Genomic DNA, 65,479 nt, shown 5'->3' with positions numbered 1-65,479 from the left:
TGTTTTCTTTTAAAAGAAGCTTTCAAAAGGGGGTGCTCTTCCTGAAATGGGAAGGGCACTTTTGAAAGGAGCGTGGCATTCTTTTAATTTACTTTCGAACGAACACTTTTTGTGTGTAGATGCTCCGCAGGATCTTTCAAAAGAGCCTCCTTTTTTCAAAAACTCTTTTGAAAGAACTTGCGAGTGTGGACACAGCCAAAGTGTTTGAAATACCGATTGAAACCTTGTTTTCCAAGTCTTTTGTTGCTCAAGGGAAAACCAGTTTTGATCTAAGAACACTGTCAGGTTTTTTGAGTAATTTTGAAGACTGAGCTAATGAAAGGTTGATCATAATTATAGCTTTTGCTACTGGGACTACAATCATGAATCAAAGGTGTATTAATCTCTAACAATAACTTCTGCTCAACGGAAATAAATTTTAACTAAAGTGCCTTACAAAGTATGTGCTAAACGATGTAGTTATCAGTCAAACTACAATTCTTATTTTCATCAATTTGTAGTTTTCCAAATATATCGTGTCCCTTTATTGTAAACTGTTTTTATAAATTGTAACAAGTTTTATATGTGTGTCTTCAAAGCTAGGGAATTGTGCAAAAGGAATTTTGTCTCTGTTGCATTTTTTCTAGAGGGACAATTTAGATATGACTAGAAAAAATACAACAAATTGTCTATAGTTGTGCGCTCTCCCACTTTCAAAATACGCAGTGAAACTTATAAAATAGTTAGCTATTCTTTGAATAATATATTTTTATGAAAGTACAAAAGATAATGTTAACAAGCGTGTATTTATGATACTGCTAATTTTTTAAAAAATATAAAAAGGAGAATGTCAGGATTACCACTTCCTTACACAACATTTTAATTACAACTCTAGTCAAGGAACTAGCGTATTCCTGTAGCTTTGCAAAAATGTCACATTTAGAGCATAGGAAGTATCTTTACTAATAAATTATAATTATGGCACAGGGGGAAAAGAGCTTTAATTGTAAGCTCTCTGAATATTAAGAATAAGTGTCCATCTCCAGACCTGAGAAATAGGCTGGTGGTGGTCTGTACGCTATTTGTACCTTGCCAGACCAAAACAGATGAAGGTGAATTGTTCCCTGCTTCAAGGAAACAGACACACAAATACAGTGAAGACTGCAAATATTATTAGTCCTCCTAAGCCACTTTGCTCTGTAAATTATTTAACATGAGGGCAGATGGAAGAAGCCCTTTAGAAAAAGGGTGATATGGGAAAGTGACTTGAAACAAGGCCAGATCAGGTAGCCAGGGAGCAAAGAGCAACACTGGTATGATCTAACCTCTATAACAATATACCTGTGGCGTATGTACTCACATTTGTATGTATGAAAGTAACTGAGGTTTTTTTAGTCCATTAACTGGATGGAAACCATAGCAACCCATATTTGTACCAATACTGCGTTCACTTCAAAGGAATCTGCCTGAACTGGGCAAGCTTTAAACAGAGTGACTGGCAGGTGATTACTGAGTAACAGAACAAATTAATCTTATCGAAGATGCAGAAAGCCTTTGTGCAAACATAAGATCTTTACAAGTAATTTCCTCCTCTTAAAAGCAGTTCACTTTGACAAAGTGAGTTTAACTAATTTATGTTTGTTTTTGAAAAGTAACTATGCTGAATCCAAAGAGTTAGACTGGAGCTCAGGCTGTAAGCAGCACTGAAATTTGCCTGCCTGAAATAAATGTGGTTACAGATTGCCTCCAGAAGGTGTCAGCGTAGGCAGGGTCATCAGCTGTATTATTAAACTACAGCAATATCAGCACATGAGCTACTCCATCAGTTCTCAAGCTGTGGGTCAGGACCCCAAAGTATGACCCTATTTTAACAGGGTCACCAGGGTTGGGTTTAGACTTTTTGGGGCCTGGAGCTAAAGCTGAAAGACCTGGGTAGCAGGACTCAGGTTATCAGTCCCCAAACTGGGGCTGAAATCCTTGGGCTTCAGCTTTGGTTCCTCCACCTGGGATGATCTGACATGCTCAGGCTTTGCTCCCCCTTCTGAGGTCATGTAGTAATTTTTGTTGTCCAAAGAAGGTCGCAGTGCAATGGAATTTGAAGCCCTTGGATTAATCAATAGTTTCCAAAAAACAAGTTCATCCAAGTGGCTGCTTGAATATCACCGAGTGGTTTTTAAGTACAGTTTTGATTTATTTTTAGTTATAGCCAACCAGGACTGTGTCTACACTTAGTAAAAACTTTGAAATAGCCATGCTAATGGCCAAGTCAAAGAATACTAATGAGGTGCTGTGCTATACTATGCCAGCAGTTCTCAAACTTAATTGCACCCTGACACCCTTCTGACAACAAAAATTAGTACATGACCTCTGCAGAAGAGACCAGAGCTCAAGCCTGCCTGAGCCCCATTGCCCCTGGAGCTGGTGCAAAGCTGAAGCACATAGACTTCTGTCCTGAGGGTGTGGTGGGGTTAGGGAGCAATATAACCTTAACCCTCCTGCCCCAGGCTGAAGCCCTTGGGCTTCAGCTTTGGCCTTGGCTGGTGGGATGCAGGCTTTAGCTTCGGACTCAGGTCCCAGCAAGTCTAATACCAGCATTGGTGACCCCATTAAAATGGGAACAAGTCCCACTTTGGGTCCCAACCCACAGTTTGAGATCCCCTCTGCTAGACAGATATGGTTTCCAACCAATGATAGCAAATTAACTTGTATCATGTGGCAATAGCTCCTTCATGATGAGGAATGAGGACATGTTTTGAAACAACCTGTGTCAAAATGTAAAAATACAGTATGGAATAGATGTCTGAGAGGTAGCCGTGTTAGTCTATATGTTCGAGAACACCAAGAAGCCCTGTGGCACCTTATAGACTAACACATATATTTGGGAGCATAAACTTTCATGGGCAAAGATGCATCTGATGAAACGCATCTTTGCCCACAAAAGCTTATGCTCCCAAACATCTGTTAGTCTAGTATGAAACAGACGTATAACTATGTACAACTTGGCACAGCTATATACTATGACACAGGTTAATATAAAGCATGTCCTTGTTCCTCATTATACAGGAGCTGTTGCCACTTGGAACACCTTAGTCTGCTACTTGTTCTCCAGAAGGATTCCAGTGAGGTATTATATTGTAGAAGTAGATAAAAATACCTACCTGGACTCCTTCTGGAATAAAGAAGTTGATAATAAATCTTCCGAGGCATTGACTTGCCATTAGTAAATGCATGATTTTAGAACTGTCCCCAAATTTAAAATCCAGTAACTTTCTCTCCTGATTTCTCAGTGCAGTGCAATTTCAAGCAATGTAATAATTAAAAAACATCACTTCTGCCAATTTATTTTCTCTTCTTCAAGAGGAAATCATGCGCAATCAGACCCACAAAATAAATGTATCTGAATGTATGTCCAGTCTTGCAAGGTACTGAATACCTCTTAGGAGGCAAAGACAGTGAAATATATAGGTACTCAGCATCTTGGTGGCCTAATCCAAAGCCCATTGGAATCAATGGGAATCCTTCTATTTGACTTTAGTGGGCTTTGGACCAGATCCTCAAGAAGGTATGAGCAACTTGCAGGTTAGGCCCTCTGGAAAATTTGAAGCACCTTAACTGACAGCTTTTTCAAAGCCTACACATAGCTTTGATATTTCAGGGCTACATCAACACTAGCCTCTTCCTTTCAGAAGGGGCATGGTAATGAGTGAGTTGGAGAGATGCTAATGAGGCGCTGCATAATGGCGGCTGTGCACAATTTGAAAGCGCCACTTTTGAATTGTGCACTGCCCATGTAGATGGGGGCCTTTCGAAAGGACCCTCTGGACTTTGAAAGCCCCTTCTTCCTAAATCCAAACAGGTGCTGCGCAGTTCGCAAGCAGCTCTTTCAAATTGTGCCCGGTCACCATTATGCTAATGAGTCACTTACATGAATATGCAGCGCCTCATTACATATCCCCAACTCACTCATTACCATGCCTCTTCCAAAAAGGAGGGGCTAGTGTAGATGTAGCCCAGATGTTTATTGATAAGGTATAGAAAAACACTGAATTTTTTTAACTTTATCTATGATTTCTGCCAAAGACTTAGTTATGTATGAGGCCTGGCCTTGCAAATGCTTACTCAGGTGAGGGGTCCTCACACAAATTATCCCACTGAAGTCAATAAGACTACTTATATTAGTGTTTACAGCATCAGGCCATCAGTTTGGAATTGGTATGGGAACACATTCTTACTGGCTGTGAAGTTCATTGCCTGACAAAAGTGAATTTAGCTCTGTGTCCTTGCACTGTTTCATATTGAACTATTATTTGGATAATGTGTTGATGAGCGACCTATATGTCACTAGGTAGGTAGACCTGTTGTGCTGAGTACCATATTGGACTGAATGGGCTTGTCTATACTTGCCCCCAACTTCAAAGGGGACATGTTAATCAGGGCGATGGGAGATTACTAATGAAATACTGTGGTGAATACGCAGCACTTCATTAGGTTAATTCTTCCCTGCGGCAACTTCGAAGTGTCAAACTTTGAACTGCTGGAATGCATGTAGCCGTGCGCTACTTCGAAGTCCTTTAATCCCCAAAAGTTTGAGGAACAAAAGCACTTCAAAGTAGCATGGGCACTTCAAAGCGCCCATGGCTACATGCATGCCAGCACTTCGAAGTTTGATACTTTGAAGTTGCCATGCGGGAGAATGAGTTTAATGAAGTGCTGCATATTTACCGCAACACTTCATTAGCAATCCCCCATTGCCTCGATTAACATGCCCCCTTCGAAGTTGGGAGCAAGTGTAGAATGAGCTAATGAGAATTAAAGTCTTCTGGGCATAGGGACTTTTTGCATGGTTTTTATTGTACCGTGGTTTAGGTTGCTAGCTAACAACATGTTCTTTAAGTAAGTGAAAATGCAGTTTACATCATAATGGGCCTGCATCTGCACTCATGCTGGTTTCACACTAGTGTAACTCCATTGACATTAATAAAGTTACTCTGGGTTTACACTGGGTAAGGTGACAGATGAATGAAACCCATATATTGTTTTCCTAACATTCACCAATACCATGCCATCAAATAATGGAGATAGGAAAAGCTTTTGTAAGGTGAACCTTTTATGTTTAATAGATTTTATTGTACCATCTTTGTATGGCAAACTACAGTATGGGCTTGAGCCCACAACAATTACTAATATGAATAACCATTACTCATGAGAGCAGTACCTCAATGCTGGATATAGTTTTCACTTTGTAGGTTTCGTTTTTCCATTTCACTTCTGCAAACGAATGTAAAATACAAGAAGCAGATCCGAAATCTCACTGAAGTGGATGTTTGAGCAAGTGGCCGGCATTGGTTTTTAGTGCTTGAAAAGAGAATGTCATATATGACATCCTGCTGGATCACTGTTATTAGCTGAAGAAAATGTAATATTATATTTGTTCAATGATGATATGCTGCCTTTATAAGGAAGAAAAAATTGCTTTAAAAATTGTGATGAATCAGGATGTTTGATCAACACCTGTAAGGGGCTATGCAGTAAGAACTGGTTTGTGGCCAACTGTTCACCTAGTTACCTGACTTGTTGCTTAATCCACCGTGGATATACTTTGCCAAACTTTCCTATAGAAGTGTCAGAGTGATAGTCATGTTAGTGTGTAGCTGCAAAAACAACAAGGAGTCCAACTAACAGATTTAGTTGCGCATATATCTGACTAGGTGGTTTTTACCCATGAAAGCTTATCCCCAAATCAATGTTAGTCTTTAAAATGCCACCAATACTCCTTGTTCTTTCTATAGAAGTGCTTTTTGTAAAATAGTCAGGACTTTTTATAAATTATACCTCACTCTTTTTAATGCCAAAAAGGAGATGCTGAAACTGTGGACAAGTCTTGTATATAGGTCTTACTCTGAGAGGTAATCTCATCATAGTAGTCCCAAATGTCAAGGATAAGGGCTTATTTGCCCCTTATGTTCTACTTGTGCAGAGGAATCATGGGCTTGGGGATCTAATAGGTCTTTTCCATGTCTTAACTAATATGATCCCTGTTGTCAAATAATATTGTCAGCATTATTACATTTAAAAGTCAGGCGCCTAATGCTAATAGTTGCTTATTTTCCATTATATGTATCAGGGTCAGATGGCTATTGCCACTGCATGGTAGAAGTGGAAGATGTACAGTTTCACTTTAGTGACCACATGAGTTGACTTGATGGTTCTGTTAGATGTCCAGTACTCCAAATGCTAACAAAGTATTTGTGAGATTTTCATTCATAAAATTTCGTATATAACTTTTATACAGCTTTAACTGTCTGTTAAAAGATCAGTAGAATTATGAATACAAAACATTTTAAGAATGAAATTAAAAATCAGATTTCACATTTTATGGTATTGTCACTAAAATTGCTCCATTTTTAAATCTTAGATTTAGGAACTATATTCCTCTGAGGCATGTTTTCAAATGATAAGTACTTCTATGATAATAATTCACTTGTGAGTATTATGTTTATTACTGAATCACACTATGGCCTGTCTCAAAAAAATTGAAAACTACATGGTCATTTATCAGAGAGGTAGCCGTGTTAGTCTGTAGCTTCGAGAACAACAAGAAGTCTTGTGGCACCTTATAAATTGCAGCTCAGAGATTTGTCTCTCCATTTGATTTTTGAAATTTCTTTGTTTCAGGACTGCCACCCTTAAATCTGCTACTGAGTGTCCAGGGAGATTGAAGTGTTCTCCCCCAGGCTTCTGTACATTACTGTTCCTGATGTCTGATTTATGTCCATTTATTCTTTTATGGAGAGACTATCCAGTTTGGCCAATGTAAATTGCAGTGGGTCATTGCTGGCCCATGAGGGTATATTTTATATTAGTAGATGTGCAGGTAAAGGAGCCCCTGACAGTATGGTTGATGTTACGTCCTGTGATGATGTCACTGGCGTAGATATGTGAGCCAAGTTGGCAGTGACAACTGTTGCAGGGGCTGGTTCCAGGCCTAGAGTCACTGGTTTGTGATTTGTAGTGGCTGGTGAGGATTTGTTTAACGTTGGCAGACAGGAGAGAGAAATCTCTGAGCTGCAATTTACTTGCAAATTTGACTCCATTACCCATGGATTAAACAAAGACTGGGAGTGGCTCTCAGGTTACAAAGGCAGTTTCTCTGCTCTGGGTGTTAATACCTCCCCATTAGATTCTGACAAAGGCTCATATCCCCCTGTCTGATCTGACTTGTTTTTTTCCCATTTTGATAAGTGCTATTGATACTGGGCCATTTCCACCTTGCTGAACAGACCTTGTCAGCTCTGGCCCTCCCTTTGACTGGGACCCCACTCTTTAAATACCCCTCTGAAACCACCCCCGCACTCATGCATCTGATGAAGTGAGTCTTTGTCCTTGAAAGCTTATGCTCCAAAATATCTGAGAGTCTATAAGGTGCCACAAGACTTCTTGTTATGGTCATTTAGATCAGTATTCTTTATATTCATACGTTTTATCTAATAGTTTTGTGGTATTATATAAAAGAAGGATAATATTTATCTCCTTGAGATGCAACATAAATCTACATAACAAAAGATGGGTATATTATTACTATATATTATATAATTATATATTATACTATTATTATATACTAATAATTATTATTATATATCATCTAAGTATTATTACTATTTGATTATCAGCAGTTGCACAAATTTCCGCATGTTTTGTATACCAGTTCATTACTGTTATTATTAAACAATGGAACAGGGCTAGTTATACTATTCCAGAATCACTGAAGTTGCTAGCTAGCTACTCTACTATGTTGATATTTATGCAACAAAAGGAAGTTATAATTCTACTAGATAAAAGAAAATGTTCTCCTTTTTCTAAAAGGAGCTGAGTTAGACAAATCTACTATCTCTCTATTATTAGCAGTTTGTAAAAGAATGACACTATTACATAATATACAAAAATGTGAAGAGTAACAATATCTGTATTTTCCTGTCTTGTGTCTGCTGAAAAAAACACCAGTCTGTAGCAATCATTGCATGTTTTATAAGGGTGAGATGTATTTTTGGAAAACAGGATGTTGCTTTTCCTTCTAATGAGTAAAAAACGTAAGCGCAGCGTTTGGTGACAGTTTTGCAAGACAATTTTTACAGCATAATACAATTCAGTTCCTGTTCACGTAATATATTTTGCACAACAGTACCCAACTCCTAACATGAACAGCTTTGGAAAGTTTATAAAACTCAACGGATATGCATATGATGGGGAATTCCCTTGATCCTTCCTGGTCACTACCTGATATGAATTTATTGCATGACAGGAAGGAATTAGCAACCATGGACCAAACTATGCAAACCTTGTGAGTTAGTCTTTCTTCGTGCAGTGAACCCATCAAACACATTACTCTGCGGACTGTTATATTAACACAGCAGACAGCATGCCTCAGCAAACAGTGAGCTGAAATCCAGCTTTGTGTCTTAACACATTTATACCAGAAAAGTCAGTCAGTTCAGAGCAGGCTAAAGTTCTGCTTCATTTCTGACTTCACTCTGAAGCCAGAGACATGCTGCTCTGCAGGTAACTTTGGCTTGTAGTGCTGTAAGTGTCATTCCAAGGCAGACTCTTGCAGTTTTGGAGCTTACTGATAATTTGCATTTTTCACTGCATGTACCCCTGAGCTCTCTGCAGTCCCATAAATTCTCATTTGCTCAGCCTCAGGAATAATTTGCACAAACTGGTAAGGCTATGTACAGCGCCAGGAGAATCTGTGCCTTAGATTCTGTCACAGTTCTGCCAGTGACTCGCTAGCTGGTAGCACCAGACAAGTCATTTCACCATTCTGAATCTCTTTAGCACCATCTACAAAGTGGTGACAAGAGCTCATCCACTTTTGCAATTATTTGAGATCTTGGGAGAGAACTGTTTTTATTATGGTAATCTGTGCAAGACTGTCATGAATGAATGCCTCTGCAGGAGCCAATCAGGTAAGCCAATGGGAGGAAGAGAAACTTTTGAACTGAGAACAATTGAAGTCTGAGGGGCCTTTGTCTGTGTGGCTGATGCAGAGGGGACTGAGAAATGATTGCTCCTAAACAGCTGGAATGAATTCAGTAAATCCCCTGTTGTCTCAAAATCAGCCAAAGATACGTAAATGACTTAATTCTTTCCCCTGTACTCTGTAACTTCTAAAATGAATCCCAGGGAGGTAATTCTCTGTGCTGTAAATGGTATGATTGAATTATTTTCTTGTGTTTTGTGAATAAACTATTGCTTTTTTTAAGTAAATGATCTGATTCCTGTGTCCTGAGAAGGGTCTGTATATATTCATGCCTTAAACAGAAAGGTCAGCTATCAGATTACAGTTCTTTCTTTCAAAGCTCTTAAGAGCTTGGGGTATCCCACAGGGAGATATCCTAAGTATGTCTTCCTGGATTAAAATTTTTTTGGTTTTTTTTTTTCACTTGGGTGGTGATGGAGACTGCCCCACAGGGTCAGGGAATATGTGACTTTGGTGACCTTCTTAAGCAAAGCCTTTTACAGGCAAGGTATTTTTAAGGCTTGGCGGGCCCCCCACTTTCTGCACTTGGAGTGTCAGACTGGGGAGGCATCCCTGATAAAGAACTATCATGGAGTCAAATAATTACAGCAAACAATATGCAGAAAGAACACGCCTATCAATAAGTTAAATTCTAAGTCTAGCTTGAACCAATACTGTAGTTCTTAAGTTACCAGCCTGTATATGTGTTTATAATTTTGCCTTTCTACCAACTTCAGAATGAAATTAATTGAAACTATTTTATGTGTTCCAAAAATTTCATCTTTCTCAAAAGGATTTTATTTGAAATTTAATTTAATTACATTTACGAATGGGCTTGCCTTCTAAGAATCAGCTATAAGCAGAGATGCTTTAGTTTAATGTGTTAGTGCCCACAGATAAAGTACGAAAGACAGTTTCCTGTTTTGTTTTATTGTCCAATAATAGAAAAAGCCCATACTGATGACAGTTTTTCTTGGTATAATGCAACTTCCACTCTCAGTCAACTCAAACACAGCCTGAGGGAAGCAAACTGTATGTGTGCATTTGATGGTCTGTAGCAGACATAGTTGTAATCCCCAAAGGGACACTAACACTCACAGCCTACACTACTTGTGACTGAAGTTACTCAGTTGTGCATGAAGTACAGGAATGGCAGGGTCCAAAGTAAATATTAAGTCTGCAGCTGTTTAACCATGTGTATCCTGTGTAGGATGTTAATTGGCAGAAGTTCAGGCTTGTGGGATGTGGTTGAGCATTTTTATCTGTCTTGACACTCTAACTTTTTGCTTCAGCTCTTCTTATTGTGGCATGCTCCAGAGCTTCTGATTGAAGTAATAAAAGGCATGAGAACATTTATTCTCCAAATAAACTGACAGTCATTGTTTCTTTATGCTTCAGTTTGTATGATGTAATATATTACTATTCCGCCTTGTTGCTGCATGCTTATTACTCTAAGCTCCAAGTTCAGCATAAGAATGGCCATACTTGGGCAGACCAATGGTATGTCTAGCTCAGTATCTTGTCCTCTGACTGTGGCCAATGCCAACTGTTTCAGAGGGAATCAACAGAACAGGAGATCATAGAGTGATCCACTTCCTGTCATTCACTCCTACCGCTGAAAACAGATCAGCTATAAACTGATATATTTGAAAGTGTTCACCCACAGATGCTAGGGTGCTTTTGTCTTTTATCATTTTCTTGTGCAAGTTCATTTCAAGAGCATAATGATTGAGTGGTTTCATCCACATAGTTGATTCTGAGTGAGGCACGCTACATGTTGTGATTGGAATGCCTAGGACCCATGGATCTCAATGTGCTGTGGGTAGTGATGATCACTGTCTCAGCGGAGGTATGTCTGCAAGTTTTGCGTCTGTTGTTCTGGCAGTGTCTGGTGCTATTTTGAGTTGGTGTGGCCTCCTCTTTCAGAAGCTTGCTTTTGATCATGAGCTTGGAGAGATTTGGGGGTTGTCTGAAGGCCAGAAGTGTGGGTTTTAGTAAAGATTCCTTTAATAAAGTAGTCCTCATTAAGTGTGGGTTTTAGCTGATGACAACTTGCATAGGATTCAGCATGGACCACTAGTTGGTGCAGCTGGAGATGGTTTTATTTCTGTATTGAAGAAGACCCTCTTGTAGTATTTGTGTGCTATTCCATGACAACATCTACTACTTCAGTGAAGATGGTTTGGGGTGTGGTAAGGTGTATATCCTAAAGTTTGTCATCAGAGCTTATTTTGTGGCATGTGAGTGCCTGGCTATTGATAACAGATTTCTTGGTGTGTTTGGGGTGGTTACCGGAACTATAAAGGTATCTATAGTGATCTGTGAGTTTCTTGTTTTGTTGTCTGTTATCTTTGTTTCATTTATTTGTACTTATGAGATAAACATTCGGAGTTCAGAAAGGTGATTACTTCATTTCTGGCCACTATTCCAGTAGTAATAAAAACAAACTAAAACTCTTTGCTTAAGCAGACCTAATCAGGAACATCCTAGCAAATGTAAAATTTAAAACAAAGGAAACATTAGGATTTTTTTTACAAATGAACATATAATATTCTTGTCCTCTGACCATTTCTTGTTAAGATGTAATAGCAATCATTCATTGTATATTTCTTCATCTGGTGGAGGGTGAAAGTGGGGAGAGGACTGGTGGGAAACAACACAAAGATCTCAAAGATAGAGAGCAAGGTAAATATAGGCTACGTCTACACGTGAACGCTACATTGAAATAGCTTATTTCGATGTAACAACATCGAAATAGCGTCTACACGTCCTCCAGGGCTGGTGCCGTCGACGTTCAACGTCGAAGTTGGGCAGCACCACATCAAAGTAGGTGCTGCAGGGGAACGTTTACACGCCAAAGTAGCACACATCGAAATAAGGGTGTCAGGAACAGGGTCACAGGGCAGACTAGCACTTCTGGGGCAACAGCTAGCCGCTCCCTTAAAGTGCCCCTCCCAGACTGTGATGGAGTGGGGGATACCTGTGTCTGTGTGTGTGGCTCACAGAGGGTGTGGGGCTCCTGCTGAGGGTAACCCTGACAACCAGGTAACACCTTTGTACTGCAGACAAAGGAGGAGGTGGAGCCTGAGGGGTTTGAATTGGAACTGGGAGTTGGAAGCAGTTAGTCTGGGCTGGGAGAGAGAGAGAGACAAAGGAGGGGGCAAGGCCCCAGCTCTGGGGGCCCCTCGGGGCCTCATCTCCCCAGCATGGATTGGACTGGCTGTCTCTGCCTGCTGTACTGACTCCTCTGTACGATGCTGTGTCCTGTCGACTAATAAACCTGCTGTTTTCCTGCTGAGTGAGAGACTCTCCTGCCTGCGGACAGGGTGCAGAGCTTGGGGGACCCCAGAACCCCATCACACTGGTGTCAGGAGTGGGATGTTCTGCACCCCGAGGATGGAGCATCCAGTAGTAAGTGACGGGCGCCACGGAAGAAGAAGAGGGGCCTGTGAGACCCAGGTGTGCTGACGGGCAGTGAGGTGCAGTTTCCCAAGGCGGAGGGGCCTGCGGCCGAACCCGAGCAACTGCGGTCGTGGTCCTTGAGAGGGGGTGTCACACCCGAGGAGGGGTTACTCCTGGGAATCTGTTGGAGTCGGTCCCGGAAGGCAGAGGGGCCGAGAGCCCAACCCCCAGGAACAAGTGACCCACAAGGAAGCGGACGCTGAAGGAGTTTGTCCCGAGACAGGGTGCTCATGGCCCTTGAGAGTGGGTGTCACACTGAAGAAGGGGTTCCTCTGAGAGTCTGTTGGAGTCGGTCCCAGAGGGCAGAGGGGCCTACGGCCTAACCCCAGGGAGCTTGTGACCCGCAAGGAGCCTGGCACACTGAAGGGATTCTTCCAGGAATCGTGGGGTGCAGAGGGCATCAGCCTGAGAGCCTGCAACCACGCTGAGCAACTCCGCTGTGAAGTGGCAGCACCTGGAAACTGAATCGAGATTAAAGAAGCTGGACAAGGCAGCGTGGATGTGCAGTGGCAGAGCTGAGGGTTAAGGAAAATCCTGCAGAGGTGAGCCCAGATCGGGGCAGGGAACCCTGGACTGCATGGAGCTCTGAACCGAGTGGCCTGCCGCAGCTCAAGGAGGGAAGGAGCGATTCCAGCCCATTGTCATCTAGTGGCCAAGACAGACCTGCGAAGAGTTTTCCAGGCCTGGGCCGAGGAAGGTGCCTGTGTGTCTGTGCAGGAAAGCAGCTTGTTCACTGGGAATGGCAAGTTGTCTCTGAGAGAAGCTGCTCCACCTTCTGTGTGTGTGCGGAGACCAGCCAAGGGGCAGGGACAAAGGAGAGAGTGTCTCCCATTGTCTGTCTGTGTTGAACAGCAGCAGCAGCAGCAGCCTGGGGAGAGAGCAGAGCCTGCATTTGGAAAAGGTGCCAATGAGGAAACTAGCCCATTGTCTGAGGAAGACTTCCCCAGCCTGGGGTGGCTGGAGAAGGAACCACCAGGAAAGAGCATTCCAGGTGTGCCTAAACCCAGCCATGGGGGCTGGAGCAGAGGGAATAGCTCTGGGATGGGCAGTGGTATCCCTGCTAAGGACACTGGTCCTTGGTGCAAGAAAAGTGCTTCTGCTTCTGGGGAAGTGAATCCTTTGTCTGAGCCTGTGGGGGCTCAAGATGGAGCCAAGATCCCAGAGCTGGATCTGAGGGCAGCTGAAGCCCAGATGGGAAGTGGGCCTACCTCTGTGTCTCTCAGGGGGGATGATGCTTTAACTTGGTCTAATCCAGTTAGTATCATCAGGGAATCCCAGAGACCAGACGATTCTGGTACTTGTTCTTTGCCTGATGCTGAGGTGTTACTGGGAGGGGGTGAGAGGACTCTGTCCTACCGGAGTCATCCTCTAGCCAGGACACAAGAACAGATGGGCAATGGAGTTATGCTGACTGATGAAGATAAAGAAGCTGGCAGCAGAAGGGAGGAAAGGGACCCTAACCTTCTGTCCGGTGGTACTGGCTGTCTGCCTAGAGGGGGATTACGTGGGAATCTGCCTGATGGGCCAGAAGTGATCCTGGGTGTAGGTGAAACCCAGGAGCTGGTTGTGGCTCAAGGGAGCAGTGCCCCTGTGGAGCCAGACAGGGGTGAGTTATTGTTTGGGGGAGCTCTTGAGGAAGAAAAATTTCCCTGAAACTTTTCCTGACCCGTCTGTGGGGACTGCAGAAAATGGGAGTGAGGTGAAGGAGAGTGAACAGGAAAGGTGCTTGTCTGTAAGCACCAGAGCCAGCCCTTTGCCTGGGGAGAAGTTTGTTTCAGATCCTGATGGCCAGGACCTGCCTGAGTGTGAAACCACTGGCTGTGCTCTGCAAGGGTCCAAAGCAGGCAGGGTAAAAGTTTCTCAGGAATTGGAAGTTGATGCAAGTAAAGTGAAAACTATCAGGGAGTGTGAGCAGCCTTGTGAGAACCAAGTAAAACAGCTGCACAGTCAGTCTCTGTAGGATGCAGGAGAGGGCCAGCAATTCCCCATCTCCAGATGGTGGAAACACTTATATTCGCATACTGGACTCCACTTCTGATTCCATGGGGAGGCAGTAGTTGGAGGGGGAAGAACAAAGGAGCTGTGGTCCTGGTGGGCCAGTAAGGGATAAACAGGGATTCCTCCATGTGAATTCTGCGTCTGGGACTCACAAAACAACTCTCAAAAAGCAGTTTGGTTTGCAAATTTCCAGGCTGGCTGGGAGGGGGCCATCTCCCTGAGATCATCAATGGCCCAGCTCTTGTTAGAAGGGAGGGCACAGTCAGAGAGATCAAATTTCCACCCCAGGGGGCAAGAGAGAAGATTAGAACTTGATGGTGCTAAGAAAGGCCTCAGCCATTGAGCCGCAAAATACCAGATTCTCAAGGATGTTGCACAAAGGTTGTGGTCTACCAAAGAGCAACGTAAATGTGCAGTTGCAATGGGTTTGTTCTGTTACTCACGCTGACTGCTGTAACCAAGGGGTGCTGCTACCAAAAGCTGTAGAACTATACCATGTACTGAATGTTTGGAAAGAGCCATGTGACATGATGACATGGATGTAGAAGCATGAGTTGTATGTTGAAGGAGTCTGTAACTCTGAAATGTCACCATTGTTCCCTGTAACTAGTCTTGCAACCTCTCACATAAGGAGGAACATTCCAAACCTGTTGTGTGGCATGGAAGGGGAAACTGAGGCATACAACCATTTTGGTGGTCTGGCTAAATGCCAAGGGTGGAAGCATTTGTACCTTCCCTTACTGGGCTGTAACTGAAATCCAAACATTGGCTGGAGCAGCTGTATGGACTGGTGGGCAGACAGGGCAGGGCCCAGACCAGAAAAGAACTATTTGATCGGTTGGTGCTGCAGCATCTGTATGGGCTCTGCCTGCCCGACTTGAGAACGTGGCTGACGGACCGGGGCCGAAGCAGGGAGACCGACCAACCCAAGGGAACTAAAGGGACTTGCCCGGCTGCATCACATGAAAAGGGCCAATACCAAGCTCCTGAGTTGGAGCCTCCCCCAGCAGGATTATGACATGGAGGTGGTGCACATCAAGGGGAGCACTAAGGGGACAGCTGATGCCCAATCACAAGGGGAGGGCCCCAAACTTCCCCAGGTCACTGGCTGAGTGACCCTGCTCAGTTCGGTCTGGAAGGGGGGAGAGATGTGATGAAGTGGGGGATACCTGTGTGTGTGTGTGTGGCTCACAGAGGGTGTGGGGCTCCTGCTGAGGGTAACCCTGACAACCAGGTAACACCTTTGTACTGCAGACAAAGGAGGAGGTGGAGCCTGAGGGGTTTGAATTGGAACTGGGAGTCGGAAGCAGTTAGTCTGGGCTGGGAGAGAGAGAGAGACAAAGGAGGGGGCAAGGCCCCAGCTCTGGGGGCCCCTTGGGGCCTCCTCTCCCCAGCATGGATTGGACTGGCTGTCTCTGCCTGCTGTACTGACTCCTCTGTATGATGCTGTGTCCTGTCGACTAATAAACCTGCTGTTTTCCTGCTGAGTGAGAGACTCTCCTGCCTGCGGAAAGGGTGCAGAGCTTGGGGGACCCCAGAACCCCATCACACGGACTAGCACTTCCGGGGCAACAGCTAGCCGCTCCCTTAAAGGGCCCCTCCCAGACACACTCAGCCTGCACAGCACGCAGTCTGCAGAGCCATAGGCACGCACACCTCGGGCGACGCAGTCATGGACCCCCAGCAGCAGCAGCAGCAGCAGCAGCCAGGGGTCCACCTAGCCGCCCCTGCAGGAGCAGTGCTCGCCCTGCTCGATGCCATGCAGGAGGCAGCTGATCACATCCTAGCCACAGAGGAGGAGCTGCCCGCAGGGGAGGAGGAAGCAACCCCAAACCCTGCAGCCCGCCGCACACGCCGCCGGCTGTGGAGCTACCCCATGAGCACTGACTGGTGGGAGCGGCTGGTGCTCGGAGAGTGGGACGACGACCGCTGGCTCCACAACTTTTGCATGAGCCGGCAGACATTTCTGGAGCTATGCCAGTGGCTCACCCCCGCACTGAGGCACCAGGACACCTTCATGCCGCGTGCCCTCACTGTGGAGAAACGGGTCAGCATCGCTGTCTGGAAGCTGGCCAGTCCAGACAGCTACCGATCTGTGGGCCAGCAGTTTGGCGTCGGCAAGGCCACCGTCGGGGCTGTCCTCATGGAGGTAAGAGGACCCACGGGGGGAGAGGGAGGCAGCCCTGGCAGGGGAGGTGAGCCCTGGCAGGGGAGGGGAGGGGAGAGGAGCCCTGGCAGGGGAGGGCCACACACACCCTGCACACCCCTCATTGGTGCTCTCCCATGTGCTTCCCCTGCAGGTCGTCTGCGCCATCAACGCCCTGCTCCTCCACAGGCTCGTGCGGCTTGGGGACCCGGATGCTGCCATCGCGGGGTTTGCCACCCTGGGCTTCCCCAATTACTTCGGGGCTCTGGATGGGACCCACATCCCCATCCATGCCCTGGAGCACACTGGAGAATGCTACTTAAACAGGAAGGGCTACCACTCAGTGGTCCTCCAGGCCTTGGTGGACAGCTGGGGCCGCTTCCTGGACATATATGTGGGCTGGCCTGGCAGCACCCACGACGCCCGGGTATTCCGGAATTCGGGCCTGTGCTGCCGGCTGGAGGCGGGGACCTTCATCCCCCAGCGGAAGATCCCTGTGGGGGACACCACCATGCCCCTCTGCGTCATCGCAGACGCGGCATACCCCCTCCGGCCCTGGCTCATGCACTCTTACACGGGCCACCTGTCAGCCAGCCAGGAGTGCTTCAACATGCGCCTGAACCACACGCGCCAGGTGGCAGAGCGCACATTTGGGCGCCTCAAAGGGTGTTGGAGGTGCCTCCTCACCCGCCTTGATGCGGGCCCCACCAACATCCCCCAGATTGTGGGCGCGTGCAGCGCCCTCCACAACCTTGTCGAGAGCAAGGGGGAGGCATTCTTTCAGGGCTGGGCTGTGGAGGCTGGCAGGGCCGATGTGCAGCCACCCGCTGCCCCCAGTCGCCAGGTGGACCCCGAAGGGACCTGGGTCTGGGAGGCCCTGCGGGCCCAGTTCGACAAGGCCGTGGGGTGAATGCTGGCAGGCCTCCCACTGCACCCCCCCATCCTCCACAACACTCCCTGCCCCTACGCCCACACCACAGAGCACCCAAGAGCACCCCCCCACACTTTTCTTGTAAATAAAAAGATATTTGTTCGTCAAACCAGATATATGTTGAACTCTTATTATTATTATCATAACTAACTATTTACAGGCAACATAAATAATATATATATATGTATTATAAATCAGATAAGATGAAAGAAAAAAGGGGAAGACAAGGAAGGGGAGAACTATTTACATGCGGGGGGGCAGGTATCAGCATAACAACAGGGGTCTAATACAAACTATTTACAAAAGAAGATGATTACTGAAGGGGATATATACAAAGGGGGAGCGGGGGGGCCACGTCCTGGGCCCCACACCCCCTAATGTCCAGCACTGGGGGTGGGCGGCCGCGACCCGCGCCTCAGCCTCAGCCCTGGCCGGGGCTGGCTGGGGGCCGGGCGGACCGGGAGATAAGGCCAGCGGGTGTCAGCTGGCCCCAGGTCCCCCTTGGCGGAAGGGCCCTCGGTGGCGGATGGCAGTGCGATGGCGGGTGCAGCAGCGGGTGGAGCAGGCAGGGCGGGCAGAGTGGCGGCCGGCGTGGCATGGGGGGGCCAGGTAGTCCACGATGCGCTCGAAGGTGCGCATAAAGGCCCCCCATGCCTCCTGGCACCAGGCCAGCGCCCGCTCCTGGAGTTGGAGGCGCCGCTCCTCCGCCCACAGGCGCTGCTCAGAGACCTCCAGCTGCTGACGGAGGATTGCCAGCAGCTAGGGGTCCGTCGCTGTCCGTGGGTGGTGCTGGCTCCGCCATCGTCCCCGCCCTGGGGCCGGTTGGTGCTCCGCTGAGGGGCTGGCCTGGACTGATGGCCCCGGTGGGCTCCCCGGGACCACTGACACCTCGCCGGCACTCTCTGGTCCTTCCGATGGTGCAGCTGCGGAACACAGGGGGGGAAGAAAAGTGGAGACAGCCGTTAGTGTGGGCCCCGAGCCGTGGCCCTTGTCCCCCCACCCCTCTGCTGCTGGTTCCCCATCCCCGGGAGATGCTGCTGATGATGATGATGGGTGTCTCACCCCCTTCCCCCCAGGGGACCCTAGGTTCCGCTCCCCCCATCCCCAGGGATGGGGCATGGCACTGTCGTGCTGGGGGGGCAGGGGCTGATGCACTTCTGTGAGGGACATGCCACTGCTGTCCTTGGGGCCATGGTCATCTGGGCATGTGGAGGGCCCTGGTCATGTCTGTTACCCCCGCCCCTCAACCCCGGGGGTGTGCACCGGGGGGGTACATACCTGGTGGTCTGCTCCCACGGTCGGGGGACACCTGGTGAGCGGACGCCCTGCTGGAGCTCCGGGACGGGATGTCTATCCGGAGCCCCCCATCGCTGGAGGAGGATCCCTCCTCCTCCTCCTCCTCCGGCGTCCCAGGGGTGGGCTCCTGGGGGGGCCCCTGGGGTGCGGGGCTTACCTCCGGGGTGGACTCCACCTCCGGGGCCTGCTGGGGCTCGTCGGCTGAGGTATCAAGAGTGGCCGGAGGGGAGGAGGTGTGCCGGGGGCCCAGGATGGCCCTGAGCTCCCTGTAAAAGGGGCAAGTGACGGGGGCGGCCCCAGATCGGCCGGCCGCATCCCGGGCCCAGGCGTAACCCTGCCGCAGCTCCTTCACCTTATTCCTGACGTGGTCAGGAGTGCGGGCAGGGTGACCCCGGGCAGCCAGGCCCTCAGCCAGCCGAGTGAACGCATCCGTGTTCCGCCTCTTGCTCCCCATTACCTGGAGCACCTCCTCCTCACTCCAGAGCCCCAGCAGGTCCCGAAGCTCAGCCTCCGTCCAGGAGGGGCCCCACTGCTGCTTCCCAGCCTGGCTGCCGGGCTGGGAGCCCTGGCTCCCCTTGCGGGGGGGGTGCCCTGGGGGCACTTGGGGGGCTGTGGGGCGGCCATTGCAGCGAGGGGTGTGTGTGTGGCTGCAGAGGGATGTGCAGGCTGGCCGCGTGGCTGGGCTGCCGCCTGCACACTCTCTCAGCTTCCTGCACAGGAAGGCAGGGGGCGGGGACCTTTAAGGGGCCGCTGCACGCGGCGACCATCAAGCTCAGGGGCTGGAGAGAGTGTCTCTCAACCCCTCAGCTGATGGCCGCCATGGTGGACCCTGCTATTTTGATGTTGCGGGATGCGTAACGGCTACACGTTCCCTACTTCGACGTTCAACGTTGAAGTAGGGCGCTATTCCCATCTCCTGATGGGGATAGTGACTTCGACGTCTCGCCGCCTTATGTCGATGTCAACTTCGAAATAGTGCCCGCCACATGTAGCTGTGGCGGGCGCTATTTTGATGTTGGCGCAGCTACTTCGAAGTAGCCAGCACGTGTAGACGCAGCTATAGTGTCCCAAGCAAATGATGACAGAAGTCAGAGAAAAGTATAGATGGGAGTGGAAAAATGCACTCTCTGCAAGGAAAATCATTGAATATGAAGAGCAGAGAAGAGAAGATTATTATCAGATTTTCCCTGTCTTTCCTACTAGTAATAAATCTTTGTACAGTGAAAAAGTTAAATACTTTTTCTCATTTTGGAGCTCGTTACTGTCATGGAACAAACATACCAAACACTGACTATTTCATTCACGAGCTTTAGATTTCTGGAACAATGAAGTATGGAACTATGGTTTGTTATGGCTTATTGTAGAAATAGTCTAGAGCTGCAAAGTTCAGATCAAGATTCAAAGTTCTAAGTTCAGGAATGTTTGGTTCAGATCACTGCAGTAAAAAGAGAGGCATCTGATTCAGCTCTAAATTTGAACTTTTGAACTTAGCTGCCTACCATTTGGCCCTAGATCAGAGCCCAAGGGAGATGGTGGTCTTGGGCTCCTCTGCCAATCCCTAAAGGAGGGCATTACGAGAGAAGTCTATACCTTGGTGAGGAACCTAATGGGGAAAATTTTGGAGGTGCAAGGGGCCAGAGCCTAAGACCCCAACCTAAGGGGAAAATCCTTACTGACTTTCCAAGATTTCCATATTGTACTCTATGTGAATCCCAAAAGGGGTGGACTTGAATGTTTGAACTGGCCAGAGGGCTGAGATGCTAAAAGGACAGACCCTTGCACAGTGGCTCTATAGCAGCGGTTCCCAACCTTTTTCTGGTCGTGGAACACTTGGATGTCACGGCGCTCTCTGCAGAACACTTCATCTTTTTTACATCATTCTGACTATGAGGAACATTACTAGCAGATATTAATTAAGATTATTGTACAGTAAATGCAGTTCAGTAAATAATAATGAACCCAGACATTAACAAAACAAATAGAGCAGGGATGACAGACAAAACATTAATAAAATGAGCACACTTAATTAATTAATGTAATGTGATGGATGAGTGGGTTAGGGTTGCAGGGGAAACAGGTGTGGAGAGTTGAGCTGGGGCTGTGCGGTGATGAGCTGGGGCTGGGGAATTGAGCCAAGGGTGCACTGGGCTGGAAAGTTTGAGCTGGGGTCGGGGGCTTTAGCCACATGCGCACAGGGCTGGGTGGCTTGAGCTGGGACTGGAGAGGTTGAGCTGTAGATGCACAGGGCTGGGGAGGTGGTGTTAGGCCAGGACTTGGGGGTTAAGCCGTAGGCACATGGGGCTGGGAGGTTTGAGCTGGGGCTGTGCTGAGCCATGGTCACGCTGGGCTGCAGGGAGGTTTAAGCTGGGGCCACTAGAGTTTAGCCCCAGTTAACTGTAGGTCAAAGCCAGTGGTGAGCAAAACTGTACAACTGAGCAAATTGCATCCCAAAATTTATTTTTTCCCTGAAAATGGGGAAGAGACAGCCAATAATCAATTTCACTGGTGGAGCACTTTGGAACAGCTCACAGAGCATGCATGTTCTGCCAGAATGTAGTTTGGAAAATGTTGCTCTATAGTGAGAAGGGGGAATGCCTGTGAGAAAAACAACCTGCCACATCCTGGCTTGAGCATTTGTGTTGTTGATCTTCACAGGCATGGATACTGACAACAGCTTCAAAATTCATGCTTCATAAGGATTTGGTGCCAACAAACTGAATTACTCATGTGTTCCTGGAACACCAATTCAAGAGGGATGTAAACATGGTCAAAGTGAGTTCATTCACAATTTACTGCAGTTGTGAAAAGTATCTTGCTTTATTCACCCCCTCTATTTATGTCCTAACAAAACTATGTAATAATTTTTGTTAAAATTCAGAATGATTGGATGAGCTTGGGTTGTAATTTTTAGGCACAGAGGAAAGAGAAAAGCCCCTGCTAATTAAAATATGTACAGTGTGAGTGTGTATCTATACAGTAAAACCCCAATGTCTGCAATTTTGACTTATGCATTACGTGGATTTATGCAAGTCAAAATCAGCAAGTGGATTGGGCCAGGTGGTACAACACTTTGCCTGCTGGCTCCAGTCCCCCACCTCCCCCAGCTGGGGGAAGCCAGAGAGCAGCCATGCTGCCATGCCAGTCCCCCACCCTGACTGCCCCAGCTGGTGGGAAGCTGAGGAGCAGCAATGCTGCTGCACCGATTCACCCCCTGGTCTGACCCCACAGTCCTGGGCAGGAATATTCCTAGTGCCTGGGTACCACAGGCCCATATAACTCTCTGCCTATGCCCCTGTGTAATGTGGAGTGAGAGGGGACAGGGAGAGCAAGGGGGCCCTAGGCTGAGGGTGGGGAGGAGTCACATGGGGAGGTCATGTGTCCTTCCCATTAGCTGGTACCCCTCCCCAATTTGGAGGAGTGCCAGTCATCTAGTCTAGCTACATTTTCTTCTAAATTGGGAGTAATTCAAAAATACTTACTTGTAGAATCCTTGAGTAGTGACAGAGTGATAGCTGTGTTAGTCTGCATTCTAGCAAAGCAAAAAAGCAGTCATGTAGCACTTTAAAGACTCTTTAAAGTGCTACACAACTGCTTTTTTGTTTTGTAGAATCCTTGTGATCATCATCTGTGAATCTGAGACTGCAAACCATCCAGACCAGAATGGATTGGATCTCTCAGCTTCCATCCCTTGAACCAGTTGCTCTTTCTTTAGATCATCTCCTATCTTGTTAGAACCTGTTAGCAACAGGATCCTTAGGGTTTGTATGTTTACAAGATTCCCATTCACTTTTTTGAGAGTTTAAATTCACTAGCTCCCATCTTTGTAACATCAGTTTAATATTCAGCACCCAGTTCAGGTTCTGTTGTTGCTTGGATGTGCTTGGTAGCTATCTAAGGCCAGAGCTACACTCCTGGAGAAAGTTGATCTAACATACACAATGCCAGATACGAGAATAGCATAGCTGAAGTCTATGTACCTTAGGTCAAATTTCTGCAGGATCCCCACTGCAGAAGGTCAACAGGAGAAACTCTCCGGTCAACTTCATTTACTCCTCACAGCCCAGGGGAGTACTGGGGTTAATGGGGTGCCATCAGCAGTCAACTTAGCAGGTCCTTACTAACCCTGTTAAATTGAACCTCAAGAGATCAATTTCCAGTAAGTGAGGACAAGCCCTAACTTTCACTGCTTGCTCACCTATTGCTGTCTACTTTTGTATACCCTCAGTAAATTATTCACTTCCTTTCCTCACCCAGTATTCCCAGGGCCTATCCTTTCTCATATTGAGCAGTACCAGCTTGTCAAGTAGATTGTTTCATATACTGCCCACGTCACTACAATGGTCTCTGCTCACAACCCCATCTCTTCAATTCAGTGCGCAGAACACTTGAATGAACTCGTAAACAAGTAAATATTTTCACAGCTTCTAGGCCCAACTCAACATTCTCTACAAAATGCTAAATAAAAATGTTCACTTGAATTTTAGCCACTGCCTCATCTACTGTTCAAAACACTTCTGGTATGTCTCTCTCTCTGGGTACCTCTAGACAACTTGCTTCTGTACAGGAACATAAACAGGTAGCCCCTCAACACTGGGGAAAATAGCAGTGCAGACAGTAAGGCTTAGGCAAATACAGTAGACAGGCTTGAAGAGTCTGCTTGCTCAAGCTGTGCCTCCCCATCTAGATTGCTATTTATAGCAGGTTAGTATCATGCTACCTCCCTGTGTTTGGAGCCTTTCCTTCCCACAGGGAAAGACTGCCAGTGAGGAGGCTGTGAGTAAAGGTTCCATCAGCTTCAAGCTGTTGGAGTCTTTCCCTACAAAATGCACAGACTCCTGCCATGGGGAAAATTTCTACAAGAGGTGAGGCTGCCTCCCTTGATAGAGCCTTTCTTCAAGGCTCATAAAAGGTTCAAATAGCAGGGAGCTGCTGAAACCTTTCCCCATAGCCTCCTTCCACCAGAGTCCTTCACTGACACACTGCCAAAAAGATGCAGCCTGTTGTTCACTTTGGCTTGTAGCTACACATACGTTACATGTCACTGCCAGTATGCACAGACAAAGGTAGTTCTGTAGGTCAGCCAGCAATTCAACCAGAGGAGGCGGTTATCTGTGAGGTATGTTAGCATTGCTAAGGGCAGGACTTATTCATAGACTAAATAACACAGTGAGAAGCCATAAAATCTTTTCAAGTGTTTTAAACATCATTTCACAATAGCTAGTTAATGATCATCCTTCCTAAGGTCATTTTGGGAACAATCATGTTCATGTACTCAGACTCTGTTGTCCCTGCTTGTGTTTTTGTTTTTTTTTAAATACCAGGCGGAATAATAAACAGAAAGAAATGAATACAGAATCCAGGCTTGTTTGTTTGTTTTGTTGTTGTTTGTTTACATGTATGAATGTTTGGTTCATCTTGTAAAACTAGGGGCCCATTGAAAAATAACAATAACTTTTACCATTGAGGACTTCAGTAATTATTATTAAAAGTATTAATTATTATTAAATATTTGAGTTAGGTGCTCTACAGACACAATGAACAGCCTCTGTCCCAAAACCAGATTCTAAAAGACAAGACGTAATAACTGGATGAAATAAACAATCAGGTTCAGGAGGGGGAAGTTGACATAGGAGTATAAATAAATGTAAGAAAACACAATCTAGTCTCAGCCATGCAGTAGTAGTGATAACAGCTGTCATCTGCCTAGCTCTTACCAGGTGGCACCTTAGCATACAGATTATGGAAAAAGTAAGGTTTGCCCACAGACTTGAAGGGGAGCAGTGATGTTCTCAGCCACTAATTAGTTCTTGCATGTCATGAGGGAGTCAGAACATGTTTCCAAACTGACATGTCTGTGCCAAATTCCTCCCTGAGGCGGCTCCATTAAAGTCAGTGGAGCTGCACAAAAGTTGGACTGCTCCAAATAACTTACAAAAGGTGACATTCCAGTGGCAGAGAGCACCTGCATAGAAGGGGACTAATCAAGACTACCTGGAGCAGCAATGGGAGGGTGTAGAAGAGGCAGATGTGGTACAATACTACAAATTCAAACTCAATGTGTCTTAAACAAAGAGAACCAAGGTGACATAAAATGTAAAGAGAAGAAATTTTTCATGTGCTTATGCTATCAAGGGGACCTGGATCAGAAAAAAACTGAAATCATTGGCATTACTAAAACCTGGTGCACACTTCATGGGATTGGAATGTAAAAATCTGTTTTCGGATGAGAGCATAGGTAAAAGGTGTGCAGAGGTGACACTCTGCATTAAAGATACCCTTACTTATTTCAGCATTGTTGATAACTCAGACCAGCGGGATCTTGAAAGCTTAATGAATAAAGCCCCAGGGAGGATACCAGTGGGAGCATGTAACAGATCATCAACTCCAACTAGAAAATGGGATGAGTTAGTCCTTAAGCAGCAGTCTGTAATATGTGGAAAGAGAAATGGTATAGTTGCAGGGGCCTTCAACTGGGGGAAGCATGCAGGAGAGCACAGGCAGCTGGTAGCAGAATACCATTAAAGTTTCTAAATTTAGAGATGGTTTTTCTAACATGAATGGTATTGCACCCTACACCAGTAACTCTGTTATGTACCTCATTACAATGGGCAAAAATGAATTGATCATTTAACTCAAAGTTGATGGTTGCATGGGGACTAGTGATCACAACTTGATTACATTAAAGGGGTAGAGGATAATCCCAGCTCTCTCTGTCTCAGCCGGATTCTGACTTGTTCCCATCTGTAATGAAGATTCAAGGTAACATTAGGACATGCCATACTTCAGGAAGGGAATGTAATTTAGAGAGAAGAAATGTTTGTTTTCCTGAAATATGTCAGGGTCAAGAATACCACTGCCAAAAACTTTTTTTTTCTTACTTTTTTTTCCTGTGATCCAAAATACATGTGCTTAGCTGATGCTTTAAAATGTTTGCTTATTGTATAAAATATGAAATTTAAAATGCCCTTTAAGCATTCATTTACGAAGACAGAGGAAGAAAGGAAAATTTGCTAGAAACACCAATGGCAGTGTTAATAAATGCAACAATAACCAGGAGAATACAGAGCAAGACAAATGCTTTTTTGTGAATTAAGAACAAGGGTGTCAGTTGGATCAACTCCATTGACTTCAGCATAAATGGTGAAAAGTAAACTCGTTGTTGATAGTAATATAATTTGTATGATTTGCTTTTATTTCTTTTAAAGATTTCTTTGAATGCGTTCTCTGTAATTTTCCACAAGTGGCTCCATAGCCCACAATTTCCATTGAGCTTTCTCAATATTTTTAGTGGATGTGAGCTTTACAAAATGATGTAACAAGGGAGTAGGATCAGGTCTTAAGATACTACCAGGTAACATACCACCTTTCTTAAAGGTGCATTACGAAGGTGGGTAAGTATTATCCCAGTTTCACAACTGGGAAAATAGGCAACAACAAAAAGAATGACAAAGGCAAAGTGACTTATGTTGGCTTACGTTCTAGAGCACAGTTCCTCCCTTTGCCTTCCACTGATCATATCATTATTATGCAATGTATGAGTTCAAATTAACAATGTTTCTTTTAAGAGTAGTGTTACCTATCAGCTGCATACTGTGTTCTTGGAAACCAGGGCATAGTATCCAGCGTGGCTGACTTACAAAAGACTTCCCTCCTCCCAGCCTCTGCTTGAACCAAAGCTGATCAGAATAAGATCATACAAAAAGCAATGGAAAGGCAAGGGAAGGCACACCTAAGCCCCTTCAGACAAGGATAGTGGGATTAAATAAACTCCCCTCGTCTCATATGCATCAAAGATGTGATAAAGGGGCATCTCTATTAACATAAAGAATGGAAAACAGCCATCCCAAGGTAAGAATGGCACTGAATTCTGGGCCTAGGAGAGCATGCATGTTGGGGAACCTCTGTTCCAGATGTTAATGAGCCCACTCATGCAATCCCCCAGTTCAGAAGTTATCAGACCAGTTCTAGTAATAAATCCCATATTGGTATCCAAAATATTGAAGCTGCCTAATTGCACTTTGGGCACCCTCAGAGGAATATTCCCCAAGGCCTGAACAAAATAACTTTGGTATACTCCCATGTATCAGCAGTTTACCCATAAATGAATGTAGTGTTCTCCCGTGGACCACCGTGGTTTCTTTTCAATACCCCCTACTCTTTCTCAAGTAAACTGTTCTCATGCCTGAATCCAGCATCTACATCAGTTCCATTGTGGCTTCATCTTCTCCTGACTGATCATGCTGCAGGCTCTGCCTGTTTCCAGCACTCTGGACCTTCAGCTACCACCACCCAGGAACCCCACTTGATTCAAGCTTTATGGAGTGGTGAGAGCCAGTTCTCTTTCTCCCTCTCTAGGTATAGCCTTCTCTACCTGACTTATGAGATCAGTTACAGTTTGCTAAACCCGACTTTTCTCATCAAAGTTAAGTTAGATTTAACATTATAACTGTTTTGTTTGTTTGGCTGCCCTTGCATGGTTACTACCTGGAACTAAACAACTTTCAGGATTAAGCTGTTTGCTTCACCCCCCTCCCCATTCCCTTTTGGTGTTTTTGACTTCCCTTCCCTTGGCAGCAATCTCCTCAGACCTAGGCTAAAAATCTCTGCAGTGCCTAAAAATTTTGTGGGTTGTGCTCATCTAAAGGGTTACTACCGGAATAACTGTAGCAAAAAAGTGAGGATGGGATGTGCTGAACCTGGGGCATAAGAAGGAGGCAGCTTGGAAGTGCTGCTCAACCCAGTGTACTGAGTCCAGGGACAGATGAGGGGTCAGCTTGGGGATGCTGATTAACCTGGTCCTCTCAGACACGGTTTGTTAATATGTGTGTGCATGTTCATCTGATTCTATGGTGGGAAAAAAACCCTGCAGGATAGGTCCTGCAGGATAGTTCCATTGTAAGGGCACTTGCAGAAGGGAGAAGCAGAGCTCCATATAAGAACACAAATGACGCAAGCAGCACATTGGCAGAATTAAAGAAACCCCCACAAATCAGTAACCCTACAGATGAGCATATCTCAAAGTAATGAGCCAATCTGGTGACTGCAGTTAAGAAAATATGTCCTGGTAGAAGTCCTTTGGCTTCTGCCGGGTCATCTCCTGACCTGTACTTAGCCAAGGGTGTTGAAGGGACACCATCAATTTGAAATCTACCTGATTTTAAAAGCTCTTAAAGCTGCTTCAGCAGTACATCCCACTGTGCCAATTTTTGTTCTTTCCTAGTTGCAATCATAGCCACAATTGTGAGTTCGATGCTGACAATTTAGCTGATACTGAAAGGTGTGCTGAACAACTCTATCTCCCACTAAAAGTTGTTCCCTGAATATGGCCTTCTCCTGCTCCCATGTCAAGGCAGCAAGGATAGGTCTCTTAACGATGGCTAACCAGGAACCAATTTCCTGCTTAGTGTTTATTTTACATATGTGTGACTTGTGGCTATGTATTTTTTCTTCCACTTTCATAATTAAAAAATCTACAGTAATTGACCAAAACATTACAGCATTTGTGTATTTATGGTTTTTTTAACCATTACAACAGAATAAGAAGTGAAGAATTTATCACTGAATTGGGCCATTGGCCCATCAAATTTAGTATCCAGTCTCTAGCAGCAGCTGATTGCTTCAGCAGAAGGTGACCTCTCCACAAGACACAAAACAATTGTGCAAAGCTGTGTGGATGGAAGAAATTCTTTGTGAAGCCTCTGGGGATCTGGAGGTGCTCCACACCTGAAGATGTGATAAGCTACATCTACATAGTCTGGATAATCACAAACATTGTTATTGGTTAAAGTTCCAATTCAGCTACAGCATGATTTTATACAGCAGTAGCTTTCTTATTTCACAGAAGTCAATAAATGTCACTTATATACTAGCCACCATTCATCTTGGATGATTTTTGAGTTATGAAAAGTTTCTTGGACAATTACCCATCTCCTGACCCAGGCAATCCCCTATCTCGTAACCCCTAGGTAAAATATTACCATGGCTTCCTCCTGTCAACTGTTACTTTTCCAAGTAGTCTGTCCAAATTGTTGGGTGAAACTTTTTTTCTTCATGGATGCAGAAAACTCTGATATACTTCACTGTCTGTGTGTTTCTCTCTATTTCTAAATGGTAAAACTTGAAAAGTTATCTTTAAAAAAATTCATTGTAATCAGTTCCTCAACCATTTGTAAAACAGTATTTCAAACATAAGCAATGCTAAGCAATTTATACTTTTTTCCATTTCTGCAGTTATCCAATACACTAAATTGCTTAAATATAATTATATGTTATATATTTGGTAGAAATTAAACTTGACTTAAATCTGGTATATAAAATATCTTGATAAATGCTTTTCAGTAATTGTAACCAGTCTAGCTGTTGCCATTGCACTTAAAGAAGGAACTGAAAGGAAAAACTTAAAAAAACAAAAAACCCACAGGACTAAAAATATATTGTAATCCTGTAATTTTGATCATGTGTATGTGACTTGCCGAGTAATGTTAACCCCATAAAAACGTTGTCTTTGCTTTTGGAAACTGCTTGTTCATTCAGACCACATCCTCTACAGATCAAGGATCTTGTGTGTAACTTCAGTGGCAGTGTTTTTTCTTTCCTTTTCTAAGATTACACATTTTCCTGTGAATCTGACAGAAAAAGCTGTGTCACTGTATAGCTGCGTCTACACGTGCACGCTACTTCGAAGTAGCGGCAGTAACTTCGAAATAGCGCCCGTCACGTCTACACGTGTTGGGCGCTATTTCGAAGTTGAAATCGACGTTAGGTGGCGAGACGTCGAAGTCGCTAACCCCATGAGCGGATGGGAATAGCGCCCTACTTCGACGTTCAACATCGAAGTAGGGACGTGTAGACGATCCGCGTCCCGCAACATCGAAATAGCGGGGTCCTCCATGGCGGCCATCAGCTGGGGGGTTGAGAAATACTCTCTCTCCAGCCCTTGCGGGGCTCTGTGGTCACCGTGGGCAGCAGCCCTTAGCCCAGGGCTTCTGGCTGCTGCTGCTGCAGCTGGGGGTCCGTGCTGCATATACAGGGTCTGCAACTAGTTGTTGGCTCTGTGTATCTTGCACTGTTTAATGAAAGTGTGTCTGGGAGGGGCCCTTTAAGGGAGCGACTTGCTGTTGAGTCCGCCCCGTGACCCTGTCTGCAGCTGTGCCTGGCTCCCTTATTTCGATGTGTGCTACTTTGACGTGTAGACGTTCCCTCGCTGCGCCTATTTCGATGTTGGGCTGAGCAACGTCGAAGTTGAACATCGACGTTGCCGGCCCTGGAGGACGTGTAGATGTTATTAATCGAAATAGACTATTTCGATGTCGCAACATCGAAATAAGCTATTTCGAAGTTGGGTGCACGTGTAGACGTAGCCTATATGTGTAGCAAATTCTGTGCCAGAAATTGTTAGTGATGGTATAACATAAGTGTAGTGGATATGTAAGAAGGTTATATGACTGCTGTAGGAATTTTTATGTACCAAGCTTTAGAACTGATGAAGTAATGATCTGAACACTGCATGTGATCTGATCAATGAGTTTATCCTGTGTCATGTAAGAAGACTTCCCCATGTGACTACAGTGATGTAATTTGTATTAGGGTTAGTCTATTATATGCTAATAAAGCTTGAATTCAGTGGGAACTATATAAGAAGGCAGTACTGTGCTTTGCCAGATAAGGGACTTACCTACACACTAGAAAGTCAACTAGCTGCTAGCTTCAAATATCTTGTATCTTGTCTCTAATATGCTCCAAAACTTATGTCAGACTGCAACTGGCCATCAAAGGACCATCACACAACAAATGAAGAAGTGAAGCCCATGTTCCCATGTCTTTTCTCTGCTATTGTTACCCATGTCCATCACTCCTTAATGTACTGTGCACCCATACCCAGAAGAGTTACAAAACCTCTCTGAGGAGAAGAATGTTTGCTTATGAACAACTGTCCAGGCAGACAGGGCTCAGTGGAGGAAGCTGAAGGATGTGGGTCTCCCAGATGCAAGGAACAGTAGGTCTTAGGGAAGAATGAGGTATGTGCGCAGTACGCTTTATTAGTTTTAAAAATGTTTTCTGTTAAATAACACTTGGCTTGAAGCAGAGCCCACTCAAGTCAATCTTCCACCCTGGGTAAGACTTCAGTGTACAATCCCTGTTCTATCCATTAGAAGTCCACAGTAGGGACTTGCTCCACCATTCCCTTTGCAGCTGCTCAACCACAACATGACCCAAGCACAGCATGTTCATAGCCCGTACCTGAGCCTGATTTCCAGCACTCTCTACTGCCCCCTCATTCCATCTCCATTTGCACCCCCTGCCCAAATCTCACACACACTCCTTTCCTGTTGTGCTCATTGCAGAGGGTGGCCATGATGTGACTCCAAAGTGGGTGTGGCAGCAGGGGCCAGGACCTGCTGGGTGTGGCATGTCAGGTGTGGGTTGACTATGACATGGGGTCATGCTGGTTATTCTGGTTGTAGCCAAAACCCCAGCAGGCAGCTCTTGCAATGCCACTAGAAGCAGGGCTGAGCTGTGGCCCAAGCAAAATGACAGGTGGTGAGGAGCAGCTGCAGAGCTGGCAGACGTGCTTCCCTAGAGCCCTGCCAGGAGCTGTTTCCTGCTTTTAGAAGCTGCAGCTGATGTACGCCCTCTTCTGGGCAGTCCCATTAGGGAACCTGGGAAGATCCCAAATTCTGTTATTTTAGGTAGCTGGCAGCCACTGGAAGTAAGGATGCTGTTTGGTCACAAACTGCCAATATTATGTCCTGGAGGGAGTTGAACTGCAGAGTCTGAGCCCAAGTCAAACCATCTAAAACTGATCGTGATTGATACACAGGGAGGGAATCAGCACCCAGCACCTAGTCTTAGAGTGGGATAAAAGCTTGTTTTAACCCCAAGAAGAAGGGGATGGCTCCACGGGTGTGCAACTGGAGAAATCAGGTGTTAGAGGTGCGACTTGGCTGGTAATTGTATGTATCATTCTGTTACTTAAAACATTCCTCCCTTCATAATAGTTTATTTGAATGTTTTTGGCACCGGTGATGTGTTTAAACTGAACCAATTTTCTTGGATTGTTCAATAGCATGGTGATGCTTTGTCCAGTCCCCAATTCAGTCTGTATTTGCTGGTTTCCATCTGTTTACCTGAGGCTTTTTTCGTTCTCCATACATTTCTTTTCTTTGTGCACATTAGTTAATGATTAGTAGAGGTCATATAAGGCTCCATTTGTGTGCATGTTTTCTTTGCTCTGGCCTGTCAGAGTATTTTTTCTTTGGTTGGCAATATTATTTATTTTACTATAGAGGTAATGTGGGAGGAGATTAGGGGCTGTACTTAATGCCACTTTCAAACTGAGCAAATATTTGTATCAAATATTTACTGAAAAATACTTGTGATGTACCTAGAGGAATACATACTGTAAATAAATGTGCCACAGCTGTATAAAATCTGATAGAAAAGTTAAAAAGAATAGCCTTTATTAGCCAAACTACGATTACTTTGAGGATTTAATCAAACACAGTTAAGATACACTTGGGATGACAGAGAAGTCTAGCAGTGACCATAGGCCTGAAAGCTAAGGCTCCCAAATTCTGTTCCTGTCACTGATTCACGGTATAGCTTTGGCCAAGTCATTTGATGATTCTGTGCATCTCTGTAATGAAGGACTGTAACATGATCTCTGGAGAATGAAGCTTAAAGGTCCCTTGAAAGATCCAGCTAGTGCATTACAGATAAATCCTGATTACAGTTACACCAGTCACAGCATAAACCCAAAGTGACTACAAATTGGCGCTGAATATGCCTGTCTGATTACTAGGGGCACAGAAACAAGGAGCACTAGTGAATATAATTTCATGTGGTGGTTGAGATCTGCACATTTGGGGTCCTGACTACTGAAGAAATCATCTCTACTTTTACACAGAGCTGTAGCATGCTCTTGCTAAGAGTCTGAAGAACAGAGTGAAAACATTCTGATTGAAGGGGTCTCATCTTTTTGGTTTGTTTCACTTGTTGGTCTGACAAAGCTATAGTTTGTTGGCCTTGATAGTATATTATAGTAAGTTAATCTGTTTTCATGGGCAAGAAGGTTTGAGAATTATATTGAGCTTTATTTGGATGGAGTCAATTTGATGTTGATATTTGTCAACATGTTGGCCACGTCTACTCACAGACTCTGTCAACAGAGGTCACTGTTGACAGAGAAACCTCAGCAGTTCCTCTGTCAATAGATAGCATCTACACACAAAAGCAGATTGAAAAAGCAAGCCGCTCTATTGACAGAGAGCAGCCAGACTGCCCTGCCTTCTCTTGAAAGAATAACTGACTGAAAGCTCTGCAAAAAAGGCTGCCAGGGAACAGGAAGCCCTCTCTGTTAACCGAAGTGTCTACATGCACACTCTGTCGGCAAAATACAGTGGACAGAGGCATCGGGAACAGGGATAATGCTGCCTGCTGAACAGCTGCATTTTGTCAACAAACTCTCAATAGAACCCTTTAACCTTGTAGATGCTCCAGGAGTTTTGTTGACAAATGCCCGGTTTTGTTGACAGAAGCTGCCCATGTATGCGCACCTGTTGTGTACTATTTTTTTGCACTCTGTACATAATGCTAAGGGATTGCAAACTTACCAGATCTTGGTTGCAAGATAAATTAAAGATTTGTATTACTAGCTTTAAAATGTGGGTTCTTTCCTGACACCACCTCCGAGTTCTCATGTGCTGTATATTTCTGTATTCCACGAATCTGGAAAAGATTAATATACAAGTGGGAGGTTTGGGGAATCACAGGAGTGTCTGACTCATGTAATTAGAAATGCTAGCCATTCAACTCAGCAAGAATGAGGTAAGAATCCTCTGTGGGGAAAAGAAATAAAAATGGTGGGATACAAGAAATGGAATTGTGTTCTGTGTCTGTATATATGAATTTGTCTGTGCTGTATACATTTCGATTCACATGCACATACAACGAGGCCATGTCTACACTAGCAAGTCCTTTCGAAACATTTTTGGAAAGAAGGGGCTCTTTCAAAATATCCAGCAGAGCGTCTATACACAAAAAGCATTTTCTTTTGAAATTGAATTGAAAGAATGTGGTGGTCCTTTCAAAAGTGCTTTTCCACTCCCATTTCAGGAAATGCGCCTTCTTTCGAAAGCTTCTTTTGAAAGAAAATGTGTGTAGATGTTCTGTGGTCTCTTTTTTCGAAAGAGCAGTTCTCATGGCACCTGATTTTTTCGATCTGTAGCCCGTTCTTTTGAAAAAATGGGGGCTGTGTGGACACTCTCTTTCAAAAAAGCAGATCACTCTTTTGATCTGCTTTTTTGTGTATGGACACACTCTTTCAAAACAAGTTCTTTCAGAAGAGATCTTTCGAAATACTTCTGTAATTTAGACGTAGCCCCAGCGTATTGAGGAATTGCTAAAAATAAATAGAATCATAGAATCGTAGGACTGTAAGGGACCCCAGAAGGTCATCTAGTCCAGCCCCCTGCTACAAGCAGGATCAACCCCAACTGAGTCTTCCCAGCCAGGGCCTTGTCAAGCCGGGACTTAAAAACCTCGAGGGATGGAGAATCCACCACCTCTCTAGGCAACACATTCCAATGCTTCACCACCCTCCTGGTGAAGTGGTTTTTCCTAATATCCAACCTACTTCTCTCCTTCTGTAATTTCAGATCATTGTTCCTTGTTCTGCCATCTGTCACCACTGAGAACAGTTGCTCTCCATCCTCTTTAGAGCAGCCCTTCAGAAAAGTTGAAGGCTGCTATTAAACCACTCCTCAGTCTTCTCTCCTGTAAACTAAATAGACCCAAATCCCTCAGCCTCTCCTCACAGATCGTGTGCTCCAGCCCCTTAAACATTTTTGTTGCCCTCTGCTGAACCTGCTCCAGCACATCCACATCCTTTTTATACTGGGGGACCCAAAACTGGACATAGTATTCCAGATGTGTCCTCACCAGTGCTGAATAGAGGGGAACAACCACTTCTCTAGATCTGCTTGCAATGCTTCTCCTAATGCATCCTAATATGCCGTTAGCCTTCTTGGCTAGAAGGGCACACTGTTTACTCATATGTAGCCTTTCATCCACCGTAACGTCTAGGTCCTTTTCCACTGTACTGCTATTTAGCCAGTCGGTCCCCAGCCTATAATAATGCTTGGGATTCTTCCGTCCCAGGTGCAGGACTCTACACTTCTCCTTGTTGAACCACATCAGATTTCTTTTGGCCCAATCCTCCAATTTATCCAGGTCACTCTGGATCCTATCTCTACCCACCAATGAATCTACCTCTCCCCCTAGCTTAGTGTCATCTGCAAACTTGCTGAGGGTGAAATCCAGTCCCTCATCCAGCTCATTAATAAAGATGTTGAACAACACCAGCCCCAGAACTGAGCCTTGCAGCACTCCGCTTGAAACCAACCACTATCCAGATAATGAGCTATTGACCACTACCCGTTGGGCTTGACCATCAAGCCAGCTTTCTATCCATCTTATAGTCCATGGATCCAATCCATACTTCCTTAACTTATGGACAAGAATGTTATGACAGACTGTATCAAAAGCTTTGCTGAAGTCAAGGTATATTACATCCACTGACTTCTCCATGTCCACAGAGCCTGTTATCTTGTCACAGAACCTAAACAGTTTGCTTAATCATGACTAATCCTGGGTGAATCCATGTTGACTACTCTTGATCATGTTCCCCTCTTCCAAGTGCTCCAAAATGGATTCTTTGAGGATTCACTCCATTATTTTCCCATGGATTGAGGTAAGGCTGACGGGTCTATAGTTCCTTGGATTGTCCTTCTTTCCTTTTTTAAAGATGGGCACTACATTTGCCTTTTTCCAGTCATCTGGGATCTCTCCTGATCTCTAAGAATCTTCAAAGATAATGGCCAATGGCTTGGCAATGACATCTGCCAATTCCCTCAGTACCCTTGGGTGTATTAAATCCAGACCCATAGATTTGTTTACATCTAGTTTTACTAGGTAGCTCTTAACTCGTTTCTTCTTCATCGATGGCTGCCCTCCACCTTCCCATACCGCATTGTCTAGCACCGCAGTCTAGCAGCTGTCCTTGTCTGTGAAGACTGAGGCATAAAAAGCATTGAGTACTTCAGCTTTTCTTACATCATCCATCACTAGGTTACCTTTTTCATCCAGTAATGGCCCCACACCTTCCCTGATAACCCTCTTATTGTTAACATGCCTGTAGAAACCCTTCTTGTTACTCTTCACATCCCTTGCCAGCTGCAGTTCCAATTGTGCTTTTGCTTTCCTGATTACTGCCCAGCATTATCCAGCTATATATTTATACTTCTCCTTCATCAATTGTCCATGTTTCTATGTCTTATACGCTCGCTTTTTGACGTTAAGCTGACCAAGGATTTCCCTGTTAAGCCAAGCTGGCTGCCTACCATATTTGCATTTCTTACTATACAGCAGTATGGCTTGTTCCTGTGTCTTCAGTAAGACTTCTTTAAAATACTTCCATTTCTCTTGAACTCTTTTCCCCTTCATCTTCATTTCCCAGGGCATCCTGTCTAACAGTTTTCTCAGGGAGTCGAAGTCTGCTCTTTTGAAATCAAGAGTCCATATATTACTGATTGTCTTTCTTTGTTTTTCAGGATCCTGAAATCTACCATCTCATGGTCACTACAGCCCAGGTTGCCATGCACTTCTATTTCTCCTACTAGTTCTTCCCTGTTTTTGAGCAGCAAGTCAAGTTGTGCACAGCCCCGGGTTGGTTCCTTCAGCACTTGTACCAAGAAGTTATCTGCAACATTCTCCAAAAACTTCCTGGATTGTCTGTGTGCTGTTGTATTGGTTTCCCAACAAACATCTGGATGATTAAAGTCTCCCATGAGAACCAGGACCTGTGATTTGGAAACTTCTCTTAGTTGTCTGAAGAAGTCCTCATCTACCTTATCTCCCTGATCTGGCAGTCTATAGCAGACACCAACCACAACATCACCTCCATTGTTTCCATCTCTAAACTTAATCCAAAGACAATCACCTGATTTTTCTCCCTCCTTATACTGGAGCTCTGATCTATCATACTGCTCCCTCACATAGAGCATAAATAACAGTGTATTTCTTGACATGGATTTAAAATTTGAAATTTTATTCCAGGCCAGCCATTTTATACCTCAGAAATTTTGCTTTAAATTAAAATTTTACAGAATGGACAATTTTGTGGTTTATTCAAATATTTGTGTTTTTTGTGATTGATAGTCTTCATAAAGAAACAAAAAAATATATAATGCCTTGTATATGTTACCAAAGAGACCATATTTCATAGTTACACAGTTACACAAATTGTCAAAGCTTCAAGCAAATATTTATCTTTTGGTATAAAAAGTGATCCTTGAAACAAAGCAGAATTTCACATTTTGAAATTCAAAAACAATTTTCATTCAACACTGCTGCTGTCATGGAGAGGGGAAAATAGTTTTTCCCTCTCATTTTTTGTGTGGTGAAATTTGACCACTTTTACCAGTTCATGTTAAGTCCATAATCTAGGATTATGGTGGCTCAGTTTTTGCTAATATTAAATATAGCCCCACTAGAATGCCTCTGCATTTAAACTGCCATCTCCTCTAACAAGCTTACCCCCACAGTAAGATGCCACCATTTCTTCTCTCTAATTGGAAAACAAAATAACTGAGGTACTGTAACTCTGAAGAATCCATTAGCTAATGTCAACTTTCTAAGGGTAGCCCCTGTGAGAGCTTGTCTACACTAGCCCCTTCCTTTGAAGGGGGCATATAAATGTGCCCAAGTGGTGAATAGCAATGTGGTGCTGCACCTCATTAGGCTAATTCTCACTGCACGAACTTCAAAGTTGCTGACTTTGAAGTGCCGGCAAGCAGTCTAGCTGTGGGCACTTCGAAGTACCCATGCAACTTCCAAGTTCCCTTACTCCAACACATTTTAGGAGTAAGGCAACATTGGAGTTGCATGGGTACTCCGAAATGCCCACAGCTAGACTGCTTGCTGGCACTTCAAAGTTAGAAACTTTGAAATTCACGCAGCAAGAATTAGGCTAATGAGGTGCTGCATATGGTGAGCATCACCTCGTGACTATTCACCACTTGGGCTCATTTACATGCCCCCTTGGAAGGATGGGGCTAGTGTACACAAGCCCTTAGGGTATTTAAAAATGAGTACATTATGGGGTGGGGTGACATAAAGTGTAGATATGGAGGTGGGTTTATTCCACATCTAAAGAGAAAAGGAAAGGAAATCTTTGTGGCAGGTATAATTTTAACAGTATCTGAAGCAGGGTTTGAACAATATTTAGTTTCTATATTTAATTGAAAATATTTAGTTCCTATATTTAATTGATAATATTTAGTTCCTATTCAGAGCTTTCTTTCATAGGTCTCACTTGCAGTATAAAAGAAAGATAAGTGTTACCCTACTGGAAATAGGTTAGGAAACAAATGGTGGCTAATATAGTCAAAGGTGCATGATAAATGCGATGTTTATTTGTATATCACCACCATATAGTAATATCGGTTATGTATTATATGTGGTGGTCTTACTAAAGCCCCAGACATAGTATATACCTGTAAGAATAATAAGATACAGCAAAAACTACCTGAGAGGGAGCTCAAGTCTTCACTTTAATTTTAAATGCAGTTGTGGGATACTAATTTTGAGAATAACACCAGTTTCTTGTCCTGCTTGCAATGATGGGCTGTTATTGTTGGATTACCTTTTACTTTAGTTCTCTAGGAGAATGCTATGGCTAAGAAGTGGTTTACAACATGCCTTGAATTTGGTAAACGGGATGATTTTCGTCTTAACTTCCTTATGAGGGTTAGAGACCATGTTCAATGTTACAGGGCCAAGCTGTTGAACAGAATGTAGTAAGAATGACTATATTGTCTCTCACAATATTAGTATCTAAGTACAAAGGACACAGTAAGGTAGCTCTGAACAGAGCTAAGAATACTATTTTAAGGCAGCAGTCTGAGGACTTTTGAGTGTTGCACCTTCTTTTATCCCTGTCTGGACTTCTCCCATCCCTCTCCCTGGGGTTGGGAGTGGGCCTGTGGCTCAGTGGAGGGAGGGGTGTGCGGGGAGGGATGTGTACAGGAGTAAGGTAGCAAAGGCAGAGCATACAGCTGGGGGTGGGGTCTGGGAGCAGTGGGAGCCAGAAGCCAGGTCTGCAGCCACGTGCAACTCTGCTCCCTGCCCACTCCCAAATCTAGCACTTGCCTGGGACAGAGCCACAGCTCCAGCGGGGGGCAGGGATGTGCATGGAGACATGCCAAAGATGGGGATGGGAGTAGGTGTGGTCCTGGGAATGAGAAAGGCAGTTGGGGGCAGGACTGTGCCCTGCTGTGTCCCCCCTTTGATGTTCCTCTATACCTCCTCCAGTTTGGGGGCCTCTGATTTAAGACAATATTTTTCACGTATTTTCTTTTTTATGCATAGCAGTATTACAATTTTCTCAAATCTACTTTTATTCCTTATCTCTTTTTTCCCTGTACTAGCAAAACAGTAAGAAAGATCCAGTAAGGCACTTTTCCTGTAAAAAAAATATATATATACTAGTGTCTGCGTTACTTGGGTCACACACACAGAAGCAGACAGGCAGGAAGAGGGGCTACAAGTGTTACTCATTATACTAACAGCTTTGCTTACTCACTGCTTTGTCATGTGTGGGTAATGTGGTCATTATAAACCATGAATCTAAAACTCACACAACACTCTTCACAGATACACATGATTTATTTCCTATTAGTAAAACCTACCAGGTTTTTATAATTATGTATGTTAACTGAATACTCTTTTTTTGGTAAAGTGTCCTATTCATTTTCAGCTTCTTGGTGGAAAATATTATATAATTCCATTAAATTTAGTGGCATTAGTTCTAACTATCCACCCATGAAAGTTGGTGAGGACCCAGACCATCATTTGTAATTGGCTTAGGAAAGCAGCTTCTATGAACTTGATAACTTTGTTTGCAAGTTTTGAATATTGTGTGTTTGGTGTGTTCCTTCCACACTGATCTGGCTTGATGCTCAATAACATATAGCATACAATATTTTTTCATTATACAGAAATGACAGGCATCATTCTTACTAAATCAGATAATGGACATAATGTTCATTGACTATGGAAACATTTTCAACTAGCAGATGTACCTGATGTTGTTTGAGTCTTTGAAGTAACTTTTAAAAAATAAATGAAAAATGTACATGCTTTTTATCACCGACAGTATTTTTTAAAAATTAAAAAAATGAAGGCTGGAGCGTTGGTTCAGGGATAAGGAAGGACAGGCGGTGGGTGGCTTAGAGCTGAGGGTTGGGAAGTGTAGGTGGGGTTCAAGGCAGAGGGAGCTCAAGGCAGGGGATGGAGATGCAGAAGTCGAGGCAAGTAGGAAGTGCATAATTTAGGGCAGGGGTTCATGGCCAGGGTCTGGGAGGAGTGAAACTGGGGTTGCACAGTTGTCAGGTGGGGGCTGGTACTCTGCAGGCTGGCTCCAGCCTCAACCTGCCCCTCCCCCACCCCCCCAGGCCTGCAACCTTTCTGGGGTGGCTAGAGATTTGGGGGCTTCCCTCAGCCTCTAGTGGCCCCCTCCATCCTGAAACCTGTTTGGTGGGTTGCTCTTGGAGCTGGCCAGGCTGCAGGGACTGCCCTTGGCCTCCAGTGTCCCCCTCCATTGCCTACAGACTGCCTGGGGGGCAGGCTCTGCAGACTGCCCCTTCCTCCCTCATTCAGCCCCCACCCCTGCAGCCTGTAGGATGCTGAGGGGGGTCAAGGCTCTGGGGGTTGCCACCAGACTCCAGTGCTCGGTCTTGCCCCTACGAAGTGTCAGGGAGTAGCTCTGGGGGCAGCCCCACCCTCCAATGGCTCCTCTGCAGACTGTCTGGAGAGGGGCCAGACAATGGGGACTCCCCCACGCCAGCTGCCCACATGGTCTGCAGGCTACTGGGGGGACAGGCCATGGAAGGATGCAGCTCCTCCACCTGCCCCCTGCAGACTTCAACCTGTCAGAGGAGTGGCCCAAGCTCTGGGAGACTGCCCGCTCCCCAGCTGCCCCCTGTGGCCCTCAGGCTGTCTGTGTGGAAGCCATTCTTTGGGGGAGGGCTGTGTCCTCTCCAGCTGCTCCCCCTCCAACTGTCACCCACAACCTGCAGGCTGTCTGGGTGGGCAGGCTCTGGGCGGCTGCTCCCCTCCAGCTGTTCCCTGTGATCTGCAGGTTATCTGGGAGTGGGGCACTGGGGTCATAAGAACATAAGAACGGCCATACTGGGTCAGACCAAAGGTCCATCCAGCCCAGTATCCTGTCTGCCGACAGCGGCCAATGCCAGGTACCCCAGAGGAGGTGAACCGAAGACAATGATCAAGCGATTTGTCTCCTGCCATCTGTCTCCAGCCTTTGACTAAAGGCTAGGGCACCATACTTTACCCTTGGCTAATAGCCATTTATGGACCTAACCTCCAAAAATTTATCAAGCTCTATTTTAAACTCTGTTAGAGTGCTGGCCTTCACAGCCTCCTCCGGCAAGGAGTTCCACAGGTTGACTGTGCGCTGTGTGAAGAAAAATTTCCTTTATTAGTTTGAACCTACTACCCATTAATTTCATTTGGTGTCCTCTAGTTCTTATATTATGGGAACAGGTAAATAACTTTTCAATATTCACTTTCTCCACACCATTCTTGATTTTATATACCTCTATCATATCGCCCCTCAATCGCCTCTCTTCCAGACTGAAAAGTCCCAGTCTCTCTAGCCTCTCCTCATACGGGACCCTTTCCAAACCCTTAATCATTTTAGTTGCCCTTTTCTGAACTTTTTCTAACGCCAGTATACCTTTTTTGAGGTGAGGAGACCACATCTGCACGCAGTACTCAAGATGTGGGTGTACCATAGTTTTATATAGGGGAAGTATGATATTCTTAGTCTTATTTTCTATCCCTTTTTTAATAATTCCTAACATCCTATTTGCTTTACTGACTGCCGCTGCACACTGCGTGGATGTTTTCAGAGAACTATCCACTATAATTCCAAGATCCCTTTCCTGATCTGTTGTAGCTAAATTTGCCCCCATCACATTGTATGTGTAATTGGGGTTATTTTTTCCTATGTGCATTACCTTACACTTACCCACATTAAATTTCATTTACCATTTTTCTGCCCAATCACTCAGTCTACCTGCTTCTGCAACTATCCGCCCTCTAGCTGCTTCATGTGGTCTGTGTGGGGTTCAGGCTGCTGAAGGTTCAGGCTGCTGAAGGTGTGTGGTCTGGCGGGGCGGTGGGAGGCGGGGTTGTCAGGCAGCAGTGGATTAGGTCTACTGGGCTGGCAGGGAGGGGAGGCAGGGGTCAGGTTTCCACGGGACCAATCTGCGGGACTGGCAGGGGGGTTAAGGCTGCCGCGGGTTGGGGCCATGGGGCCGGCAAAGGGGTCAGGCTGCTGGGGGGCCAGTCTGTGGGGCCGGCGGGTGGCAGGAAGGAGGGTAAGGCTGCTGCAGGGCTGGAGGAGGGTGGGGGTCAGGCTGCTGTAGAGCCGGTGGAGATGTGGGGTCAGGCTGCCATGAGGCCAATGGTGTGGGGTCGGGCTGCTGCAGGGCCAGCAGAGGTGCAGGATCAGGCTGCCGCAGGGCCAGCGGAGGTGGGGGAGAAAGGCTGCCACGGGACTGGTGGAGGCAGGGGATCAGTCTGCTTTGGGCTGGTGGAGCGGTGTGGTTCAGGCTGCTGCAGGGCCGGCAAGGAGGTTAAGGCTACCACAGGTTGGGGCCACAGAGCCACCGGCAGGGGTCAAGCTGCTGTGGGGTCACCTGGGGGTCGGGGGAGGGAGTCAGGCTGCTGCGGGTTGGGGCCACGTGGCTGGCAGTGGTTCAGACTAGGGCAGGTTGGAGCTGCGGGGAGGGAATTAGCCTCGTATTAGTGGGGGGAGTTCACTCATAGAATGAACTAAGGTTAAGTAAATGTGTCTATTGTTTATGCCAGTACTCGTTAGTAAAGTACTCATTTAACGACGGATGAGTGTGTTTCCTTCCTGGGCACCTCCCTTTCCAAATTCTGGAAAACAGCCCCATTCTTGGCACTCCCCACTTTGCAGGCACAACTGAACCTTGACCTTTGTTTAAGATAGGGTAAGAGGAAGCTGACTACCAAATATGGTGGTCCTAGCTCTTACAGTTCAGGAGGAGTTCTTGAACAAACAGACTCATAGAAGCACAGACAGACACACATATTCTAAATTTATATACATAGATGTGACTTTAAAATGACTCTCTAATATGAGGGTAACAAACTACTTTTGGTTTCACTAGTCCCCTTTGTATCTAGTCTGCTCTGGCGCTGGACAGTTACAGAAATACTTCCCATTCAGATCCTAGTATTATTCACACAATTAAATCTCCATCATTAGTCCAATGTGCGTTATGGTCACTGTGTAAGCTAAGCATTCCTAGTAAAATTTCTTTCAGAAACAAGACCAGCTCCATCGAATGACTCAATGATTAACTAAATATTTACTTCTGGGAGTAGCAAGATGACTTTGGTATTAAAATATTTGCAGCATGCCAATGGTCTGTGGGTAACCCCAATGTTCCAAAGTACCTGAATTGTTTCCAGATGCTGGGCTGATCAAATCTTTTTCCTCCCTTACTATGATCACTCAGACTTATGTATGCTCTAAAGATGGTCTTCCTGCTCAGTCTGTGGTAATTACTGGAACTTCCATATGTACTGAGTAGACTCATTCTCACTGTGTAATGGATGATGGTGTGGGAAACAAGCACAGAAACTGGAAGAGCCCTCAATGCTAGAGAACTGTGAAGAAGGAGCATGTCTAGTCTCCAAATCTATGGTTGGGTATTCAGGTAAATGCCAGTTTTATTACCTGGATTTAGACAGAGGAAAATAATTCAGCAACAATTATTCAGCAGTTATTAGGTATGGAATGGACAGTTACTGAAAGTTCAAAGAAGGAACTTAGTTGTGTCTATTAAAGATCTACCTTGGCCGTGTCTACACTATCCCAAACTTTGAAATGGCCATACAAATGGCCATTTCAAAGTTTACTAATGAAGCGCTGAAATACATATTCAGTGGCTCATTAGCATGCGGGCGACCGTGGCACTTCGAAATTGATGCGGCTCGCCGCTGCACAGCTCATCCAGATGGGGCTCCTTTTCAAAAGGTCCCCGGCTACTTCAAAGTCCCCTTAATACGAATTCCTGGACGCAGGGATCATAGGTCCTCACTGCTGCACGCTGGAGCGGCCCTGAGCTCCAGCTGACCGGTGCCATGGTGGACCCCTCGTTTGAAAGAGCAGGCTGTGGAGTGTCTACACATGTATCCTTTCAAAACAGTTTTTCAAAAGCGGACGTTCTTCCTGATATGGAATCGGGGTTTGGATTTTGACGTCTGTGCCCTGTTCCTTCGATTTTCTTTCGAAAGAACGTGTCACATGCATTGACGCTCCTCCTGTTCTTTCGAAAAAGGGCCACATATTTTGATGTTTCGTGCACACACAGACACAGCTCATAACTAATACAGAAGAGATGTTTTATGTGAGTAAAGTTATGGTTAAAACACTGGAAGAAACCTAACTGGTTATCATTAATTCAGAAAAAAACCAACAGTTCTAAAGTTTAATCAAGAGTAGCTTAATCTCCATTTAAAAACAAATTACTGAGGTAAAACAGACAGGCTATGTTTACACTGCAAAAGTAACTTAGAAGTTGCTTACTTTGAAGTTAACAACTTCGAAATAGAATGTCTACACACACCCTACATCGAAGATAAACTTTGAAGTAAGGCACTACTCTATTCCTGGGAATGGAGTAAGGACTTCAAAGTTGGGCTCCTTACTTAGAAGTTAACTTCAAGTTAAAGTTGGGCTCCCTACTTTGAAGTTAACTCCTCAAAATTTTGGGGAGTAAAGACACGTCGAAGTAGCATGGGCACTTCAAAGTGCCTGCAGCTACAGGGCATGCTGGCTCTTCGAAGTTTGACACATCAAAGTTGCTGCCGGGGAGAATTTGCCTAATGAAGTGCTGCATATTCATTGCAGGACTTCATTAGTAATCTCCCATCACCCTGATTACCATGCCCCCTTCAAAGAAGGGGGTAAGTGTAGACATATAGCCTATGTGTGCAAGGAGGGTTTTATGAAATTATGCCTGCACTTTTACAAGAAAGTAAAATGAACAAGACACCTTTTGATAGATCTTTCAAAATAATTTCCATTCATCACAGGGCTTATAGAATCATAGAATATTAACACTGGAAGGCACCTTGAGAGGTCATCAAGTCCAGTCGCTTGAACTCATGGCAGGACCAAGCATCATCTCTGACTGATGTCTAACCTAAAAAAAAAAGCAGTCAAGTAGCACTTTAAAGACTAGCAAAATAGTTTATTAGGTGAGCTTTCGTGGGACAGACCCACTTCTTCAGACCATATCCAGACCAGAACAGACTCAATATTTAAGACACAGAGTCTTATTTAATATTTAATATTTAAGTCTGTGTCTTAAATATTGAGTCTGTTCTGGTCTGGATATGGTCTGAAGAAGTGGGTCTGGCCCACAAAGGCTCACCTAATAACCTATTTTGCTAGTCTTTAAAGTGCTACTTGACTGCTTTTTGTTTTGATAGTGTATAGGCTAGCACGGCTTACTCTCTGATGTCTAACCTGTTTTTAAAAATCTCCTATGATGGAGATTCTACAACAGCCTGTCAATTTATTCCAATGTCAGCCACCCTGAAAGTTAGGAAGTTTTTCCTAATGTCCAACCTAAACCTTCCTTGCTGAAATTTAAGCCTTTTGCTTCTTGTTTATCATCAGAGGTTAAAGAGAAATTTTTGGTCCCTCCTCTTTCTAACAACCTTTTAGGTATTGAAAGCTGTTATCATGTTCCATGTTACCTTCATGTGAAGTGCTGCAGCTGGCTGCCTTAACATTTTAATAAAGATGCTCCTATGCTTTCTCCATCAATGTAGCTAATCCATCTCCCCAGGAGCTGATAGTTAGGTCAGTGGAAGAAGCTCTCCTGCTCACATAGTGCTGTCTATGTTGGTATGGACCTACCAAATTCACAGCCATACAAAATGTGTCACAGACCATGAAATCTTGTATTCTCCTGGAACTCTGGCCATTTGTGTGCTTTTACCCTGTATCAGGGGTCAGCAACCCCTGGCATGGGTGCCAAGAGTGGCACGTAAGCCAATTTTCATCAGCACGTGAGGCAAGAGCTCAGCCCCACCCCTTCTCCCCATTCAACTGGGAGCTTGCTCATAGCCATGCAGCCTGTGGATTAACAAAAGGCCAGCCAATGCTAACAACTACCACCTAAACGATAAAGCAACTGTAAGTAGGACTACTTATGACTAAAACATATCACCAGCACTGTACAGAGGTCAAAAGGTCAAATTTCAGCACTCAACTTCAAAGAGATTTCTGACTCCTGCCCTATACTACACAGATTTCATGGGAGAGACCAGAGTTTGTCAAATTGGAAGTACAGACCCAAAACACTGTTGCAGGGCATCACAAGGTTATTACATGAGGGTCAGAGTATTACCATCCTTACTTCTGTGATGCCTATAGAGCTGGGCAACTGGAGAGAAGTGTTTGTAGAACTGGCTGTGCGTCCACCTTTGAAGGCAGCACCCGACCACCAGCAGCACAGAAGTAAAGATGACAATACCATAACCATATCACCTTTACTTCTGTACTACTGCTTTCAGAGCTGGGTGGCCAGAGTGTGGCGACCACAGACTATAGTCCTGCTCTGCAGGCAGAGCGCAGAATTAAGGGTGGCAATACCATATTGTACCTTACTTCTGCACTGCTGCTGCTGGTGGCTCTGCCTGCAGAGCTGGATTCCTGGCCAGCAGCCACCACTCTAAAGCTGCTCAGCTCTGAAGGAAATGCTGCTACCAGCAGCTGCGCAGAAGTAAGGGAAGGAATACCACAACCACCCTACAATACTCTTGTAACCTCCACACAACTCCTTTTTGGGTCAGGAACCCTACACTTACAAAATCATGACATTTCAGATTTAAATATCTGAAATAATGAATTTTACCACTGAAAAAGTCTCATTATTGTGAAATTGACCAAAATGGACCCTGAATTTGGTAGGGCAGTTAAGTTGCTATAATTACATTGCTCTAGAGTATGGATTTTCAAACCCCTGAATGATGTAGTTACATGGCTATAGGTCTGTAGAGTAGATCTGGACCCAGCTCCAGGCAGCATAAAGATACAGTTTCTTCTTATTAAGGATATTTATTCCTTTCTTCCCAGGGTCCAAGGTGATAGGATGAGTTCATATACACATCTCAGCTTCCTGAACTGGGAGGAATGCAATTAACAAAGTCCTTGTTCTTTGTTTCACAAGAGATTATTTGGGTTTAGTGGGTATTCTTGTGTGCAGAGCCTAACACCTTCTGTAGGGAAGCTAGCCTTTACATTAATTAATGCTTCTTTTCTGTCTGACTTATAAAGCTGTAAGTTTACAATGCAAACACTTAATACAGCTTTATAACCTGGGGCTCACGGCAGCTGAGGGTTGGGGTGCATTTTTCATGTGTACAAACAGAAAGACATAATCTCTGCCTTTAAGACTAAATCTATGGCCCTGATTGGAAACATACGTCTCATAGAAAAGACAGTTACCTGTTCTGTAACCGCCCAACCCTCCCCCCACCGCCCACTCAGTTCCTTCTTGTTGGCTACTCTGACAGCGGGGAAGGCAGGAGGATTTTGGAATGGACACGAGCAATACATCTTGAAGAACATCAGTTACAGAACAGGTCACTGTCGTTTCTTCTTTGAGTGACTACTCATGTCCATTCCAAGTAGGGTGAATACAAGCCAATGCCTAGGAGGCGGGGTTGGAGCCCCAGAAAAGAATTCAGGACAGCCCTGCCCACCACAGTGTCTTCCTGTGCATGCTGCATCAAAGCATAATGTACTGTGTAAAAGTATAACTTGAGGACCAGGTATCCGCCCTACAGATGTCCTGGATAGGCACCTGTGCCAGATATGCCACAGAGGACACCTGCATCCTAGTGGAGTGAGCCCTTACTGGTGGAGGGAGAACCCCTGCAAGTTTCTAACACTCCTTGATAGCCATCACTATCCAGGAGGAAATCCACTGGGAGTAGACCGGAAGGCCCTTCATCCTATCAGCTACTGCCACAAACAGTTGCTGCACTCCTCTAAAAGATCTAGTCCTATCCATATAGAACACCAGTGCCCTTCTAACATGCAAGGTATGTAAACATTGCTCCCTCAGGGAGGCATTTGGCTTTGGATAAAATACCAGCAGAGAAATGTCTTGGTTAACGTGAAATGGAGAGACCACCTTAGGTAAAAATGTGGGGTGAGGGTTCAGCCTAACCTTATCCTTGTGAAACACTGTGTACAAGGGGTCCTCTGAAAGTGCCCTCAACTCAGATACCCTCCTGGCTGAGGTGATTGCCACCAAAAACACTGTTTTGTAACTCAGAAACAGCAGGGAACAGGTAGCCAGGGGTTCAAAGGGGATCCCCATAAGCCTGGTTAACACCAAATTGAGATCCCGTGGTGCCCAAACCTGGGGCCTGATTCTCTCCAACACTTTCAGGAACCTTTTAACCACCAGGTCTGAAAACACAGAAGATGTTCAATGACCCGAATGAAAGGCTGAGATAGCAGCTTAGTGCACCCTGACCGAGGAGAGGGACAAGACCTCCTGTACCAGACCCCATAGGTAATCTAAAATCATTGGGATGGGGGTTTGTGAGGGAGGTAGCCCTCTGTGGGATGCCCAGACTGAAAACCTTTTCCACTTAGCCATATACATTACCCTCATGGAGGGTTTTCTACTATTCAACAATACCTCCTTTATGTGATCCAAACAGGCCAGCTCCTGGTCCCTCAGCCATGGAGCATCTATGCCATGAGGTGAAGCGACTGGAGATTGGAGTGTCACAGCCTCCCCCTTGCTGTGTCAGCAGGTCTGTTAGGATCAGCAACGTCATCAGCTTGTGTATTGACAGCTGCAGGAAGATCCAGTACCAGTATTTATGGGCCCAAGCCAGTACCACCAAGATGATCAACACCCTGTTTGAGTGAATCTTGAGGAGGACCCTGTGGACTAGCGGAACTGGAGAGAGCGCATACATCATCTTGCCCAACCCGGGGACACTGAAGGCTTCTGCCTAGGACCCCGGGCTCTGATTGCAGTAGAAGCAAAACGTCCTGCATTTTGCATTGAGGTGGGAGGCAAACAGGTCCACCTCGGGATAACCCCACCTCCAGAAAATAGAATGAACGACCTCCAAGTGGAATGGCCACTTGTGATCCATAAAGAACCTGCTGAGCTGGTCTGCCAGCAAATTGAGCACACCTCGCAGGTGATGGGCCTGCAACATGATGCTGTGCTGTTTGCAGAAATCCCAGAGCATCATGGCCTCGTGACACAGGAGAGAGAAGTGTGCACCCCCCACCATTTGTTGATATAATACTTTGCTGTCTTGCTGTCTGTACTGACTGACAAGCAATGCCCCGCCAGACTGGCCTTGAAAGTCCCATATGCTAGTCTGATGGCCCTGAGCTCCCTCACATTCATGTGGATTCAAAGGTCCAAAATGGTCCAAAGAGTCTGGGTTCATAGCTGCCCTAGGTGTGCTCCCCATCCCTGGTCCAAAGCATCCATTACCAGGGAAAGGGAGGCAGAGGGGATTCCTGTAAGAATGGCCTGCTCGTCCAATCTCCAGTGTAGGGTCAACAGAGTCCACGGTGGTACCATGACCACCATGTTCAAACTGTCTCTTACAGGGTGATACACTGACACCAGTCATAGCTGTAGAGGGTGCATTCTAAACCTGACATTCTGTACCATGAAAGTGCACGATGCCATATGACCTAGCAGACTCAGGCAGCGTGTGGCCATCATGGTGGGAACATCCAGGATGTCCCAGATGACCACCACCATGTTTCTGAACCTGTCATCCAGCAGGAATGCCCTGACACACCTGGCATCTAGTCAGGCTCCTAAGAACTCTATTGACTGACATGAGAGCAACACCGACTTTGCCTCACTGATCAAGAGACTGAGGCTCATAAAAATCTGACGGATCAACTTTACATGTTGAAGCACCTACTCCCTGGAACAACACTTGACCAGCCAGTCATCCAAGTACAAGAACAGCTGCACCCCCTGCCTACGCAGGTATGCCGCTACCACTGCCATGCATTTGGAGAAAACCCTTGTGGATGCAGACAGCCCAAAAGGCAGCACTGTGAACTGATAATGTTTTCTCTATGCCATGAACCTGAGGAACCTAAACTAAGAGGTGGGGGAAAGCCGATTGGTGCGGGGGAGCACCTGGATCGGACGGAGACTTCTCTTACACGAGGCTCCATAGACAGGGATTCCCTAGAAGTTAGTAAGATAGGGAACGTGGGAAATAATATATGGGCAAGATCAGATGTGAAACAATCGCATATAAAAAAATCCAACACGTCTGTGAAAGGCGGACATATAAATAGTGGTAGTTTTCTAACATGCTTTTACACTAATGCTAGGAGTCTGTCTAATAAGATGGGTGAACTGGAGTACCTCATATCAAAGGAGGAAGTTGACATAATAGGCATCTCAGAAACATGGTGGAATGAGGAAAATCAGTGGGACACTATCATACCGGGATATAAATTATATCGGAAAGACAGAACAGGTCGTGCGGGTGGCGGAGTGGTACTATATGTGAAGGATAATATAGAATCAAATGAAGTAAAAATCCTAAAGGAATCAAAATGTTCCATAGAATCATTATGGATAACAATTCATTCCTCTAATATGAATATGGCATTAGGAATATATTACCGACCACCTAACCAGGACAGTGATAGTGATGCTGAAATGATAAGGGAGATTAGAGAGGCTATCAAAATAAAAAACACAGTAATAATAGGAGATTTCAATTATCCCCATATTGATTGGGTGCATGTCACCTCAGGACGGGATTCAGAGATTAAATTTCTTGATGCCTTAAATGACTGCTTCTTGGAGCAGCTACTACAGGAACCCACAAGGGGAGAGTCGATTCTCGATCTAGTCTTGACTGGAACGCAGGATCTGGTCCAAGAGGTAACTGTTACTGGACCGCTTGGAAATAGTGACCACAATATAATAACTTTTAATATTCCTGTGTTGGGAAGAACACCGCAGCGGTCAAACACTCTGGCATTTAATTTCAAAAAGGGGAATTACACTAAAATGAGGAAGCTAGTTAAACAGAAACTAAAAGGTAGAGTAATTAAACTAAAATCCCTGGAAGCTGCATGGAAACTGTTTAAAGACACCATACTAGAGGCCCAACTTAAATGTATACCCCAAATAAAAAAACACAGTAAGAGACCTAACAAAGAACCACCATGGCTAAAAAGCCATGTTAAAAAGGCAGTGAGAGAGAAAAGGGCAGCTTTTAAAAAGTGGAAGTCAAATCCTAGTGAGGAAAATAGAAAGGAACATAAACACTCCCAGATTAAGTGTCATAATGTAGTAAGAAAAGCCAAAAAAGAGTTTGAGGAACAGCTAGCCAAAAATTCAAAAAATGATAGTAAAATGTTTTTTAAATACATTAGAAGCAGGAAGCCTGCTAAAAAAGCAGTGGGGCCCTTGGATGATAAAGATATAAAAGGAGCGATCAAGGAAGACAGTGCCATTGCGGAGCGATTAAATGATTTCTTTGCTTCAGTCTTCACGGCTGAGGATGTTACAGAGGTTCCTAAATATGAGCCAGCCTTTTTAGGTGACAAATCTGAGGAACTCACTCAGATTGAAGTGACATTAGAGGAGGTTTTGGAATTAATTGATAAGCTGAATAGTAACAAGTCTCCAGGACCAGACGGCATTCACCCAAGTGTTCTGAAAGAACTCAAATGTGAAATTGCGGAGTTATTAACAGTGGTTTGTAACCTATCCTTTAAATCCACTTTGGTACCAAATGACTGGAAGACGGCCAATATAACACCAATATTTAAAAAAGGCTCTAGAGGAGATCCTGGCAATTATAGACCAATAAGTTTAACATCAGTACCAGGCAAATTAGTAGAAACACTAGTAAAGAGTAAAATTGCAAGGCACATAGAAGAGCACGAATTGTTGGGCAAAAGTCAGCATGGTTTCTGCAGAGGGAAGTCGTGTCTAACTAATCTATTAGAATTCTTTGAAGGGGTTAATAAACATGCGGACAAGGGGCACCCAGTGGACATAATATACCTAGATTTCCAGAAAGCCTTTGACACGGTCCCACACCAAAGGCTTTTATGTAAATTAGGTGGTCATGGGATAGGAGGAAAGGTCCTTTCATGGATCGGGAATTGGTTAAAAGACAGAAAACAAAGGGTGGGAATAAATGGTAAATTTTCACAATGGAGGAGGGTAACTAGTGGTGTTCCCCAGGGGTCAGTCCTGGGACCGATCCTGTTCAACTTGTTCATCAATGATCTAGAAAATGAGGTAAGCAGTGAGGTGGCAAAGTTTGCAGATGACACCAAGTTGTTCAGGACAGTCAAAAGCAAAAGGGATTGTGAAGAACTACAAAAAGATCTCAGCAAACTGAGTGATTGGGCAGCAAAATGGCAAATGAAATTTAATGTGGGTAAGTGTAAGGTAATGCATGTTGGAAAAAATAACCCAAATTACACGTACTACATGATGGGGTCAAATTTAGCTACGACAGATCAGGAAAGGGATCTTGGAGTTATAGTGGATAGTTCTCTGAAGACATCCACGCAGTGTGCAGCGGCAGTTAGTAAGGCAAATAGGATGTTAGGAATTATTAAAAAAGGGATCGATAATAAGACAAAAGATATCATACTTCCCCTATATAAAACTATGGTACGCCCACATCTTGAGTACTGCGTGCAGATGTGGTCTCCTCACCTCAAAAAAGATATATTGGCATTAGAAAAGGTTCAGAAAAGGGCGACTAAGATGATTAGGGGCTTGGAAAGGGTCCCATATGGGGAGAGGCTAGAGAGACTGGGACTTTTCAGTTTGGAAAAGAGGCGATTGAGGGGCGATATGATAGAGGTATATAAAATCATGAATGGTGTGGAGAAAGTGAATAGAGAAAAATTATTTACCTTTTCCCATAATACAAGAACTAGGGGACACCAAATGAAATTGATGGGTAGTAGGTTCAAAACTAATAAAAGGAAATTTTTCTTCACACAGCGCACAGTCAACCTGTGGAACTCCTTGCCCGAGGAGGCTGTGAAGGCCAGGACTCTATTAGGGTTTAAAAAAGAGCTTGATAAATTTTTGCAGGTTAGGTCCATAAATGGCTATTAGCCAGGGATAAAGTATGGTGCCCTAGCCTTCATAACAAGGGCAGGAGATGGATGGCAGGAGATAAATCACTTGATCATTGTCTTCTGTTCTCCTTCTCTGGGGCACCTGGCATTGGCCACCGTCGGCAGATGGGATGCTGGGCTCGATGGACCTTTGGTCTGACCCAGTATGGCCATTCTTATGTTCTTATGTTCTTATGTAACCTCCTGTGTGGAGGTTTAGATTGCAATATGGAAATAACCATCCTGTAAGTCAAGAGCCATGAATCAATCTCCCTGCTCCAGCAATGGGAGTATGAGACATAGAGTTATCATACAAAACTTTATCTTTTTTATGAACTTGTTGAGACTTCTTAGATCTACAATGGGTCTCAAGCCCCCCTTTGGTTTTGGAATTAGGAATACTGGGAATAAAACCCCTGTCCCCTGAATCTGGGGGACACTTCTTCTATAGCCCCAGAATGAAGATGGACAGGGAAGGGAGTTGAGAAGGGGGATACAAAGAAAACCGAATGGCGTATTCCCTCTCCACTGTACACCACACCCACCAGTCCATGGTGATGCTGCACCACATACGGTAGAAAGGGGATAGGCAGAATGAAAAATGTGTGGACGCTGGCGCAGGTGGAACCAGTTCGACGCTCTCAACCACGCCATCAAAACTGAGGCTTAGGCCCCTGTCGGCATTTCTGATGCCCTGAGGTTGTTGGCCAGAATGGTGCCTGCCCGTCCTATTCTGCCTTCTGTTGACATCCCTTGTGGCTATGGAAACTGTCTTTGCTGTGGATGGGGGTTAAAATGCCTGCACTGGTTGGCAGGCATATGTACACCCAAGGAGTGTAGAGCGGCCCTAGAATCTTTTAGACTATGCAGTCTTTTATCTGTTTTGTCTGAAAACAGGTTGGGCCATCAAAGGGGGGATCCTGGATTGTTTGCTGGACCTCATATGGCAGGCCGGAAACATGTAACCAAGCCCACCTGCGCATTGCCACATCAGAAGCCATAACCCTCGTGGCAGTGTTTGCAGCATCTAGTACTGCCTACAGGGCTGCCCTTAAAATCAACTCATTCTCCTCCACCACTGCTGTAAAATCCTGCTTGGCTTCGAGTGGTACCAGTTCACAGAACCTAGATAGGGCACTGACTGTATTGTAAGTGTATCTGCTAACCAGAACCTGCTGGTTAGCAATCCTCAGTTGTAACCCTCCTGTTGTGTAAACCTTCCTTCCATAGGGCTTGTCTACACTACCTCCCTCCTTCGAAGGGAGGATCCTAAGTAGGGGTGTTGGGAGTTTATTAATGAAGTGCTGCACTGCATATGCAGCACAGCATTAAGCAAATTGCCCCCCGCGGCAACTTTGAAGTGTTAAACTTCAAACTACCAGCTCGTGTCTAGCCACAGCTAACCAATCAGTACTTCTAAGTGCCCTTGAGGAGTAAAGGGACTTTGAAGTTGCCCTGGCACTTCAAAGTTTAAAACATCGAAGTTGCCGCGGGGGGAAGATTTTGCTTAATGAAGTGCTGCATATGTAGCGTAGCACTTCATTAATAGACTCCCAACACTCTACTTACCATCCTCCCTTCGAAGGAGGGAGGTAGTGCAGACACAGCCATAATGGCCCAAGCATTTAGCATGTCTGTTTTTTGGGGAGGGACCCTGGAACCATCAGCACTCTCTATGGTTTGCAGCATCTACTACCAGGGAGGAAGGTGGGTAAACAAATGTTCATTGCCCTGGGATGGGACAAAGTACCATCTCTCATCACTATGGGCCACAGGAAGGGTGGAAGCAGGGGTCTGCCAAACTGTTTTAGCTGTAGTGGCAATTGTTTTGATTATGGGCAGAGCCACCCTGGTGGGGCTCATGGAGGACAAAATGTCCATGACAGTGTCCATCTCATCACGGACCTCCTCTGTGTGCATCCCCAGGTTTTGGGCCACTCTTTTGAGGAGTTGCTGAAATCCCCTACCATCCTCCAATACGGGTGAGGCTGATGAGCCCACCACTGCCTCATTTGGGGAGGAAGAGGATGATAACCCTTGCACTTCCATTTCGAGGGGAAGGGCAGTTGGGACCTGTTCAGTCAGCTGGTGCCCCACGGGAATTACAGGGTAACCAGGAGGCACCGGAGGGACAATCACCAAAGGCATTGGCACCATTGGGGTCCAGTCCTGCTGTAACTGTGCCAATAATGGCACCAAGGTCGACACCAATGAGATCGTTGCAGGCGGCTCTACAACGTTCGCCATTCCCTGGTGTTGTTCCGGTGGAGGGGCACCCTTCAACATCGACAGTGCCGAGCATGGGCTCAGTGGGGCTCCTGGCACCAGCAATGTTATTGCCACACTCTGGCCCTGCGAGTCGTGGAACGCCCACAGGTCCAGAAGGGCCACTGTTACATTGCCTGCGAAGCTGGCGGCCAAACCATATAATCCAAGCGATGACTACAGTGTCTGCAATGGCTATGGCATGACCTTCTCAAACTTCCACTGCATCTGGAGCTCAAGTAGAACAAGTCCAACTCCAACACCGATTCAGAAACAGACAACCATGGTGGGGCCACCGGAGATGGTGCCGATGTCAAGCGAGCCAATGACAGTGCCAGTGCTGGAGCACAGGGCACCTGAAACTGGCCCACAGTCTGACTGGTCAGCACTGGAGCACTCGGCACTGAGTACAGAATTAGTGCTGGTGTTGCTGTGAGCACAGGGGTTGGCACCACTATCATATCGATAGGCCCTGACCGCTCAGCCTCAATGCTGTAGTGTTCATCCTCCACAGATGGAGAAGGACCTGGCACCATTATTTGAAGAAGGCCTTGTGCTGCTCAAAATGCTTCCAGCGTTGAGGGCAAGTCCAGCACCTGTGGGCTCCTGCTCCACACTGGTTTCAATGTACATTCCTCCTGCTCTACAGTGTACACTGGAGCCTTGGACTTATGGCCGCCATGCTTGGATGTCGGTGACTGATGTCTATCATGCCTCTTCTTCTTCGGCACTGGAGATTGACTGCTATGGCGCCAAGAAGAAGACAGTGCCTGTGCCTGCTCCCGGTGCCAAGAGTCCTTGGACGGCACCATGGTACATTTGGTAGACAGCACCATGGCTCCACTTTCCGCATCTGCTGGGGACTCCTGAGGTTTAAGAGCTGCCTCCATTAGCAAGACTTTAAAGCATTGGGCCCCATCTTTCAAAGTTCTGGGTTTAAAGGCCTTACAAATAGAGCAGCGGTCACGCAAGTGTCCTTCCCCCCAGCAAATCAGAGAAGCAGAACGGGGGTCACTCTTAAGCATATGTTTGCCACACTTGGAGCAAGCCTTAAAGTTTGGGGAGCCAGGCATTCCCCAGCACCAAGGCACCAAGGGGAATGGAAAGCCTCGCCTCAGCTATCCGTTAAGACACTAAGGACTATCTAACACTAAACTACTTACACTGCTTTGAAAACTATTAACGCTACAATAGGCTACTATCTAATAAATTGAAAGGAGAAAGCAAGAGCTCCAACGACCAACAGCGTGGCAAGAAAGAACTGAACATGGGGGCGGTGCGGCGGTGCATAAATTGGTCACCATATAGGTGCCACTCCAGGGGGCACCGCACCAACCTTATGGCTACTGGCTAGGGCAAAAATCTTATGGCAACTGGGCATGCACCAGCACACACCCAAATTGGAATGCACTTGAGCAATCACTCAAAGAAGAACTGGAAGGGACCCTGAAAAGTCATCAAGTCCAGTCCCCTGCACTCACAGCATGACCTATCACATTCCGTGACAGTTTTTTTAAAATCTAACCTGCCCTAGAACCTTGAAAGACACCTCCCCGTCCCCCAGCTCCCCACCAAAAGGGCTAAACTCACAACCCTGGGTTTCCAAGGCCAATGGTCTAACCACTGAGCTGTCTTTGGAATGCTCTTTTAAGCTGACAAAGATAAATATCTTGATATATAGATACAGCAACTATACTTGAGTACCCTCTGCAGTCAGCCAACTATACACAGGTGCCAAAAGACTAAAGCTACCAAGCAAAAACTTTGGAGCTAACTTAATTAGCAGCTTCTACTACATAGAAATGCTAAGATAGGCTTATGCTTTTTCTGTAAAGCATATTTTATACTTTATCCACTGTCCCTAATTCGATGTTGTCATTGACATTTCTGTGCAGCCTACAAAAAGGAGATTTTCAGAGTAGAAAGAGCTGGAATGCTGAAAATGCATCACTTTTCATATAAATTACCTGACTCATCATTTTACTTCCTTTGCTTTTATTTCACATATTTGCACATGGATAGGATACTACTCGTTCATGGGTCATCTCCACCCCACTGTGATCATTTTTATAGTAGGCATCCTTCGATCCCGAGGGATCATGGGTTTGTGCCCCAGTTGGACTGATTCGAGCAGCGTCTTCTGTGGCTGTGCAATCCAATCCAGGAGTGGCAGTCTTTCCACACTGTGAGCAGCAGTAGGCAGGTGTCGCTCTGGTATCACGGGCACGGATCTTCCTGAGGACTCTCCTGTCTTCCTCTTCCTTCACCAAGGTAGTTTCATACATAACAAGAGCTTCCTTCACTCCCTGTTTCCAGGCATGCCTGTCTGAGGTGAGTGAATGCCAGGTGTTCAGACTGATAGAGAGAGCACTGAGGTCACGCTTGCATGTGTCCTTGTAGCACAATTTAGGTTGCCCTTTCAGCCTCTTTTCAGATGCCAGTTCGCCGAAGAGGAGGTCCTTCGGTATTTGGCCATCCGTCATGTGTGAGACATGGCCCAGCCAGCGCATATACATCTGTTTCAGAAGGGTGAACATGGACACGGTGCCTGCCCTCTCAAGCACTGCGCTACTGGTGACCTTGTCCTGCCATGAGATACCGAGCATGCGCCTAAGGCAGCGCATGTGGAATGTGTTGAGCCGCTGCTCTTGTTTTGAGTGCAAAGTCCATGTTTCACTGGTGTACAGCAGTGTGCTCAAAACACAGGCTGTGTAGACCTGCACCTTGGTGTGTACAGTGAGCTTATTGTTAGCCCATACTCTCTTCGTCAGCCTGGAGAATGTTGTGGCGGCTTTTCCGATGCACTTGTTGATCTCGCTATCAAGTGACAAGTTGTCCGAGATCGTCGAGCCTAGGTACATGAACTCATGGACGACTTCCAGTTTGTAGTCTAGCACATTGGTAGATGGCTCATTACCCACGTTTTGGCCCATCACCTGGGTCTTCTTTAAGCTGACTGTGAGGCCAAATTCCATACATGCATCCGCAAAGCGAGTTATGAGTGACTGCAGTTCCTGCTGAGTGTGAGCAGCAATAGCTGCATCGTCAGCAAAAAGGAACTCCCTTAGATGCTTCCTAAGCACCCTGGTCTTCGCTGTAAGCCTTGACAGTTTGAAGAGGTTGCCATCCGTTCTCATGCGGAGAGAGATGCCCTCTGTAGCAGTTCCGAAGGCATATTTGAGCAAAACTGAAAAGAAGATGCCGAACAGTGTTGGAGCCAGCACACACCCCTGCTTCACTCTGCTGAGAATCTCAAAGGGTTCAGATGTGGATCCATCATATACGACAGTCCCCTTCATGCCTTCATTGAAGGCCCTAATAATGCTGAGCAGAGTTGGGGGACAGCTGATCTTCGCCAGAATCGCGAACAGACCTTTTCTGCTGACGAGGTCAAATGCCTAGGTCACGTCGATGAAGGCAATATACAGAGGTTTGTTCTGCTCCCTGCACTTTTCTTGTAGTTGCCTAACAGAGAAAACCATGTCTATGGTGAACCGTTCATCTCTGAACCCACACTGAGACTCAGGGTATACTCTCTCTGCAAGAACATTGAGCCTCTTCAGAACAACACGTGCAAGTAGCTTCCCCATGGTACTGAGAAGGGAGATACCGCGATAGTTGTTACAATTGCTTTTGTCACCCTTGTTCTTGTAGACAGTAACGATGTTAGCGTCCCTCATATCTTGCGGTACGCTGTCTTCTCTCCAGCATTGGCAAAGTATTCCATGCAGCTCTGAAACTAGGGTACCATTGGCGCATTTGAGAATTTCTGAGGGAATACCATCTTTCCCTGGGGCTTTTCCAGAACAGAGTACTTTTAGCTCGTCACTGGGTTCCTCCAAGGTGGGCTCAGCATCGAGTTCAGTCATGGTGGGCAGAGGCTCGATGGCATTCAGGGCTCTCTCTTTAACTACGGTCTCTCTGGCGTACAACTGTGAGTAGTGTTCCACCCAGCATTCCATCCGCTTGGTTCTGTCCTTCAAGACCTCGCCTGTGGCCGACTTAAGTGGGGCAAAACTAAAAGCAGTCAAGTCGCACTTTAAAGACTAGCAAAATAGTTTATTAGGTGAGCTTTCGTGGGACAGACCCACTTCTTCAGACCATAGCCAGACCAGAACAGACTCAATATTTAAGACACAGAGAACCAAAAACAGTAAGCAAGAAGGACAAATCAGAAAAAGATAATCAAGGTGAGCAAATCAGAGAGTGGAGGGGTGGGGGGGAAGGTCAAGAATTAGATTGAGGCAAGTATGCAGACGAGCCCCTATAGTGACTCAGAAAGTTCCCATCACGATTTAAACCATGTGTTAATGTGCCGAATTTGAATATAAAAGCCAGCTCGGCTGCTTCTCTTTCCAGAACGGTGCGATTATTCCTCTTCAGTAACACACATACCAAGAAGAAGAAGTGGGTCTGTCCCACGAAAGCTCACCTAATAAACTATTTTGCTAGTCTTTAAAGTGCTACTTGACTGCTTTTTGTTTTGATAGTGTAGAGACTAGCACGGCTTCCTCTCTGTTACTATTTAAGTGGGGCAGTCTTTCTTTGTGATGGACTGATGGCCTGCTTGATCCCATCGTACATTCCTCGCATGTTACCAGTGTCCGCGGCCTGCTGAATCTTGGAGCAGAGTTGTAGCCAGTAATCGCTGGCACACTGCCGAGCAACCTGCTACACTTGACTCCGAGCAGACCGGAGCACCTGCAGGTTCACCTCACTGGGAGAGGACCTGTATGCAGCCAATGCCTGTCTCTTCTTCTCAATAAGGGGCGTCAGCACTTCAGTGTGGGCTTCAAACCAATTGGCAGACTTGACTGTCTTCTTCCCAAAGGTAGATATTGCAGTATTATAGATAGTGTCCCATAGTTGTTCCCATCTCTTGCTGATATCAGTGTCGTCCTGGCGGGGCAAGGCCTCTTCAAGTGCTTGGACAAACTCACATACTTTTGAAGGGTCACGAGTCTTGCCAGTGTCAATGCGTGGCCTCCCTTCCTTTTTGGAGTGAAAGAATCTTCGTGGCTGGATGTGCACCTCACTACACACGAGCAAATGGTCAGTGTCACAGTCTGCGCTGTGGTAGCTACGTGTCACCCTGACATTACCTAAACGGCTGTGTTTGGTGAGGACGAGGTCAAGCTGGTGCCAATGTTTCAATCTTGGGTGTCGCCACAAAACTTTGTGCTGGGGTTTGACATTGAAGAAGGTATTGGTTATGCAGAGGTCATGTTTGGAGCAGAGTTCAAGGAGACGCTGTCCGTTTTCATTCATCTTCCCTGTTCCAAACTGTCCCAGACAGGATGGCAGCTGTGGCGGTCGCTGCCAACTCTGGCGTTGAAGTCGCCAAGGACGAATAGTGGCTCATGGGAAGGTACCTCACTGATGGCAATGCTAAGTTCATCACAGAACTTCCTGGGCAGAAGTTAAAGTAGGCGCATAGACGCTGAAAATGTTGACCATGCCCACTGGTGTTTGAAGCTGGATTTTCAGCATTCTCTCAGTTCCCACATTTGGTGGTATGACTGAGCCAACTAGGCTGTTTCACCACATTTTTATATGACATCACAAAATACCACAAAAGTATGAACATCCCAAAATTCAGCACTACGGCTTTACTTCAGATGAAATGGGAGAGAAGATGCATTGCAGGAAGTGCAAGTTTTTGAATAAATAAAAATATTTTAACAATTAGGAGACATGAAGGGGAAGCAATGTTGGGTCATGTATTAGCTTTGATCTTGCATTTGCAGTTTGGGTTAGGTTAGAGGCTAAATCAGGACTGAGATTTGGGTTACAGAGTGCTGACACTTCATTGGTCTCTCTTGTGAAATTATATCTTCAAATAGCTGATCAGACGATTGTGCAAATTTTCCACTGTTTTGGGCTACGTCTAAACCAGATCCAGAAAATAGGCACATTCTGGGTGTGGTTCCAACTAGGCAACAAAATTCTAAGGGCACATTCAGATCTAAGGATATTAATGTTCATCTTGCCTCATCTGTCTTCTCACAGAAAACTGGTGTAACCCATACTTGTGATTCTCTTTAGGTCCGTGATCTCTAAAAGTAAAATGTGTGGTCAGAAATGATAAATCAGACTGAAGTGTGAGGCAAGTCTACTGTCTACTCACTTCAAAGAAATTGCATGAGGGATGATACTAGCCCCATTTTTCATGCTTTAAATCTAATCCATTTGCAAGTTCCCTCAATCTTAAAACTCCTCTTCAAAAAAGTGGTTACAGGCACTTAAACTTCTATCTGCTAGCCAGAAGGAATAATGTTTGCAGATGGGATTCTCATAAGCAAGTTTTGACTATTATAAATGCAGTATATTTTGGCTAATGTACAATATGATGTCTTACAGCTGTGAACCAAAAACTTGCTCTTAGTCACTCCACACAGAACACCAGAGTTCCCCCCATCAACAGGCTTTTCTTATTAAACTTATGTGCTTAGTCACTGTGCTTATAAATAGGCTAATGTCTATTTAAAATATTTTGACAACTATTTAACTTTTCTTTTTCAGGAAAATCATTGTCCTGTGGTTACTTATATAAGTAAGAGCTGTGAGAAAACAGGCAATGTAATTCATTGGCAAAAGTCATTTAAATATCTTTAAAGGCAATATCCTCTTCACACTGAGGGTGAAATTTGCTCCCCTGAACTCCCACGTAAAAGTCTAACTATTTGGGCTCTGTGTGGGTGGAATGCAGATAGGCAGAAGAGAACAGTCATAATTATATAAATCCAAGCCACTGCTTTGTGTAATCTGTCTTCTGGTCATCAATTTACAGTTCACATAATTTCAGATTGTGTTAACTCTTTAGAGTCAGCAGATTTTTTTTCAATAATTAGTCCATTACAGAACAAACTTATAGTGATGCAAGTTTCTCAAAACTTGCTGGGCATATTTTTTATAATAAGTATCTCTGTTCTCCCCGTTATTCTTAGTATGGCATCCACATATTTGAAATGTCTGTTATACTGTGGCCTAAAGGTTTAGGAGAACAATAAAGAGACTATGTATGGTTTTAAGACCTGATGATGTGAGTGGAAAAAACTCCAAGTGACTTCACTGGACTTTAGATCAAGCCCTAAGAAAGAGGTAGTACTCTCTCTTCTGAATTATATGACTCCCTCTTCTCTGAAAGTCTCTGAATAAGACATGAGCCCAAACAACAATTCCAAGTACAGTACCAAATACTCCACATATGTTGAGGCTGCTGAGCTCACATCAAGCTCTGAATTATGAAGTGGCCCTTTTATCTATGAAGGGTGAACCAAAACTCAGAATTCAATGTACTCAAATGCACAAGGTATTTGTAACTGTATTTCTACCCTTTGCAGTTCCTTACTTGTATAATAGCCCATACCAAAAACCTGTAAGTAGAGAGAGTCAAAACATTTTCATTAGAAAAACTGGGTTTGGTCAAAAAACTATTTTTTCCATACACACACAATTAATTTACAACTAACATACAGAAGTTCACATAGAAATTCCCAAAAATCAGAAACAGATCTGTGGGTTTTGCAAAACATTGACTTTTTTCATTATAAAACTGAAAATTGTTGGTTTTCAATTTGTTTTTTAGACGAAATATGATGTGGTAGACTGGGTCCTGAGGACCCCTGCTGGAGGTCTTCTGCTCTTGTCACCTTTCCCCCCCTCCCCTGGAAAAAAGGCAGTTAAGGTACCCCAAGCAGCACAGAGTGGCTACAGGAGAAGCAGGTAGTCAGGTGCCAGGAAGACAATATAAAGAAAGTAAGGAACAAAACAGGAGTTGGTTGTTTTGTGAAACACAAGGAGTGAAGACTGGCCAGAAGAGTAGCATTGTTGTGGACAGCTCTGTGTGAAGAACTCACAGCAAACGAGACAGAGCCCTGAGATAAGGGCAAAGACAGCACAGGGCTGTAGGGAAACGGCCCAGGAAATCAGAGCAGTAGTGGAACAGACACAGCAGACAGCTGCTATCTACAGAGTCCCTGGCTTGGGGCCCAGAGAAGAGGGTGGGATGGGGTCCACTCCCATCAGCCACAGGGGGAATGGCCTAAGGGCTGGAACCAGAAAGGCCCTGAGATGGTGAAGACATTGTCTCCAGGACAGAAGCCCTGGGCCACCATTTTATTCCAGAGTGAGAACAAACTGAGAGACATTAAGGAGGGCACCAAAAGAAGCCCAGTTTGGCCTTGAATCTGGAAGGGGTTTGTTGTATTTTACACACAGACTGTGTGTGACTTGGCCAGAGGGCTGAGTCAATGAAAAACCTCTACATACTCTCAGCCAGAGGACACTCACAAGAGGTGAGTGTGACCCTGTTACACAAAAACTTGAAAATGATTGGCTTTTCTGTCTAAAAAACGTGCAAAAATATTTTCTTTAATGTATTTTAGAGGGGGAAAACACTTCATGACCATCTCTACCCAAAACCAAACACCTACACAAATTCTGGGGAAGTTAAAATTTCAGGTCATGACTACGTTAGCAAGTTTACAGTGTCACAGTTTTATCGATGCACCTGGGCCACTGTAAAATTGTTCAGGTAGCTGCTGCAAGCCAGTGGGAGAGATCTTACCCATGCAAGTAATGAAATCACCTCCACAAATGGCCAGTACTTATTGTGGGAGTAGAAATTATGGCACCACCACAGCGCTAACCATAACGGCACTTCTATCAGCCTAACTTGTCATGCAGGGTTTTTTGTTTTGGGTTTTTTTTTTTTTACATCCCTGAGCAACATAGGTTATATTGACAAAATTGGTGGTGTATCCATAGCTTAAGCATGAATTTTGTGATGCTACACAGTATTATGGTATAAAGGCAAGAGAAAATAATTCCATCTTGTGAAGAGATGGATTTTCTGACTCTATTTTTATTTCACACTATTTAAAAGAATAACTTAATAGGACTTCTGTACTCAGACATCACAGACCTGACTCGTATGCTGCTATGATACTATTGATGAAAATCACTCTGTGTTCCTGTTTTCATCTACGACACACATGAAACTCCTTATATGGTGATCATACTGGCTTTGATGCTAGTTTGTTTGACTTAGTTTCAGAATAACAGCAGCTAAGTATTATTCCCAAAACTTGCTGATTTATGATAGAGAAGGGAATTGCACAAGCTTTTAAGTGATTTGGGATTTGAAAACAAATGTACTGAACAGGACAAACTGGCTGCAATCTCTTTTGAAATGAGTCAGTCTCTGTTATTAGAGATTCTCATGAGTCTATTTTTATCAACGTACATGAATAAGACATTTTAGTGGGATACATGGGACATCTGAAGGTGGAGCTTTGGCTTTTCCAGAACTGCCCATGTGCTGTGAAGTCTTCAGAAATGTGTCTTCTTGTTTTCCAATAAAGTAAAGTCCTAATTATGACAGTCTCTCACTCATGTCAATTAGTGGCTTACTCCATGAAAAGTCCTACTGATCTCATTCAGGACTAGTCACAGAGTAAGATACTGCCTGATGTGATCAAAGGTGACAGAATATCAGGGCTTTACATTTTTGAGGCACCATCTATAGCCACAGAGACAGGGTGCATTTCCTTGTAGACCTCACTTATATACGCATAGGCAACTGCAGATAAGCCATGCCAAAGAACACATACACACACACACTTATTTTCCCTTTCTTGGGAACTAATATTCATTGTCACTTCATGCTCATCATATTGCCCTGGATATGGCATACTATTGTAACAACTGCTAACTATGATCAGGGTTCCTAGGCACTATGATACTATTCATAAATAATATCTAATTCACGATATTTATTACATTTGTTTAAAAAGGAATGAAATACAAAGCTAAACAATTTGTTGATGGTTTTGTAGTCAAAATCTTGATTTTATTTTATAGAAATAAAATTATATGTAAGGTGGGGATTAGGTATGTTAGTGGCTGATTTTATGCAGAAAATGAGGGTCTACAAATTATAATACATTTATGGCTTACGTTTTTGAGGTTAACATAGTTACATTGCTGGCCAGCATATACAGGTATATGTGTTCAGAATTATATTTACAAAAACACTGCGCTGTTTCTTGGGTCATATTTTTAAGAGGAACCACA

The 65,479-nt window shown here is 45.1% G+C and overlaps 1 long non-coding RNA gene across 1 annotated transcript; it reads left to right on the top strand.

The window, feature by feature from the left end:
- The first annotated feature begins 13,314 nt into the window (after positions 1-13,314).
- LOC142018056 (uncharacterized) lies at positions 13,315-36,993 on the top strand. The gene is made up of 3 exons (XR_012646670.1): positions 13,315-13,448; positions 21,484-21,600; positions 36,438-36,993. It is a non-coding gene; the product is annotated as an uncharacterized LOC142018056 (long non-coding RNA).
- Positions 36,994-65,479: the final 28,486 nt, after the last annotated feature.

Source organism: Carettochelys insculpta, chromosome 9 (genome assembly GCF_033958435.1).
Source record: "Carettochelys insculpta isolate YL-2023 chromosome 9, ASM3395843v1, whole genome shotgun sequence".
In the NCBI taxonomy this organism is placed as follows: domain Eukaryota; kingdom Metazoa; phylum Chordata; order Testudines; family Carettochelyidae; genus Carettochelys; species Carettochelys insculpta.
This window is presented reverse-complemented; position numbering and strand designations above follow the sequence as displayed.